Source organism: Heterocephalus glaber, unplaced genomic scaffold, assembly GCF_053883595.1.
Source record: "Heterocephalus glaber isolate CG9 unplaced genomic scaffold, H.glaber_assembly_v1.0 deba00001481, whole genome shotgun sequence".
Lineage (NCBI taxonomy): Eukaryota > Metazoa > Chordata > Mammalia > Rodentia > Bathyergidae > Heterocephalus > Heterocephalus glaber.
The window spans coordinates 58,669,072-58,741,160 of NW_028258317.1; the positions used below are offsets into that span (position 1 = coordinate 58,669,072).

The 72,089-nt window shown below is 38.1% G+C and overlaps 1 pseudogene; it reads left to right on the forward strand.

Annotated features, from left to right (window-relative positions):
* Positions 1-6,650: 6,650 nt before the first annotated feature.
* LOC110345417 (transcription elongation factor A protein-like 9) lies at positions 6,651-54,180 on the forward strand (annotated as a pseudogene).
* The last annotated feature ends 17,909 nt before the right edge of the window (positions 54,181-72,089 follow it).

Consider the following 72,089-nt stretch of genomic DNA (forward strand, 5'->3'; position numbering starts at 1 on the left):
GGCCCATGTTTGTTTTGTTTTCTAATGAATACTTGGTGTCTGGCATAATGCCCAGTATATAGTAGGTGCTCAAGAAATTTTGATAAGTGAATGAATATTCATATTGCTACAATTGTGCTCTAGATGCTAAAGAGACTGAGGAATTTTCCATTGAGCTGACAGTCTAGTGTATAAAGAGAGAACTGTAAAAATTGCAGTTGGACCTTGGAGTTGATAAATATCAGGTTTTAGGCAAGTTATTAAACTTCTCTCATACTATTTTTATCACTGGTAAATTAAGGAAAATAAAGAATGATACTTGTTTTCTACCCCCCTGAAGAATTCTGAGGGTCAGTAAGAAAATAATTTTAGTGCTTTCAGATCTTAAAGTATTTGAACAATATTATGTGTCGTCATTATTAAATTAATGAACCAGAATAGGAAAAAAAGAAAAGACAAACAGAGTAAAGAGAAATAGCAAATGAATGGTAGCCAAGCAGTTGTTTGCAATTGAATGCAGTGGTCTGAAACTTATTGTCTGTCCTTTTAAATTCCAATATTTGAGAAAAGCTAAACCAATCAAAACAATCATAAAGTATTTACAATCTGCACATTTTTAAACTGCTTGCATCTTTGGGAAATTTTCTAGCAAATGAGTCCTAGTTAACTGACAGCAGATGTTATCTATATTTTTAAATTTCTTAGATCTTCATGATTTTGAATATTGCATAAACATTCAGTACTTACTTTTGTCGTACCTTATTTCATATCTTCCTCAATTTTACTTTCCTTTTGTAAATGATATGCTAATTTCTAAAGCTCTACATATTCTTTTGTGATGTTAATGATTCTTTTTCTTCTACTCATTTAATTTCAAAATTCTGAATTCATCATGTATTTAAGCAAAACTTACAAAACATCCATTAGAACCTGTCTCATTACATTTATGGTGGATGATTTTACCTCAGGGGTATTAGTGAGGCATTAACTATAAGGTTTTTTTAAAAAAAATTATTTTATTGGTACATTTTAGGTGTACAATACATTTACATTTATCATTGGGTGCTTGTACCTGTATATGATGTATCTTGGTTCTTATTTTTTTCCTCATTACCTGTGCACCCTTCATCCCCTCCACCCTTCCCTATGTATATAGATTTTGTTTCCATTTTTTTCTTTTCTCACAATTTTTCCTTTCCTTTCTTTCCTTTCCCCTTCCCCTCCCACCACCCCTACACCCCCCTGCTGGGTATCGTTCCCAAAGTATTAAAAGAATCATACCACAGCAATATATGTGCACCAACATTTATGATAGTTTGTAAGAGCTAAAGCTTGGAAACAGCCCAAGTGCCCATCAACTGGAAACTGGATAAAGAAGATGTGTTGTTTTTATAAAATGGAGTGCTACTCAGCCATAAAGAATGAGAAACTTGAGACATTTATAGCTAAATGGATGCATATTGAGGCAATACTCTTAAGTGAAATAAATAGGACACATGTGTAAATGCCAAATTGTTTTTCTAGTGTGAGAAACTGATAGTGTAAATAAGGATTAAAATGATTAAAATGAATAATTGATAATATATTAGTGACATCATTTGACTTCTGATTCTATAGTAGATTTTCTATAATGACCATCTTGTTTCTGATCTGAAATATTATATAGCTTGAGGATGGTGGAAAAACCTCTTTGATTTTCAAGTGAGAAAAAAGTCACTCTGAATCCAGCACTCTAATTAGCTATCATTTAAAAAATAATGGATTTGGAAAGTGTCTTGTTTTATTCAATCTGAAATTAAAATATTTAAAGAAAATGCATATGTGGCACATATTCTGTACTCCCTGTAGGCTCACGAATTCATCTGTTTATTCAATAAACTACTATTCTAGGTGCTACACATTTTTAAAAAAAGACCCATAACTATGATTTTACCTTCCCATTTGTTTGCATCTTGACTTAGATTTCAGTTATATAAAACTCAGACTTTGTATAAAGACTGGTAGTTTAGAGGTTATGCTTGATGGCTGATTCTCAATGCTGGCTTTGCAAAACCTGGGTTGTTATTATATTACACTTGCATGTGCACATACACATGTATATATATTCTTCATCACTCATTTAACCTCATTTTAACTTTCTGAAAATAAGCATACAACACAGAACCTTGTTCATATACTATGCTAGTTAGGATATTGGTTTGGCTTCTTTAACAGAAACCATGAGAACAGTAGCTTAAACCAGATGAGAGTTTCTTACATATGAAAAAGTCCAGGTTGACAAGAAGTCTGGCTAAAGTGCAATCCTGGTCCACAAGGTTATCTAGGGACCTGGGGTTCTTCCTATTTTGAGTGTCTACCATCTCCTAGGGCAAAGAGTCAAGGGCATTTTCCTTTTGAGAACATTACCTGGAGGATGCACAGGCTGTATCTTCTGACTTTCATGGCACAGAACCATGCCATTTGACCACACTCAGCCACAAGGGAGGTTGGGAAAGTTAATCTCTAGCTGGGTAACCAAGTGTCCAGAAAAACTCGGGTAAAAGAATAGAATGGATATTGAGAAGAATTCAGTAATTCTCAGGTGTTCTGACTCCCTTTTTAGCCCATTTATATTCCATGTTTTCTAAGCGGATATATATATCTCTAAGGCCTTCACACTGAGCTGCATCTCCAGCACTTTTTGTTTTTGTTTTTTGTACTTGGAACTGAACCCAGCACCTTCAGAATGAGCTGCAACCTCAGTCCTTTTTTAGTTTTTTATTTTGAGTCAGGATTTCCCTAAGTTACCCAGGTGGGACTAAAATTTGCAATCCTTCTAGAGTGCTGGGATTAAAAGAATTCACCATCAGGCCTAGCTCTAAAAATAACTTTAAATATGAATAGATACATAGAATTTCACAACACTCATAAATGTAACATCCACGATCTACAAACATTTCATCCTATTTCTTGCCTGAATCCCAAGACGCGACAGTTCAACCCCCTTTTTCTCTTCTGTCTTAGCAATTAGTGGTATGGGAATTCTTTTGTCTCACTTGTCAGAGATGCCTCTTCAAATGAAATGGCTAAGCATAAGCAGTTTATTAGTGACACATTCCAAAATTTTACATACTTGTCATAAGGTTACCCTGGAGTCAACACTGGCTTCTGGGGACTCTTTAAAGTCTTGGCTTATTCATTCACTTAGTCAATATTTATGGAATAGCTGCTGATGCAAGGTGCTATGCTAGCTGGTAGAGGATTGGGGATAAAAGAGTGAGAAAGAATACCATCTTTGTCTTTAAGGTATTTGTGATAAGAAAAGGAAGGTGCAGGATCTATATGCTTAGCTGATTAATCTATAATGTGTGAGAATGTTGAAGCTGTTGAGTGGATGGGAGTTCAGAAATGGATTCAGTCTTACCTCATGAGGGCATCTTTCAGAAGGACAGGGCTGTTTAGGATGTGAGGGATTTTTAAGTAGTAGGAATGGAGGCCTTAGGCCAGGGATTTAGTTCAGTGGCACTGCACCTCCCTCATAAGCACAAGGTCCTGAGTTCAATTCCTGGTACAAAAAAAAAAGAATGGAGTCCTTTCTAGGCAGTTAGAACAGTGTAAGGAAAACTGTAGAGAGCGGAAAATTCGGGTGATATTACCCAGCTTATTTGTTCTATCCTGGACAGAAGGTGAAGACAGGAATATCCTGGTAGACACAGTGCTGAGCAGCTAAGCAGCTCCATTAGCTGGTGCTGTGCCAGACATCTTTAGAATATTATCTACTCCAAGCTTATGCCACCTGCCTCCTCCAGGGGGTTCCATGGCAGCAGTGCCCACCATAGGGCCATGCAAGGACAACATCCATGTCCTCACAGGCCCTTTTATTGTCCTTATACTTGTCCTCCCTTTCAGGATAATTGGGACCTTTAATTCCTTACATAAATGAAAAAAATTCTACTAGTTGGCTTCCAAGTTAACTTCCTAATGTCAACACAGTCCAGTAAGAGTCTTCTTAAACAGAAGATTCAGTGTGTGGCACTGGTGTTCTTTTTTTGATGGTTGTTGTTTAACTTGCAAGTGATAAGTCTTCCTGCACTATAGATGATGGAAAGCCTGTCCCTCTGCCACTATTTTGGTGAATATAAGATTTAGGAGTGTAGATTACCCCAAAATTCACTTAGACATTTATCAAAAGAGACAATTGCTACAAGTTTTCCAAGGTCCCAAAAGTGAGGCTCTCATGGGTTAATTTTTCAGATAACAGGAAAAACACCAAATCTTTAGAGAATCTGACAGTTTTAAAAGTTAAATAAAAACATTTACTTTTTGGTGCTGAGCATTGAAGATTTTGCACAAGGCTCTTGCCTGAAACAGTGCTGGAATTGAAACAGAACCAAGACAAAATTTTAAAATGATATTAAAATGTTAATTTCTCTCCAGTGTTTCCACTTATAATGATCTCTGAACTCACTGAGTTGAAAAGAATGGTTTCAACTTTGCCACAATAGGAGAACGTCTGACTGAACTGTGAGCAGTACAAATCTGGAAGTGTTTTGATTTTGATTTACATTTAAATAAGACTCCTTGCAGACGGAAGACTTGAGAGACTCTGTACCTCCTGTTCTTGCCAGGAGATACAACACAGATTCTGGCTGAGGAATCCTAAACCCAGAGATGGGATTGGAGGGCCTACCAAGTAGCTGATCACCTTTGTCCTCTCTTTTCATTCCAACAGGGATAAATGCTAGTTTAAGTGAGAAGTTCTGGCCTCCCAGGAAGCATGGGAGGACAACAGCCCAAGGTGGCGTGCACATCTGTGTTACCGTTTGTAATATTTAAAGCTGGAGAGGAAGCAAGGGGAAATTTTGATGCAGGTCTCTTTTCAAGTGAGAAATGCATATTCAACCAGGAAGTAGAAACAGCTAAGTGCTTTTTTTCAACTCCATGGCTTAAAGTCCTATTTACTTATCATTTGTTGGTTTTCCTCTAAGTATCTAAGATTAAATATGTAGCTTTTTATAGGGTAATTTGGCAAGTAATAGGCTCATGAATACAGTGTCAACATTAATGTTTCTTACCCTTTCTACTCCTTATTTTCTTAATTTTTTTTTCTGTCTTCAAGAGTATTACTGTGGATTAGAGAAAGGTTTTTTTTCATACATACATACATACATTTACATATATACATACGCACATTTATTTATTTATTGGCCAAATTTTGTAGACTATCAAAATAGACTCACTTTTTTAGTTAGGTTAGCATTCTTTAACCCGACTGAGTATCTAGGAATAGAAGGAAAGAATGTAGCTTTCAAGTTGCAACTTACCTTGCTCTAAGTTGACTCCAGGTATTCATAGGCTGAGTAAAAAGAAAATATCTTGCTCTGATAGAATCAGTTTTAGAGGAAAGATGCATGGCTTCTTCTGCTTGTTGCCAGGCTCATTGTGAAATGCTTATAAGCTGCTTTTAACAATAGGAATGAAGCATCAATATGTAAAAGACATAATGTGAACTGCAATGAGCCAGGAGGTGCTGCATTTGGATGTAGCTGCTCATCCTTTTAATTGATTTCTAATGATCAATACCAGTATCTTTGGGAAACCCAAAATATAGTTATTGATGATATTTCTCTTCTATTCTAACTAGTTTCAATCTGTACAACCTTCTCTAACTTCTGAGATTGACATATTTAGATTTATTGACAGTAGAATAGGTCATTCTTACTTGAATCCACTGGGAAATGTTTTTCAATAAGACAGCAGAAACAGCTTCTGGGAAATTTTTGGGTTCACTTTTCATTATTGGCCTTATGCTATCACTTTGGCTGACAGTTGTGCTAGAAAAACTACTATGGGATAAGAGACCCAATAGTAAGTGGCTGGAAAACATTTCCCTTTATAACCATAGCCTAAGGAAATCTCATTCAAACTCTATTAGATAACCTGGGAACCAAGGAGGACATAAACTTGGTAACATCGAACATAGCTAGAAATGAAACTCTCCCTTGCTGGGCAAATCACACACCCATTCTTTTGGCAGAAAATTACTGTTTAAGTGGTTATTCCAGCATTTATCCATTGTCTAAAGGACAATGTGAACTTACTGTACTTTACATATGGGACAGGAAGCATTACTTGGCTAATACTGCAGAAGACTTAGGGTCACAGCCTGGTATCTTGTGGACTGTGTGGAGAGTATGTAAACATCCATATTATCTTTGTAGCTTCTTAAACCTGCAGCTCCTCAACACCTCTGGAGACTCGTCACCTCCAGGATTATGAAATCAAATTCAGAGACCGGCCAACCTCTTTTCTCTGTCAGTCAATGAAAATCTCTTTCTCTCTTTTTTCCTCTATTTCTTTCCTCTCAAAAGTACATTCACATGGCCATCATTACTTTCACTCTAGAGCATTATCTCTGGAGAAAGTTTAAGCTTTAGTAGATGACATGAATCTTTGAGTGGAAGAGGAAGCATATCCTTTCTACATTGAAAAAATATTCCCAGAGCAATGAGTTTCAAAGGGTTTGCAATCTGCTTAAATAGAGGGTCATGGGAAATGTAAAGAAAACAAACAAATGAAATATCTCAAAAATTATTCTATCATATCAGCAAGTCATTATTTGAACTCAATTCAACAAAAATTTATTTTCTTCCATATACCAGCCAGCCAAACAGACCATGAGTAGAGGTACAATGAGCTGGAGTGACCAGTTTGTGTTTAAAAATGAAGAGACTGTCCTAGCTGGTCAGGTGGTATGGGCTGAGGATGAGTTTGTAAAAGAAAAGGTAAACAGGAAGTACCCAGAATTTGGTTAGGATTTTGAAAGCAATAAATCCCAAGAGATATTTTTAATCAGAGAATTGCTAAGATTGTGTTTACATTTTAAAAGTATGATGGGTTTACAGTGTGGAAGGTGCACTGAGCAGAAGAAGGAAGTCATGAATCTGGTTAGCAGGCTTTATTCTTGTGCAGTAGTAGAGGCAGTCTCCCTACCATGTTCATTTCATTTACAGGACCTGGGTTGTCCCAAGAGCAAATGGGGACTATTCCCCTACTCCCAGTTTTCACCATTTGAAGCCTCATTTTCTTCCTATCTGCATCTCATGATACACGCATAACTGCATTCACATGGCCAAGTTCCAACCATCTGTTTCCAACCCTTTTTTCCCCGCCCTGGGACCTGCATATGGGCGGTACTGCCTGCTGCCTTAAGCATGCTATGCAGGACCAGAGATATATTCCAGGCCCCTTAGGTTAGTAATTCCAGGGTCGTGGACGTACAGAGCATGGTCTAAAATTATGAGCATGGCCTTCATAAGAGCATGGATTTCAGGTGGCCCTATGTATTCTTTTCTCTAGCTCTTCTTAGACCTTCTTAGCGAGGCCTTCTAAACCACAAAGACCCATGGCAGATGTCCCAGTTGTCTGGACATAAGGGAAATACTACAGAAAGAACCAAATATTTTGCTTAGGATATAGCTCCCTTTCACCAATGTATAGAGAAGCCACAAAGAAAAATTACACCATGCCTGAGTATGCAGTAGGCACAAAAAAATGATGACTCTGAGCAAGATCCAGATAGCCTCATACTGTTGTCTTATTATAAAAAGATAGCACCAGAGAGATGAAAACAAAGACTCCATGTTGTTTAGATTAGTTTCAAAAGAAAGGGTTCCAGTTACTTTTTCTTCAATTTTAATTGAGATAGTGTTCTCAGAGCAAATTTCCCCTTTATTTTTCTTGTGGCCTAAAATCAAATCAAAAATTCTTTCCAAATGCAAACAGACCTCAGTGAAACTATGTACCACCTCTCAGCACAAAACATTCCCTACTTCCATCCACAGGCCTTGTTTCTCTTTATGGAACTATTATCTGAAGTATGCAAAGCATGTGTATGATGCGTGTGTGTGTGTGTGTGTGTGTGTGTGTGTGTGTGTGGTGTGATACAAAGAAGGATGGAGAGCAAGTGAGAAGGAACCAAAGAAAACTTATTTTGACGAAGGGAGTTTCTTCTGTTCTCCTCTCCTCATTGGACCAACAGGATCACAGGCCTGCAGATCAAGAAAGTTGAGTTCTGGTGTTGAAACCTACTAACTGACCAGTAACCTGAATTAGTTACCAGCCTTTCTCTAGTTCAGCTTCCTCTTTTGCAAGATGGGGGTAGCATATTAAATCAAATGCAATGTAAAATGGCCTTTGAGTACCAAAGAAAGCCAGAGCTCTGAGCAGTGCCTTTAGGTCTTCCTACTAACGTCCTCTGTAGTTTTCCATAACCCAAGCACCTGAGTTGGGGTGCTAGAGTAGGAAAGGCAGAGAAGGGGAAGGTACAATCCTGGATAATGGGATATCATTTATTTTCAGAACAGATGCTCCCTCTGCTGCCAAAACAGCCTTCTGCTTCTAGCCTCACAAAATCATGTTGAGAAGATAAATTTTTAGTGTATATTTGCAGTACATGATGATTACAGTCCTTGTGGGGAGTTGGTACATGTACACAGCACATCTTAATTTTCTTTTCATCCCCTCCCTCTCCTCTTCATCTTTTGTTCCCCTTTCCTTTTGCAAAATATCTGTCTCCATATTTCTTATTATCTGTCTTTTATTTAGCTCTTTATTTGTATTTTGTGGTTCTCACAGAAATAAAAAAAGCCATTCTTTTATTTTTTTATTTATCAGTTAAGTGACTGATTTCACTTAACATTATGGTCTCAAGGTGTATCCAGTTTTGTACAAATGGCTCAAGTTTATCCTTCTTCATGGCAGAGCATTACCCCATTGTGTATAAATACCACACTTTCTTTATCCATTCATTTATTGATGGACATATAAGTCACTTCCAAGATTTAATGATTGTGAATTATGCTGCTATAAACATGGATATGAATGTAACATTGTGATATTACAAAAGTAGATAGCCAGTTTTCAGCACCATTTGTTACAGAGGCTTCCTTTCCTTCAGCAGATGTTTTTGGCCCCTTTGTCAAAGATCAGACAGCTAAATGAGCCTAGGGTTGTTTCTGCATTCTCTATTATGTTCCATTGATTCACATGTCTGTCTTGTGCCAGTACCATTCTGTTTTTATCATGTGGCTTTGTAATATAACTTGAAGTCTAGGATTGTAATGCCTCCTGCTTTGATCTTGTTGCCCAGGATTGATTTTGCTATTCTAGGTCTCTTTTGGTTCCATATGAATTTTCATTTTCTCTAGGGTCATTTTCTTTTAGGGTCATTTCTCTCTATGAGGTATGCTATTGGTATTTTGATTTCAATTGTTAAATCTGTATATAAATTTTGGAAGTATGGACATTTTGACAGTATTGGTTCTGTCTATCCAGGAACATTTTCTGATGTCTTCTTTGGTCTCCTTTTTCAGAGTACTGTAATTTTTGTTGTAGAAGCCTTTCATTTCCTTGTTTACATTAATTGTTATTTAATTTTTCTTGATGCTATCATTAATAGTATTATTTTCCAAAGTAATTTCTCAATGAGTTCATTGATGGTGTACAGGAATGCTATTTTATTTTTGTGTGTTGATTTTGTATCCTGCTACTATATTTAATTTGGTTTTTAATTCTAGGAGTCTTTTGGTGGAAGTTTTGGGTTGTCTATATAGAGGATCATGTCATCTGCAAGTAATGATAATTTGACTTCTTCCTTTCATATATTTATATATCCTTTCATATATATCCTCTCATATATATATATCATTATATATTATAAACATTCTTCAGATATATATATGATCAAGAACTAGAGCATCTCCACACATATACATAAGTAATGACTTACTTATGTGTCCCTAAAATAGTCACTCTTCCAACATGCATTATTATTACTTGCTCCACAAATTTGGTGGAAACAAGAAATTAGTAGAATTGAAAATTAACATAGCTGTTGAAATGTGCTAGGTATTCCATAGATTACTACTTGGATTTTCATATATATATATATATATATATGATTTTCATATATATATACGATTTTCATATATATATGATTTTCATATAGATATGTAAAATTTTCATATAGATATATAAAATTTTCATATATACAATTTTCATATATGTATTTATATACATATAATTTTCATATATATTTATATATAATTTTTATATATATTCACATATATATTATATAAATATGGCTACTTGGATTTTCATGTATATATTTTATACATGTATAATTTATTTGAAACTTCACAACAACCTTATAAGATATATATTATAAAATTTATTTTACAGATAAGAGAACCAAGGTTCACGGATGTTAAAAATCTCAGTATCAAATAATGAAGCCAGAATTTAAATTCTTATCTTCTGTTTCCACTCTATATTTTGATTATTGTAAAGAAGACACGAAGGGGCTTAGTTTTCTAGTTTTTAAATTGTGAGACCCAGACTGATTTGGAAGAGAAAAAAAGTATTGTTTTACTTATTGTTTTTTTAAAGACTGATTTTGAATAAAATTTCATTTTTGAATACTGACTTGACCCTTCTCAAATCCCTGGAGAAATCGTAGACCCTCCCTGTATGACTTGAGTACCATACTGAGAGTTTGAGGCTGACTAGAAGGTAGTTTGTGTAGTACAAGGGATATAATGTTAGCAAATTCAACTTTGGGTGTTTATCACAGAAGCAAGTAGTGTACAGCATAACCAGGAGGTAAAATATACCTAGGCAAAAAGCTGATTTGTTGAGGGGAAGATAATGAATTCAAAGCCCTTATAAGAATTTACTCTGGAACATGGTAGCAGGAAGGGAGTGAGCTGCCTTGTACCCACAGATTTATACATCCTGTTAAGGAAGAGTGATTTCTTATTTGGTATACCTGGTACTGTGCAGAAACAAGATCCTTTAAAAGTTTTAACAAATCCTTGAGAGAATTTCTGCTGAAGGCTAGGAGAGCTGTATGAAATGGTTATAGAAAATGTGTGCAGGATTTAAGTTGGCCTGGAGACTCTGAGACCCTGAATCACATCAGAGCTGTGTTTGCCCTCAGTCAACTCTGCCTATGGGTTCCGTGCCCTAGCGATGACCACCGGCCAACTCCAGCTTCACTCTGTGTTTTTTCCTACCCAGCATGGGGCAACAAAGGGGCCAATTGTCCAACAAACCTGGTTGTGGATGAAGCCAGTGCCTGGGGAGAGAAGGTAAGCCCAGAGGGTCAGGAACTCCAGGGGGAAACAATGGACCAGGTCAACAGTCCTGCCTGTCCCACTGCCCACAGCACAAAGATCAGTAACCTTACTGCTTTTCCCACCTACAAAAGTGAGCAAAGATGCACCCTGGCCTGAACAATTGCCACAGCCTGGGGAGTGCAGGCAGAGGGGCGTTTGGAGTGAAGTAGGGGTGCTTCACAAATCCATAGGTCATAAAGCAAGGTGGAGAAAAATGTGACTTTCTAGGTTTCAAGACTGCAAAAATGGAAAGAAACCATTCATTCTAAAATACAGAAGAAATTTGTTTTGGGACTCGTTTTTCTTCCTTCATTAGTTTTGGGGTTTGGAGACTTTTTCTTCTTTTTCTTTTAATTTCTTTTCTTAATTTTTCTTTTGTTTCTTTTTCTTTTTCTTATTTTTTCTGTTGCTTTTATCTAATTTTAGTATTTTCCTTTTACTCCTTAATAGGACTCTATCTCATTTTCTCTCCTTCTAATCTTCTATTGCTTAATTTTTCAAATTTTACTTTATTCATTTTTTATTCCTCACTCTATATAGGTAACTCCATGTTATTACAGTTGAGTTCTTTTCTATTGTTAGTGGAGATACAGTGATTGCATTTAATAGGTACTTACTGTATGTCAATGTTTAGTTTGTCTTAGCATTTATACTATACTTATAGATCTCTTTTCTATAGTTAAAGGAGGTATATTATTGGTTCTTATGTCAACATCCAGTTGGTCTTTCACTCTGTTATTGTTGGTCTTGCCAGGGTGGTGTAGTTGTTACTATTAATTGCTTTTCTTTGATTACCAATATCTGAAAGGCCTTTGTGTCCTTAACAATACTGCAGTCCATTCCAGAAGAACTGAATGCTGGGTCAATTATACTGCATCCTTCCCTCCTATAGTAACAGAAGTGCTGCAGTCTTGGAACACTGGCAAAGGACTATAGTTAGCCATGCCCACAGTCCACCACTAAAAAGCAGATACTAACTAAAGAGATCTTCATACTAGCAACAAAGGCTTTCCACTATATTCAACTTCCAAACCTCAGCACAAAAATAAATAAATAAAGAAAGAAAGAAAGAAAGAAAGAAGAAGAAAAGGCAACAAAATGTGCCTCCCTCTAAAACCAGGAAAAAGACAAGGATGTCCACTATCACCACTCCTGTTCAATATAGAACTCAAAACATTAGCCACAGCAATCAAGCAAGAGAAAAAATATATGTATATATTTATTATTATACTCTAGTAAAAGAACTCACAAAGGTTCCTCTTGCTCATTCTGAGATGAAGACACATTTCATGTGCTTGTGTTGGCTTTTCTCTGGTAGAGAAAGTTTCCTTCACACTTTCTACACCAAATTATTAGGGTATACACCTCTGGTGGTGGCTGACAAAGCTTAGAACAAGATATTTTGTGTTTTGAATTCAATAAGTCTTCTAGAGGCAATCCAGATAGCCCACTTAGGTGGTAGATAGTAGACCTCTTCCCTGGCAAGTGAATATGGAGGCTCTTTTCAGATCAGAGATTGTTATGGCTTGAATGTCCCACCAAAGCCTCATGTGGTCATAGATGGGGGCTTTTGGAGGTGGCTGGATCTAGGGTGTATAATGATGATGCTGGGATCAAGGATGTAGTGCTGGGATTGATTCATAGTGTGATACTAGGATTAAGTCTGCCCTGTCTGGGTGTGAGTGCTACCCACCTGGATAGTATATAAGAGACAGAAACAGGGTCACTGCTTGTTGCTTGTTCCTTGCTGCTGTTGCTTCTTTGCTACTTCACTGCCTTCTGCTGGGTGTTTTTTTGGTCAGATATTGTTGTCTTTCACCAATGGATTCTGACCTATGCTCTCAGAGTTTGCTGGTCTTGTAGACCACGTGAGCAGCCAGGTCTCACTCCTCTCCCTTGTGTGTCTTAGGGCCCACACATTCCAAGGAGATTCTTTTGCTCTGCATACCTATACCATATTATATTTCTAATATACCATTTTTTACTAGATCGCAAATTGTATTGTCTATTGGGCATATTTGTGGTGCTGTCATTAAATATATTGAGTTACCTAGGAAAGAAATATCTGAAACAGAAATAAGTGGGGTTATTTTGTGAATAAATTATTAGGCTATAAATAATGTTGGCTAGCAACCGAAGAAAGAGTGTCTCCCACAAATAAAGTATCAATTGCAAGTGTAGCCAGGCAGGGATGGTTTTTGCTGCTTTAGGGCATAATGAATGATTTTGTTTTGCAATTGTTTCTAAAATATAAGCATTTTCAAATCAGTGTTGCAGTGTTTGGTCTCAGGAGAATAGAGGATTTCTAAAGATAGTTTCACTTTCCAAGTACAGATTGTTTGAAGAAGAACATAATGTACTACTTGCTGGGTTGGACCAGTTGTGCCTTTGGAGAAGAGCAGAGACTTGATGTTGATTTCCTAAAGTTAGAGATGCTGCCCTAATTTATTACTCGAGCTTGGTAAAATCACAGAAACTTTTTGTTCCTTTCTGTTTTTGTTTCTGTATTTCTTTGCACACACATCTGTTCACTTTGAACTTTGGGTAGACCAGGTCTTTTTCAGATCTCTACAAAATGCATTGCATTGGTGGAGACAGAAATCATTCTTTTAGGATGTTTTCACTTATCACTTAGGCCTCTGAGTCATAAAGTTTAGATGCTCTTTTTTCTTCACCTTTCAAAATGCTTGAGGCAAGTGGTAAGGAGCTGCAGTATCATTGCCCCGGTTCTAAGCTTGCTAGTTCCTCTTGGCAGAGGGAGAGTGTTTGCTCCTTTTCACTCTAGGAGCTGAGATGATTTGAGTAGCTCTATAGGGAGGGGACATGTCCAGGTGTGTATCCTGCAGCCGGGGGCAGGGCAGGAACATGGAGACATACAATCATATGTCAAGGACTTGAGAGGGATGTTTTGCCTTCTCTACTTGGATCCCCCAAAGAGGTCATAGGACAGTGATCCTTGACAAAAATAAGATATTAAAATTTCAATAGTTTCATGTTTAAAGTAGAAAAATACAAAATAACTTTATCTTTTTCTTTTTGTAATCTCCTACATGTAATGTCTTCTTCCTATGCCTCATGCTGGGGTGGAGGAATGGGGATAGAGGAGGGAGGTCGTTGGTATTTACTACTCTTCTGAGCACTATAGCAGACATTTAACAACAAGGTTTTATTTAATTTTTGCAATATCTTTTTAAAGTAGCCCCAATTATAATCCCTGTTGCATAGTGAGTAAACTGAGGCTTTAAGAATTGGTGTAATTTGCTCACTATCACAACTAGTAAGAAGCAGTAGCAGATTAAAACCATATCTGTGTCAATCCTGGATCTTGCTGTTTAATCCAGCATGTTTCTAAGTTTTCCTCCATTTTTTTTTTTTGGTAACCTGTTTCTCCAGTGACTTTTGCTCCCCTTACTCTGAGCACATCTTGGCTTCTTAAGAGATCAATATTCCTGCCTCTTCCATTGCCATAGGATTCCTGGCTTAGCTGCAGTTTCCCTGGCTTAGCTGATTGGCTAGCCAATCTACTAAACTCATTTTCATCAAAGCTCTTAATGATAGCTATGCATGTGATATTTTACTCTTCCAACATAAAGATGGCATTATATAATAATTCTCAGGTTCCATCAGACTCTAGATGTTGGGCTGATCCTGACAAACTATAATAACTGTATAGCTTAGGAAGCTCACAAAAAAGAGCAGGTATTTTCAGTGATGACTGCAGAGAGGTCTCCTGATCAAGAATAATGTGTCTTTCTGCACAGGGGACCATGAAATGATGTAAGGTGAGCTCTCTGATGTGAGCACACATACAAAAATCCTTTCTAAGCATGTACAGGGATATTTCCCCTAGTAAAGCTTCCTAATTAATTTCACTTGACACAGATAACATGTCATCCAACTGTATTTGGGTAGAACATTCCTTATGCTGGTCTATATGAGGCACAGGTTTTGTTTTATTATTTTACATTTTACTTTATTGGTACATTTTAGGTATACAATATAATGACATTCACCATTGGAAATTTGCACCTTTACATAATCTCTCTTGGTTCTTAATTTTTCCCCATTCCCCTGCCCTCCCTTCAACCCCTCCATCCCTCCCTATTTACAAAGACTTTGTTTCAATTTTTTTTAATTTTCTCATATTAATTCCATTCCCTTCTTTCCTTTCCCCACCCCTCCCACTTCCCATTCCCCACCCCTCCCACTTTCCCTTCCCCTTTGCCACTTTGCTTACTATTTCACATTATCTATTATACCTTTTAGTCCTTATTTACACTTTCAGTTTTTCACACTAGAGAAACTATTCAGTATTTACACATGTGTGTCCTATTTATTTCATTTAAGAGTATCACCTCTATGTGCACCCATTTAAGTATAAATGTCTCTAATTTCTCATTTTTGATGGCTGAGTAGTATTCCATTTTTTTAAGAAAACATATTTTCTATATCCAGTCTCCAGTTGATGGGCATTTGGGCTGTTTCCAAGATGTAGATACAAACTGTGCTGCTATGAACATGGGTGCATATATATCTCTGTGGTATGATTCTTTTAATTCTTTGGAGAAGGTGCCCAGCAGGGGAATAGTTGGGTCAAATGGGATTTCCAGTCCTAGTTCTTTGAGATATTGCCATACTGATTTCCACAGTGATTGCACAAGTCTACACTCCCACCAGCAGTGGAGCAGGGTTCTTCTTTCTCCATAGCCCCACCAGCATTTGTTGTTGGTTGATTTCATGATAGCAGCCATTCTTTGTTTGGTGAGGTGAAATCTCAGCATTGTTTGCATTTGCATCTCTCAAATGACCAGTGATGTTGAACATTTTTTCATATGTTTATTTGGTATTTCTACTTTGTCTGAGAAATGTCTGTTCATTTCAGATGCCCATTTTCATATTGGGTCTTTAAATTTGGGAGGTCTGATTTTTTAAAATTCTTTATAGATTCTAGATAGTAGACCTTGGTCTGAGAGACAGCTGGTGAAAATATTTTCCAACATTATGGGTTGTCTCTTCACACTGTTGGTGGTTTCTTTTGCTGTGCAGAAGCTTTTTAGTAAGAAGAGATCCCACTTGTTGATTGTTTGTGCTAGTTCACGGGGAACTGAGGTTTTGTTCATGAAATCATTTCCTACAGCATCTTCAAGCATTCTTTCTAAACTCTCTTCTAGCCAGTTTAGTGTTTCTGTTTTAATATTTAGATCTTTAATCCATTTCGATTTTACTTTCATGCATGGTGAGAAATATAGGTCTAGTTTTAGTCTTTGGCAAGTTGAAACCCAATTTTACCAGCATCACTTATTAAAGAGGCTATCTTTCCTCCAGTGAGGGTGTTTGACTCCTTTGTCAAAGATGAGGTGGCTGAATGTGTCTGGCATTGTTTCTGCATCTTATAATCTGTTCCACTGGTCCTCAGATCTGTTTGTCAGTACCGTGCTGTTTGTATCACAGTAGCTTTGTAGTATAGTTTCAAGTTGGAGGTTGTGATACTCCCTGCCATATCTCTGTTACCTAGAATTGCTTTTGCTATTCTGCATCTCTTCTTGTTACAAACGAATTTTTGGATGGTTTTCTCAAGGGTCATGAAGTATGCTGCTGGGATTTCAGTTGGTATTGCAGTGAATCTATATAGCAGTTTTGGAAGTATGGCCATTTTCACTACGTTGATCCTTCCTACCAAGGACCAAGGGATGTCTTTCCATTTTCTGATATCATCTTCAATCTCTCTTTATAGAGTGATGTAGTTTTCAGAGAAGAGGTCTTTGTTTGCTTCTGTTAAGTTGATTCCTAGGCATTTCAGTTTTTTGGATGCTATTGTGAAAGTTGTTTGACCTATTTCTGTCTTAGTGTGTCTGTTGTTAGTGTAGAGGAAAGCTATTGATTTTTGTGTGTTTACTTTGTATCTAGCTACCTTACTGAATTTGGTTATTAGGTCTAGAAGACTTGTGCTGGAGTTTTTGGGGTCTTCTATATAGAGTATCATGTCATCTGCAAACAATGATAATTTGAGTTCTTCATTTTCTGTCTTTATTCCTTTTATTTCTTTCTCTTGTCTAATTGCCATGGCTAATGTTTCCAAAACTATATTGAAAAGGAGTGGTGATAGTGCACATGCTTGTCTTGTTCCTGATTTTAGTGTGAAGGATTTCAGTTTTTGACCATTTAGTATGATATTGGCTGATGGTTTTTCATAGATGCCTTTTATCAGATTGAGGTAGAGACTGTCTATTCCAATTTTTTGTAGGGTTTTTATCGTAAATGCATGTTGGATTTTGTCAAATACTTTTTCTGCATCTATTGAGATGATCATATGGTTTTTGTCCTTGGCTCTATTGATATAGTGTATTACATTAATTGATTTGCATATATTGAACCATCCCTGCATCCCTGGGATGAATCCCACTTGATCAGGGTGTATGGTCTTCTTGATGACCTTCTTCATTCCATTTGCCAGCATCTTATTAAGGATTTTTGCATCTATGTTCATTAGTGAGATTGGCCTATAGTTTTCCTTTTTGGTTGGGTCTTTCTGTGCTTTGGAGATCAAGGTGATGCTTGCTTCCAGGAATGAATTTGGGAGTATTGCTTCCCTTCCAATTTCCTTGAAGAGTTTAAACAGTAGTGGCAGTAGTTCCTCTCTAAATGTCTTGTAGAATTCAGCAGTGAAGCCATCAGTGCCCGGGCTTTTCTTAGTTGATATGTTTTTAATTACGTTTTCAATTTCATTGATTGATATTGGGTTGTTCTGAATTTTTAGGTCTTCTTCGTTCAACTTTGGTAATTCATATGTATCTAGGAATCTGTCCATTTCTTCTGTGTTGTCCATCTTATTGTTGTATAGGTTCTGGAAGTAGGTATTGATGATCCTCTGGATTTCTGCTGGGTCTGTTGTAATTTCACCCTTTTCATTCCTAATTGCTTGGATTTGGGCCTTGTCTTTCCTTTTTCTGACAAGGTTGGCTAAGGGTTTGCCAATTTTGTTGATTCTTTCAAAGAAACAACTTCTGGCTTCATTGATTTTTTGTATCATTGTCTTAGTCTCCATTGCATTGATTTCTCCTCTGATCTTTATAATTTCCTCCTTTGTATGAGCTCTGGGCTTGTCCTATTCTTCTTTTTCTAGAAGCTTGAGGTGCAGCATCAGGTTGTTTAATTGGGCTCGTTCTGTTTTCCTAATAGGCACATTCAGTGCTATGAATTTCCCTTGTAAGACTGCTTTCATTGTGTCCCATAGATTCTGATATGTTGTATTGTCATTGTCATTTAATTGAGTGAACTGTCTGATTTCTTCTTTAATTTCCTCTGTGACCCATTGGTTATTCAGAAGTGTGTTGTTCAATTTCCATGTGTGTATGAAATTTTTTGAGTTTCTTTTGCTATGGATCTCCAATTTCATCACACTATGGTCTGATAATATACAGGGGATAACTTCAATTCCTTTGCACTTACTTAAATGTGTTCTATGAGTGAGTATGTGGTCTATTTTGGAGAATGACCTTGTGCAGTTGAAAAGAATGTGTATTATGATTTTGTGGGGTGGAACACTCTGTAAACATCTGTTAAGTTCATTTGTTCAAGAGTTTGAGTTCTAGTATTTCATTACTTGTTTTTTGTCTAGTTGATCTATGTATTTGTGATAGTGGGGTGTTGATGTCCCCACTACTATTGTATTAGTGTTTATATGCTTTTTTATGTCCTTTAGGATTTGTTTTATATAGTTGGGTGCACTGGTGTTTGGTGCATAGATATTTATGATTGTCATCTCTTCCTCTTGGATTGTTCCATTTATAAGTATGTAGTGTTCTTCTTTGTCTCTCTTAATCAGTGTTGGTTTGCAATCCACTTAATCTGCAAAGAGGATAGCTACTCCTGTTTCTTTTTGGTTCCTGTCTCATGGAGTGTTGTTTTCCACCCTTTAACTTTCAGTCTATGAGTTTCATTTTGAATTAAGTATGTTTGTATGTAGCATATTGTTGGATCTTGCTTCTTGACCCATTCTGCCAGTCTATTTCTTTTGCTTGGTGAATTGAGACCATTAACATTGATAGTTATAACTGATATGTATTGATTTATCATTGTCATGACTTTTTCTTTTTGTTGGATTCTCCCCCTTCATTGGATTTATTCTCCTGGGCTTTGTGGGGTTGTGATCTTTGTTGTCTTTTCCTAGGATTTTGTCTAAAATTTTTTGGAGTTCTAGTTTGGTGTTTATGAAGTCCCTAAGGTGCTCTTTGTCATGAAATTATCTTATTTTTCCATCAAATTTGAAAGATAGTTTTGCAGGGTACATCAATCTGGGTTTAAGGCTGTTTTCCTTCAGGGCTTGGAATATGTCACTCCAAGCTCTTCTTGCCTTGAGGGTTTGTGTTGAGAAGTCTGCTATGATTCTGTTGGGCTTTTCTTTGTATGTGATTTGTTTCTTTTCTCTAACTGCTTGTAGAACTTTGTTCTTCTGTTGGATTTCCAGAATCTTAACAATTATATGTCTATGTTTATATGATTTTTGATCAAGACTAGTTTGAGTCCTATATGCCTCACTTATCTGTATGTCAAGCTCTTTTCCCCTGCTTGAGAAGTTTTCTGCCATCACTTCTGTGAACAGTTTTTTAATGTCATCTACACTCTCTCCTGTTTCTTCATTGACTTTGATCAATATTGTGTTATTCTTCTTTGCATTGTCTAGCAGCTGCTGGATTGATTTCTCATGGTCCCTTACCATTTTAAAGCAATTTTTCTTTTCCTGGTTGGTAATTACAATCTTATCTTCTATATCTGAAATTCTGTCCTCACATTGGCTCATTTTGCTTTGTAAACTTTCAATGGAGTTTTTAATCTCCTGGAAATCTTTTTGCATCTGTTTTATGGATTCCATTTGTTTCCTATGTTGAGATTCCATCATGTTTCTCAGGTCCTCTATTTTTTTAATCTCTGTTCTCTGTAGATTTATTAATCATGTGTTGTACTGTGGGTAGAATCTCTGCTATTATGTGAGCGATTATTTCTGATTTCATTTTTTGAGATCTTCTTTTGTTGCTAGTTCAGCGAGTCCAGGTATTTGAGTATCAGTGTTTTCTATCTCATTTCCCTTTGGGGTTGGTGTAGGTGATCTGGAAGTCTGGTTCTGAGGCTTGTTTATTTGTCTTTTCATTTTGATGGTGGGGTGGTGGTGGTGCCACTGGTGCCCCGGAGGCTCACTTCCTCTGGGCTGGAAGCCTCCTACTCTGCACTGGAAGCAGTGGCATGTCGACCCAGAAGCCTCCTATGTGATGGGAGTGGTGGTAAGTTGGCCCCGAAGCCTCCTCCTCTGTGTGGGGAGCTATTTTTATGTATGTATGTATGTATGTATGTATGTATGTATGTATGTATGTATGTATTTTTGGTACTAGAGATTGATTTTTTAATTTTAATTTGTTTTAGTTTTTGCAGTACTGTGGATTTGATCTAGGACCTTCCCACTGAGCCATATATAGCCCTTTTTCTTTTCTTTTTTTTTGGTCAATTTTGAGATAGGCTTTTGCTAAGCCACTAATTTGCTCAGGCTGGTCTCTCTGAGGCCCAGGCTTTAAAAGAACCTGTCTCCCTTATTCACAAGAAGATTATTCTACTTTGTGTGATATGGAGTAAATATGAAAAGTATTCAGTGTTCAATTTCCTTTTTCTCAACTGTATTATCTGAGTGCAATATTTTGAATTTCATACTTTCTCTACTGTTATGGTTTGTGTCTAGATGTTCCCCCAAAGCCTCATGTGGTCATAGGTGAGGCTTTCCAGAGGTGACTGGATCTAAAGTGTGTGATGCTGGGATTAAGGGTGTGTGACTTTTAAATTAGTCCATTGATTGGTTTGACATAGTTCTGGGTGTGGATAATGGGAAGGCCCACCCTGGTTGTGAGTGCTACCTGCCCTAAGGGTTTATAGCCTGGATAGAATATAAGAGACAGAAAGAGAGCTGCTGCCATCTCTTGCTGCCTGCTGCTTCACTACTTTTGTTGCTTGCTGCCTTGCTGCCTGACATGAACTTTATCTGTCATGCTCCCCTGTATTGGAGCCAGCCAATTATGAGCTGAAACCTCTACAAACTGTGAGCTACAATAAGCCTTTCCTCCTTTAACTTGTGGGTGTCAGGTATTTTGTCTCAGCAACTAGAAAAGTAACTAAGACATCTACCAAAAAAAGAAAAATGTCTCTAGCCTCTTTGTCTAAAAGATAGGTTTTGGTGAAAAGAAAGAGAATGTCTCTCCCATTTATTCTACTTTCCTTCCATACTGCATATAAGAAATTCTAAATTTAAGAGAGCATTTCCTAAACTAGGGCCAGTTACCTAGCCCTACAGCAGAGGAACAAGGTCAGAAAGAACCTCAATATGAAGAAAAGCCTCTTACCTAGCGTCCTATGATCAACTTTCATCTTCCCTTAATCCAGTAGCTCTCAAACATGGATGTAAAGAAGAATCTCCAGGAGGGTCTGTTAATATATATATATATATATTTTGGATCACATCCTATTGTGCTATTTCTCTCCTGGGAAAAAAGAATATTAGTGTTTATGTTCATATCTGTCACCACATGGGAATCAGGCCAGAGCTGGGGGACCTCACTGTAGATGAAGAGAACATAAGAAAACACAAAGCAGGCATGGGACCCATTGATTTTGCTTTGACTTTCAGCAAGTATTGGTTTATCTGCTTGAGTCATTACTTTATAGTACTTTTAAATGAAGATTTCTTTTTTTTTTAGTGATGTTGGGTCCCCCTCCCCTCCCAAGAAAAATGCAGTGAAATAAAAAAAAGTGATGTTGCCACCCATGGAGCTTTAGAGATCAACAGGCCTTCTGTTTGTACTCCTTTCCTTTAACAGGCACTCTTTGGTTCAACAATGGTTTGAAGCCTAGGCAGATAAAGTGACCCTAAAACAGTTGAGTTAATATATGACTATTATACCAGAGAAGTTGCTGGAAAGCAGTCCTATTTTCCAGCACTTGGCTCAGTTTGGGAAAGATGAGCCTCATATAGGCCTCATCCAGGGAAAATGCAGATCTGAATGTGGGCCAGAGGCTGTGGACTGGAAATAGTGCAACACAAAAAGGAGTACGTGGCTTTACCCCAGCCTTAACACAAGCTTGCTTCTGGAAGGGGATCACTATTTTAGTCCTTTCGGAAACAAATTCTGGTTCTAGTTGTGAGCTGTAATTGTATCTATGAAGGCAATAGACACTCACACAAAACTCCAGGGAGCACTGCTCAAATTAAAATTGACCCAAATGGCACCCCCAGAAAGAATGTGATGATCAGGAGATGATGTGTCCAGGTTTGTGACCTGAGCATGGTTATTGGTAGTGCCCCTTTTCACTCTCTCTTTTGCTCAGATATTCATGTACTTTTTATCTATCTATCTATCTATCTATCTATTTATTTTGGTGCTGGGAATTGAATCCAGGGCTTTGTCCATGCTAAGCATGAATTGAGCCTCTGAGCTATATCCTCTCATCCCTACCATAATCATCAATAACTTCCCTTTTCTCTCAGAAGCACTCTGGACAGTAAGGTATATTGTCATATTATTGACAATGCATGCTTGGCTCTCTCCCAGGAGCTTTTCTCTGGACCTCCCTTTTGAAGTGTCTGCTGCAGCACCACCCAATAGAATGCTCTGGAGTGATAGACATGCTCTGTATCTGTGCTGTCTTACATGGTTGTTACTAGCTCCACATGACTATTAAGCACTTTGAAATATCGTTTGTGTCTGCTCTTTAAAAAAATGTCTGAAAAATGTGACTAGTGCTGCTATTTAAAAAAAGGCTTAGAAATGTGACTGTGGAACAAATGTTAGATTTTATTTAACTTTAAATTAATTTCATATTAAATGTTTGCAGCCACATAGTGCCAATGGCCATCAATGGACAAGTGTACTCCACAGTTTCCCCGTTTAAGAAGACTTCTCTCTTGTCAAACTTGGCAGCTCAGTGGATCATCTTCCCAGTAATCCACAGAAACAAGCATGCAGACCCTGCCACATTAAGAATTGTAGTTTTGCCAATCAGTGTAAACCAGAGGGCATAGCAGAAATGCCAACTTTGGGACAGGAGAAGACAGGAAGGAACAGAGATGGAACAGCCATTGCAATGCTCTGGTATTAGGAGTATGGAAAAACATTGTCTTGTTTCATGCAATCTGATAGGGACGATGCAATGTATTTTTGAAGACTTTTGCAATACATTTACTTGGAAAAAAATTTTTTTTCAGGGAAAATTACTATTGTCTCCCTTTCCGCCACCTCAAAAAAAAAAAGTTAAGAGCAAGAATGTAAAGACAGTAGAGAAGAGTATTCCACTGGTGGGTGGGAACAGAGAATAAACAGACTTACTATTTCTATTATGTTACAAATTGGTCATTGACAGACCCCGTAGATGATGGCAGGCCCGCAAGATTCTAAGGGAGCTGAAAACTTCCTATTACCTAAGGATATTGCAGCTGTCTTAGTGTGTGTGAGTACACCATGGTGTTCATACAATGACTAACTCATGACTCTTCTTCAGACTGTCTCTGTGTCTCTGTGTTGTATTTTGGCTTGTCTGGATTCAGTTGGAAGTCATTGCCAGCTGAAGTTGGAGGAAAATGCTTCACTAGTGTGATAATTCTACATGTGAGAAGGTGGGAGCAGAGAGCTCAAATGAACTCTATTTTCTCCATGGCTCTGATTCTTCTGAGCAAACCAAAATTGCTCAATTGAGGGGCAGAGAGGGGAGAAGGGACAATTTTGTTACCTGAAAGTTTTATTTTATTTTTTTAATTGACTAACATACTAAAATTGATGGATGGATGGGTATACAAAATGTGGTACAAATTATTCAGTCTTAAAAGGAAAAAAATTCCAATACCTGCAACAGTATGGATAAAACTTGAGGATCTCATAGTAAGTTAAATAATTCAGTCACAAAAGGACAAATTCTTTATGATTACATTCGTGAGGAACCTGAAGTAGTCAAATTCATAAAAAGAGAATGTAGAGTGGGTGTTATCAGACACTGGGGGAAAGGGGAAAATAAGTTCTTACTGAGTATAGAGTTTCAGTTTAAAAAGATGAAAAATTCTGGAGGTTGATTGCACAAAAATGTAAATATATTTAATACTAAACTTAAAAATAGTTAAGATGGATAAATACCTTGTGTATGTTTTTAGCACAATAAAATATTAAGAGATGTGATAGTTTTGAAATGTTTTTGCTTCTCAAATTTAGTTGGTTTATTAGAGAATTTGAGATTTTTTTCCTGTTTTTGGTTTGGTTTTAATTGCTGTGTTTTGTATGGCATGTCAGACAAGTACTATCCCACTTAGCTATATCCTCAGCCGTGGATAGTTTTTTTTTAACTTTCCAGTGAGCTGATACCATTAACTCTTTTTCTTTTGCCAAAGATTTTGCTATGAAAAAAAGAGGTTTGTAGGGGGGAGGTTGGGAGTGTGAAAGGAGTTGTCATTCTTGTTTTTCTTAGTCATAAACCCATCCAACTTTAGGGTAAGGAAAAAAAAAACATTTGTTGAGCACCTACTTTCTGTCTGGCACTGTGACTCGCTCTTTTACAAATGTTACCTCATTTAATATTTATTATAGCGTTTAACTCAGTTTATAAATAAGTACAACTGAGGGTCAAGAGAGGTTCGACTATTTGCCCAAATCACATAAGTGTTGCTGCTAGTAAGAATGAAAACAATTAGAGAATTTGACATTTATTGAGTGTCTACTTGCACCAGGAATGACTGCAAGGGCCTTTCATTTTGCTTATTTAGGCCACATTAGAGGATTGCCTGATCTTCAGATTGCATTGTCACATTTGTAGATAATGTGTGGCTTGAAACTTGGAGAGGTTCACTGACATGCATTATCAGAGGCTATCTCAGGGCTATTTCTAATTTATGTGCTTTGCTATTACAACTTGGGGAAAAGAAGTATAAGCTCCATGTAGCTGGGAAACATATTTTTAAAAAATTAAATGTAGCTCTTTCAATGGAAACATTTAGTGAACTTTGAACTTATTTTATACATTGACAATTCTCTTTGACATGCTTTCTATCAGACTCGTTTCCACTAAGAATAAAGGGGGAAATTATCACCATTCAGGATATAATTTCAACTTCCAAATGGTACATTCCATTTAACTTCACAAGTAGGCTGAATTTTTTGGGTTAAGGTGGTAGAACGGTGTGAGGAATCAGAAATTATTCTGACTTATATTAGAAGCCATTTTTTAAAATGATTATAATGGACTTGTCTGACTTGGGGGAAGCCACATGACACAGGCCTGCCTGGAGTTTTTGTTTAGTATGGAGAATTTTCTAGGATTCACATCCTGTCTGGTGATTAATGCTTTTCAGTTTTTAGTAAATTCCATCAACTTTCAGACTATGACCATGATTTCACATGAGCTAGTTTGCTCATTTTCTTTGCTTTTTTAAAATAATCTTTTCTGCTTCTCTTAGGTTCAGGATGGTAACAATGTGCTTGAATTTTATGATGCTTTCCTGGTATCAGAGCCAAACATACAATGTAGAGAGATTTCAATTTTTTTCTTTCCAGTCTCTGAAGAAAATTTCAGATTTGGAATCTGTGCATGACACGTCACTAAAGAATTAAACAGAAGAGTTGGAAACTTGAAGAAAAAAATGTCTGTTTCCTCCCTCGGGTTTAATTTTGTCTGTAGTGTTAATAAAAGGGGGGGAATTAAGAGGAGACAACTCACCCCATTTCTATCAAGTAAGAATGTCAACTGGTTTTACAACATAGGTTGTAACGTGAATTACACCAATGTTATTTATTTGCTTTCTAGCATGGAAAAACGTATCTGTCTGCTACTAAGGTGATTATATACAGTATTTTGGTGGTGATGTCGCTCTGAAATATTGTATTTTCTGTACTTTGAAACATATCATTCCCCTTCTTTCATAGAAATAGAAAAGCTTGTGCGCATGCTCACAGACACACTTACAATTTGTTTTGTTAGTTAGCCCCTCCCCTCTCCTTCAACACACCAAAAGGATATATAGACATTAAAATACTATCCATACAATTCAACAACTTTTGCTATGGGTTCTATCAATATTTATTACCAAAGGGCCCCTGGAGCTTCTTGTAAGACTGCTCGGGACTCTTGTCAAAAACCTTTGTAGCTGAAGGGAGGGCAGGGGAATGGGGAGAAAATAAGAACTAAGATACATCATGTAAAGGTACAAGATCTCAATGATGAATGTAACTGTATTGTATACCTAAAATGTACCAATAAACTAAATGGAAAAAAAAACCCTTTGTGTTCTGACTCAAATTTCAACACTATTCAATTTCCTGACCATGGAAAAGGATTTCCGCTAAATTTCTCCTCCATCAACCCAAGACTATAGTGAATACACATTTCTTCCTTACTACCTCTAACCCCAAGGACCTCCTGGTATCTGTGAGGATTCAGGGATGTTTGTAAGATAGCTTGAACATAGGATTATCTCTTGTAAGAGTGAAGTTCAGATCTTTTGGTTTTTCTGCTCTACTTAAGTATCCTTGGATCAAAGTGTGGATTTGACCTCTCAGAGACACGTTTCTATCCTGAAATATGGCTCTTGAATCAGAAACACTACTTCTGTATTTGTCAGAAGTCAAATGTTGCTGTACTTTTTTCAGTTTTAATACTACTCATTCTATCTTGCATCTATATTTCTGTTACCTTGATGTATTAGTCAGTTTTTTTATCACTACAGCAAAGACTTGAAAGAATTAACTTATAAAGGAAAAAGGTTTATTTTGGCTCACAATTTTGGAGGTTCAGTCCATGATTGGTTGGTCCTGATACTCTCAGTCCTGTGAAGAGAAAGCATATCATGGAGGGAATTTATGGTAGGACAAAACTCACCCCATGGCCAGGAAGTAAAGAAGAGGAAGAAGAAGGGATGGCAACCATAATCTTTTCAAGGTCATGGCCCCTAAGGACCTAAAGACCTAAAGAAATCCCGCATGGCATCACCTTCCAGTAGCATCTTCCACCATCACCTTCTGCCAGCACCAGGCTGGAGAGCAAGCAGTTACATGGACCTTTAGGGGACACTTGAAATCCAAGATAGAGCACTTGACATTCAGGGTAATATCTGAAATAAGACAAGAGATTCGCTCTTCTAATTCTTTATTCAGTACTGGCTCCTGGCCCTGTATCAGTGGTGGGGGAAGAGACTGATCCTTAAAGTCCTTCTTGTGAAAGAAAAGAAATGATTAAAAATAAAGATAATTCCTCCAAAACAGAGCATCTGATTGCTTTGATCTCTCTTCTGGGTTGTTTTTTTTCTTTTGAATAAGGACAAGCTATGGTGAGCTCCATAAGCATAAAAGAATAGAAGGAGAAGAAACACAGCCAGAGTGAGAAGTAACAGTTTAAGGCAGAGGCCCTAGATCATAGCTTCCATGTGGGGTAAACTAAACTTCATGGACACCTAGAGGGTCAGAGTCAACCTTTCCATAGTTTATGACAATAGTCTCTTATTTACTGGTGTCCTTAATTCCAATCTTGCCTTTGTCCTTTGAATAATATGTATGGCATTACAGCCATTCTGCTGTTAATTCCCGCAGTGAACTGTTCTTGCCTGGTTCTGCAGACTATTTTGTTTTTTTCCTTACTCACTGCTCTCTAGTCACATTAACTGGCTTCAATTTTCTTGCATTTGCCAAGTTCTGTCTTGCCAGCAGATTGTTGATCACGTTGTTTTTCTTGCTTGGAAAGCTTTGTCCATTTGACTCCCACTAATTCTTCAGGTCTTAGCTTAATGTCACTGTCTTGGAAAAGCCTTTGCTTTTATCTATTTCACAATATTTTGTTCTTTTCATGGTAGTTATCATAACTAGTAATTATATGCTCACTGGGGCATATGGCTAATATCTGTCTTCATCACTAGATAGTAAGATTTGTAAAGGGAGAAAGATGTTTGTTTTGCTTTCCACTGAACTTTCAGTGACTGGCATGTAGTTGGCACCCCATACTTTGTGAGTGTGTAGCTTGGGATCAAGATCAAGATGAACAGCTCAGGCTTAGATCACATATAGCACAGAATCAAATAAGAAGATAAAACCACGCAAGTTGTTGAACACCAAGGAGATCCAATTTTTTAGAAGCACGTTTATATATCAAAGACCTGGCAGATAGGGCAAGAGTAGGAAGTCTACATACTCTAAACACAGAGGAAGAATCCAGATAAAAATACTTGGGAAAGTTCATAGTGCCAGACAGGGTTTGAACCTTAGCAAAATAGTAGGTAGTAAACACATAGCACCAGCAGCAAGACCACAAGACAAAAGCAATGTCCTGCCTCTGCAAGCATTTGGATCTCATTGCAATGATTCAACTTACAAGGCCTCACTACAGGTTTCCTATAACAGTTGTCAGCTCTGATGTTGCCTTTGCCTCACTGAGTACTTGAACATCTACATTTGATTAGCCATCCTAGCTGCAGATGCTCACTCTGTGCATTCTCTCATCTCAGCCAGAACATGCTGTGCAAAAGCTGTATGGCAGGTTTTGGTATTCACTATAGAGTTTGTAATTATGACAGCTCCCTTCTGTTCTCAAAGGCATTTAGATCAGGTGATAGAACGTTCTCATCCATTTTATACGAGGTGTGCTGGATTAAAAGATCCCGGGGCTGAAAATCCCATAGAAGTAACAAAGAGGGAAAAAAATCATTCAAGGTTGCTTTCACAAAATGGCTTTTGCTTTGTAAGGGCTACTCATCCTTATCAGGGAAAAGAGAGGCACAAAGGGATGGGCTGGCCTCTTACTGAGATTATGCAACAAAGGGTATGTGAATAGGACATTGTAGACCGTTTTCAAATAATTTTCCTCTTTAAGTAAACTTATCAACTTTGAATGAATGGATTATCATTATTATTGTTGATCAAGCTTTTCTCCTCAAGGATTTTTCTCATGTTGGAAAAGACACAAAAACTAAGACGAAGTCAGCCCAGTTTTCCCTCTCAATCCATTCTTCTTAATTTAGCATGTATTTCAAGTTTACTGAAGAGTTAGAAAGCTTTTCTTTTCCTGACATCCATGAGCCTAGGTAAAGTGTATCCCACATCCCATGGTTCTACTTTCCTTCACTGGGACACATTCTGGGGAAGCAATGTTCACTGTAAAAAAGAAAAAAAATCCACAGGTCATGAAATAGGATTGACTTTCCCAATGCAATGGTCAGATTCCCATTACTGTGGCAAAATATAGGAGATAAATCAACTAAAAGCAGAAAAGGTTTATTTTGGCTTATGTTTCAGAGGTTTAAGTCCATGGTCACTTGAGTCTTGTTTTAGGGCCTGTGGAGTGGTAGAACATCATGGTACAGAGCATGTGGTGGGTCAAAGTCACTGGGAAGCAGTAAAAGAGAAATAGGGAAGGACTGAGGTCCCAGATCCCCTCTAAGGGCATGCTTCTAGTGATCTAACTTCTCCTGGCAGGTTTTACCTCCTAAAGATTCTACAATCTCCTAGTAGTGTTACAGGCTGACAACCAAGCTTTTAGCACACAGGTCTTTTGGGGACATTTAAGATCCAAACCAATACACCCAGGAATGATTTTTTATGAGTGCTCTTCTATGACAAAACCAGAGGTAAAAAGAGCAGCTGTTAAATTTTGGCCCTTAGTGAGCTGAAAGTTATAAGGGTTGGATGGAAGTCGGGAAACAGCCAGGGTGACCCAGCTGAGTTGCATATATCCCATCCACAGTATAAGAAGCACTTGTGGAACTGTGAGTGCTGATTCTAAGTGCTTCTTACTACAGTTTGGCTTGGCATGGCCATGTATCTTGGCAGGGGAGCACCCAAAGCTTAATGCAAGTGGCATCCCACAAAAGCAGGTCTGACTGAAGTGGGTGATGGGAGGGCATATATTTGAAAAAAAGGTAAAGGTGATACAATGCTGTGAGTAATGCTGCCTGTCAGAATTATAGTTGGTAAGGCATAGGGAAGAGGATGAAAGAAACTATTTCATTACATGCTAAACCCAAAAAGAAGGAAGACACCCTGCCATCACTTCTGAAAACAATGCATGCTATTTGCTTACTGCGGGTTCACTAGTGTATCAGTCAGTTTTCCCATCACTAATACCCAACACCCACAGTTTAAAGGAGGAGAAGTTTAATTTGCTAAGTTTCACTCCAAGATCAGCTGACTCCAAGGCAGAGGGTGTGGTGGAGCAAAGCTGCTCAGTTCATGGCAGCCAGGAAGCAGAGCAGAGAAAGAGAGCCAGAGAGGAAGAGGCCTGGGACCAGCCATAGACCCTCACGGCCACACTGTGACCCACCCAGACACACCTAGAAGTGAACTTCAACAATTCCCTGGCTGAACCCCAGATCCAATCAAGTTGAAACTCTAACCACCCCATCAGGCTATTACATTGTGTGGTTATAGAATGCTTCTTAATGAAAAGCTTCCTGAGGAAATGGATACCTTCTTATTTTATAATTTAACACATGGCTTTTCAGCTACTTCTGCAAACAGCCCAGCATTAGGGATGAAGCAGTCATTGTCAGCAATTCAGCTTATCAGAAGAAAATGACATAGCGGGGGAGTAACCAAGGAAATAAGCAGAAGCCCATTTGAAGCTCTTTGTTGAAAGGCAGAAATATCTTTCTTTTCCCTCTTACAAAAAGAACTCCCTCATACACTTTTTCTCTGCCTGAAAGGGATCCCTTCCCTAAAATTTGCCAGGAATTTTCAGCATTCTTTCACCCAAACATTATTTATTTATTTAAAAAAACCCCTGCCTATAAAATGGCAACTGAACACACAGAGCAAGGAACTAGTTGGAAATGATAGTTCTTGCCAATTCTGAGCACCCAGTCTAGACTACTTGAGTTGAGGCTGAGTGTTCATAAACCACTTCTTTGTTAGACTCTAAGTGGGAGAGGAGATTTCTTAACCAAGACCTCCTCATGGAAAACACTGTTTCTGTAACAGCTTGAAGTCAAATTGGAAATAGTCAGCAAGAATTCCACTGGTCGTATTCAGTTGTCTGGAGATTATGAAGAAAGAAAAGAATCCCTCACCCTCACCACCTCCAAAATGCAGGGAAGGGGCCAGATTCTGAAGTGCATTCTCCACTTCAGTCCATTTGGAAGTGTTCATAGGAGCAGATGGTATGAATTGTAGCTGAGGTTGCCTTTGTGGTTAAAAGCCTGAGGAAGCACTGTTTGTTTTGTTTTGTTTTTTCCAATTATCAGAGCTACTGATCAAATAGCCAAAGACAGAGATTGGAGGCTGAGAGGAGCTGCAGGTCTCCACAGATCTTGCTCATGTGCTTATAAAATGATAGACCTTCATGTGTTTTATTTTGTAATGGCAATTATTTGTGATGAAATAGTCCCACTAGGACTTTCTTAGAACCATTTGAAGTAAAATCCTTAGGAGGCCATAGTTATAGGCATTATTCAATCACAAGGGAGTTCTTGAAGCCAACTGTCTTCAAGGTGGTTGTGGGAAACATCAGCTGGAAATGAAGGTAAATTCTCGACAAGAGCTGTCTAACTCCATATGAAAACTCTTTACCCGCATTCCTTGTGGAGATCCAACATCTATCCCTATCTAGGGGAATGAGTTAGTGAAGGAGTACTAAGTCACCACATTTAGAGATGTCTGGGGATTTTGTGCATGCTACTTGCGGAGCTGGTTTTATTATCCTCATCAATAGCAAATTGATAATAGATGGCCAAGACCCTCCAAGTGGCAGAGGACAAGGCTAAGCTTATGCTGGGGCACCCGGCACCCTTATTGGTGCAAGGTTGGTGCTCAAATAATATTAGGTGAATCAAAATACAAGGAGAGAAGGGGACAGGGAAAGAACCCAAGTATGTACTCCGAAACTCATTGGACTTTCTTGATTTTATGAGTTATAACTTTAAGGAGTCAAAGAAGTGGGCAGGAACTTTAAAATATTTTTAAAAACCTTATTCAGCCTCCATTAATATTTTGAATTTATCCAGAAAAAATTTTTTATATTTAATTTGTGAAATACCTAGGGTTTTAATATCTACTATCTTTCTTCATTTATTCTTTTGTGTCTAGCCAGCCACCATCACCCCAGTGGCTCTCAACTTTGGGAGATAAAGACAGTCGATTCTTAGAATGAAGAGATCAGAGTAAAAGATTTGAGAAGTCCCTTTGGGTACCACTACGTGCTCTCATCTTTCATATCCTCTCATCCGTCAGTCCTTACTTGTGATGAAACCGGAGTGTAACCTATTGTACCAATGGAGCACCATGTCCGGGGCAGTTATAGAAATCCTCTGGACTTCTCAAGGACAATCAAGAACTGTATCAAGCTGGGGACATGAGTGAAATACGAGGGATAGGGTCAGGGACATGACTGAGCATGGAGGGAGAGTTTAATCTTTTATACCATATTGATTTTATGTGACTATTACTGTCCACTATTACTTTTCAAATACTTTGTAGTACTTGGATTATAAAGTTCAAGATATGACATTTTTTAGTATGGACTTTTAATGACTTTGTGTCTGTGAAACACTCTCTATTCTTAGAGATGAGATATATCTATTCTGTAAGAGATTATCAGGTCTCCTTTTTTGAAAGGGGAGAGCTAGGGAACTCAGTGCATAAATACTAAACTGTGCATTGACACCTTTTCTGGCCCTCGCTGTTAGAAGTGGGCTGGAGAGGAATGCCTGCCCAGAATGAGGCTGGTAGGTTAGCATTTCACGAAAAGCTTGCTATAGACATTATTCTGGGAGACAAGAATATTACATTCTACCACTTCCTTTCATCATCACAGCAGGATGAAAAACGAGACACCCCAGAATTCATCTGAGGTAAAGAGAGAAAAAAATTAAGCCACTCTTTAAAAAGCAATATTGTGAAGAAATAGGACACTAATCTTGGTTTCCTCCCTTTGATTTGCTAACAGTCTAGATCAAGTTCGTAACTTTGAAGAGTCTCTGATTCTGATCATTTGAAGAGGATCTCAAGCCTGAGCAATGAGCCATATGCCATAAAAGGCTGCCGTGATCGCTCTGGTTTTATCTTTTGCTGTCTGAGTGCTCAGGCACACTGACATTTTCTAGGACCCGTAGGTGTCCCTTTCTCCCCATTGTCCTTGCTATGTCAAATGCTCATGCCTCACTTGCTTCCTGGTTAATTCTACCTCATTCTGTGGTCTCTGGAAAGCCTTTCCTAACCCCCAACTCTAGGCTCAAAGTACTGTCATCACCCAGTGCCCAGCCCACTGGCTTGGCGAGGCTTGCTACTTGTCCATGTCCCATAACTGACTATGGGAAAATTATATTTGTCTGTGCCTCAATGTCCTTCTCTGTAAAATGGGACCATTGGGTGTACTGACCACAGGGTGTGTGAAGATTAACTGAGTTAATGTATATCCAGCATTAGGAGAATCTCTGGCAAATACAAGTGCTTAACTATTGTCAGCTATTGTTTTTATACTTGAAGGCAGGGCCCATATTTGTCATTCTTATAACTTACACCCTGTCTCAGAGAAGATGCAGAATAAACTGACCAAATGGATTTATTAAATACTTAAGAGATGCTCAAGAACTCTGAGGGTTGAGCCATGGCCTCAGTCTTTAGCAGCATGGATGCCTCTGGTAAGATTCTTGTGGCTTTGCCAATGTCCAGTCTGCTCAAGCCACCTCTACCATACACAGAGACAACAAGGCCTTTGAACCCAGTATGGGCCAAGTGGGTGGATCCTTGGAAGTGACTGAGATTTTCTTCTCTCAGTACTCAGGATTCTATTGAACTTTACATGATGATCTAAATGGCCAAAGAGGCTGAAGCTTAAAAAAAACACTGCGAGTTGCCTACAGCCATCTATTTGCTCAGAAAATTTTAAGACACAGAGTCAAATGCAAGAACAACCACAGTTCCATCATGGAAGAAAGCCATAACAGAAATAAGGCATATTTGTCTTTGCTTTCCAGTTCGGCAAAATAACCAGGTGTGGTCTAGTTATTAACTTCTCTCAGCCTCAGTGTCTTCAGGCTTCGAAGTTAGTAAGACTTGACTTAGAACTAGCCTTGATATTTTCTATATGTGTGATGTTGAAGCTATTACATACCCTCTCTAAGTCTTCATTTTACTCATTAATAAAATGGCTCAGCAAGATGACTTATATAAACAAGTTCAATAGTGTAAGGGCTTGAGGATGGAAGCCCTGTCTGTAGTGCTAACATAAATTATTTCTTGAAATACAGCAACTGTATATGATGAAAAGAATTCTGATTTGTTGTGCAGAAGCTCACTGACATGTCTTCCAAACCTCAAACAACATACATTCCTTGCAGGAGACAATTTCATTCCAAAGAATGGCAACTCAGCTAGAGGTATGGACAACTAATTTGTTTTAACTCTCTAGGGCATTTAGAATCATCTGTAATATTCCACTTGTCCTAGCATTTAGCAAGAAGCATTTTATTACCTAGAGAAAAATAAGTGACCGTCTCCTTAACCAACCACATCTTTAAACATAATATTGTTCAATATGATTACAATCCATTATGGAATATTCCTCTTTCTAAGAAAAAACAATGGAGCAAGTAATTCTAATATTATTGGGACTTTACCTGGCTTGACTGAATCCCAGGAATACTTCCCTTTAGAAAGTGCCCAAGAATGGCTGGCAAATCTGGTTGCCAGTTCAGCTCAACATTCTTTAGAGTACATTTTTACATGTTTCAGGCATTGGAATCAAATACCTTTAAATTGTTCCATTTTTAACTGCGGGATTGCATTTCATCTTGAGATCACACTGAGGGAAGACAAAAAAATTCCAACTTTAGCAAAATTTTTGGTTTAGCTGCTTCACATTTCTCTACAATGAAAGTATCTCATTTATGCCTCTTGACATCCTGGGGTAGAATATTGTGTATTTAATGGAGCCCTGAGCTAGCAACAGTGTAGAGCTATTGGATAATTTATTGGCAGTTTCTCTACAGTGGACCCATCAATATGATCCTGTGCCCTAATTTCTAATTCCACTGTTTCAATTAGAAATGTCTTCAGGACACAATTTCTAAGACCGAAGAAAAAGAACAAGTAAAAACACTTTTTCTCTAGAGCCCTGAGGACAAGGAAGGACTGAATATAAAATGGCTCCAATTGCCTTTGATATCCCTACCCTCTCATAATAGTCTTGCATTTACCTTCTGGCACTCTGGACCCAGCCTGTACAAAGTTTCTAAAAAGTGTCTTCTCTCCAAGCCAAAAATGGCCTGCCTGCAGGCAAAGCAGTCCAGGATAAATCCACTGTTGGAGAACACTTTCATTCACCTAAATATTCCCTGCACAAACACAATGTGCAGGACCAGTGCTGAGCCCTGAATATTCAAAGGTAAAAAATATGGGACTTCTAGGCTTCAGGGACCTTACTGGAGGACACATATCCATGCAGCGAGAGCATGGGTTGAGCTGTGTCAGAGGAACTAATGAAACTCTCAGAGATGCATAGGATAAACAGCAATTCTGTCTGGAAAACTGGGGAAGCTACCCTTAAGGATGTAAGATTTTTAGTTAGCTATCAAAAGACATCCTGTGCTTCCAGGAGTATTCAAATGTGCCCTAAGTCTCTTTAGTTAGAATCATAGTGTTTGGGAGGTAGACACCAAAGGCGGCATCATTTTTAGTTTATAGAAGAAGAAACTACATTCAGAGAGACAAGAGTGATTAACTCAAGTTCCCATGGACAGCCAAGAGTAGGGCTAGGACAAGAAAGTAGGTGAGAATTCAAACCTGGGGCTCCTTGTTGTCTGCTCTGTTGATGGGTTTCCATACTCAGTGCCCATGAGAGGACAAGGTCCAAGTGTGTTACCAGCTCTGATGGCCAAAGAGCCCTTTTCCTGCCATGCCGTGTTCCAGGTAAAAGTTCAAGCAAGCTTGTGGATTCCACATGGCCAGTCCAGGCCAGAGTCCTATGTATCTGGGGGCTGCTGAACAAAGGAGAATGTCTGGAATGTTACCAGTGCCCTGTACTTTCCTGTGCCTGCCTTGTGGTGAGTGCATCTTCAGGGATTCCTGTGAGTAGCGCCCCCATGCTGTGTCATTCTGTGAGCTATTTTATGATCCTTGTAACAGCTCTGTGACGCAGGTTTGACAGACGGGATTTTTTTCACTAAGACAAGGATACCAGAATGCAGAGGGGTTAGTTGACTTCCCCACATGACAAATGTTATATAACTAGGGCTGGGATTCAGGCATACTTTGAGTTTCACTGTCTTTCAGGCTGAGGGATGTGATGTCACTTCAACCTTATGAAATTCATTTGATAGGAAGCAATATCTTTTACTCTATAACTGAGCCATAATTTCAAATGAAATATTTGTTGATCTTCAATCCTTGCCAAACCATAAGTTGCCTGTATTAGATCTTTCCTGGAGAACAACTGAGGTGAGGGGGAGAGAAGAAGGAAAAAAAAAAAAAAAAAAGAAGGGAAATCAAGATCCTGAGGGGATGGGAAGAGATATGTTGTTTGGTATGCATCAAAATACAAAGAAATGGCCCCTTTGTGATCTGGAGGGACCTTAGTTTTGTTTAAGAGGCCACTGTCAGCCTTTCCCTCCTTCTCAGCATGGACTTTGAACCAAGTTTCATAAGGTGGAAACTTGGATCATAACAAATATAGGGCTGATTGTCTCCTGGGTCACCAACTGAGTAGGTTATTTGATTATAAGTACAAGTTCCCCAGTGTGTCCCTGTACATTCATAATAGGTATGGTATGGCAGCATTCTTGTTATGATGCTCATCAACCATGTGGTATAGATGCAGTGGGAACATCCCTCTGGGGATTTTTCTCTTAGCAGGGGCAAAAGGAGAACTATAACAAAAAGAAAAAGAGACTTGTGTTGTCATTGTAACTCCATCTTGATTCTCAAGGTCAGGCTGTATTTGGACTGGCTGGCTTCCAGAGTGACCAGAGCAGAGTTGCCATTTCTTCAGGCTTCAGCCAAGCATAAACTAGTCAGCTTTTGGGGTGACCAGAGCTGGTGGTGGCTCGGTTTCACCATAGGATCAGCTAGTTTAGATGATCTGAATCCTGTTGGCTGATCCACTTGTCTCGGGCTGGCAGTTTTAGTTGACTGTGGTGGATCCAAAGCACAGGTCCCACAATTTTAACAGCAGTGGGGTGGACAAGATTATAGTATGCAGCCCATCCCATATGGGTCTCAGGGTGTTTGGATTCCATTTCTTTACCCCAAAAAAGTCCTCGAGCTTGAAGTAGCGTATCAGGTCTGTCAGACTTACGAGTATTCTTTCTTGTACCCAGCCATGGATATCTTGCATGGCTGTCTCCAAAGCCTGCATCTGTCTTCTTAGGGTCAATTCCCCTAGTTTGCAGAGATCACCCTTGATTTGACCTATGATTGGGGGTGGCCAGTAGAATAAGATTTCATAAGGAGAATACCCAGATTTGTTTGGTGGGGGTGCACTTGGAGGAGGACAATTGGCAGGACCTGATCCCATCTCAAGTGGGTTTCTTGACAATATTTTTTCAACAACTGAGTATCCAGTTCATGCACTCCACATTCCCTGAGCTCTCTGGCTAGTAGACTGTGTGTAGTTTCTATTTTATTTTTAACATCTGTGTGAGTCTCTGAACTATCTCGGCTATAAATGATGGTCTATTGTCTGACCTCAAGGTCAGGCGCAGTCCAAATCTTGGGATGATGTCCCTTAGCAGTACCTTTGTCACTTCTTATGTCTTTTCTATTAGAGCGGGGAAAGCCTCAATCCATCCTGAAAAGGTGCAGACAATCACCAACATATACTTACAGCCTCTCACTTGAGCCAGGTCAATGAAGTCCATAAGCAAATTCTCACAAGGGGTAGGACCCATTTCTTGAATTCCTGGGGGCCTGATGGGCCCTTGTTTTGAGTTATTTTGATCACAGATTAAGCATTGCTCACAAAAAGTTCGGGTGAGGGCAGTGAGCCACAGCACATAGAAACAATGGCCTAATAACATCTCTAGTGTCATTTTTCCCATATGAGACCCTTGATGGAATTGTTTTACAAACCTGGAGCCATCATTTCAGGGATGGCAAGTCTCCCATCAGAGAACTTCTGTCATTCTCCCTTGATATAATTTCCAGATTCTTGGGCAAACCAGGCTTTTTCATTTGAAGAGTAATTTGGGGTCTCTGAGAGAGGAGGCTCTGGGATGAGAGGCATGGCCAGGGGCCCTCTTTCAGGTTATAGGTCTTGTCAGAGCAGTCTGTTTTGCTTCCCTGTCTGCCTTTTGTTTTCCTCTGGATTCCAATGTTCCAGTCTGTTGATGTCCTCTGTAGTGTATAACCAATTTTGGAGGGCAGATATAGAATCTAGGAGCTGTAAAATTTCTTCTTTGTTATTTCTTTTCCCCCAGCAGTTAGGAGCCCTTTCTCCTTACATATAGTTCCATGAACATGTAACATAGCAAAGGTATATCTGGAATCAGTATAGATATTAGCCTTTTCGTCTTTTGCTAGTGAAAGAGCCCTTGTCAAGGCTATTGGCTCTGCCTTCTGGGTTGAGGTTCTGGTGGGCAGATGCTGAACCTCCATCACTGAGTCCAGTGTCAACAGTGCATATCCTGCCTGTTGGACTCCATCTAGTAAAAAACTATTTCCACAAGTTCAATCCCTGGTACCAAACAAACAAACAAACAAACAAAAACAAAAAAACCAAAAAACTATTTCCATCTGTGAAGTAGTCAACATCTGAGTATCCAAGGGAGTGATCTGTGAGATCTCCCTAGCTTAAGAATACTTCATCCATGGTTTCCACACAGACATGAAGGAGGGCTCCCAGTTCAACTGGGAGCAAAGTAGCTGGGTTAAGAGTGTTCACTGTCTCTAGAGTTATGTGAGGATTTTCACACAGGAGCTCCTGTTACCAAATCACCCTCAGATTTAATGACTAATGGTGCCCATTGTGGTCCATTAAAGTTATAACTCAGTATGGTACTTGGTCCCAAAGTCAGCTTTCAGCCTCCTGTGTCTGCAGAGCAGTGGCAGCATGTGATCTAAAGCACAGAGGCCATCCTAGGGGCACAGAGTCTAATTGTTTCTACAAGTATGCAGCTGGGCAATGCCAAGATCTCATGACCTGAGTTAGGAGTTCTATAGCCATTCCCTTCCATTTGTGGCCATATAAGAAAAAAAACTTGCTTATATCTGGCAGTCCTAAGACTGGGCCCTGAGTCAGGAACTCCGATTTGTTTAAATGTCCTTTCCTGGTCAGCTTCCTAGAGGAGAAGCACTCTCCCTCTTTGGTGGCTTCATATAGGGGCTTAGCCATAAGTGAGCAATTTGGGGTCCAGATATGACAAAATCCTGCTGCTCCCCGAAACTCTCTTATTTGGCATCAGGTGGTTTGGATTGGGAGGGCACAGAGAGCTTGTTTCTATTCAATGCCCAGTTGATGCTTGTGTCACTATGAAGCCTATATATCTGACCTCTTGTTGGCAAATTTGTGCCTTTTTCTTGGACACCTTATATCCAGCCTTCCAAAGTAGATGAAGGAGGTCTTTAGTTCCTTGATAGCAGTCCTCGTGAGTTGGAGCTGCCAAAAAGAGCTACTACATACTGTTACAAGGTGCAATTGTCCTCTGGTGTGATGAAGGCTTTGAGGTCGGTAGCAAGCACCTATCCAAAGATTGTAGGACAGTTCTTAAAGCCTTGAGGAAAAATAGTATAGATGAGCTGTTCCTTTATGCCCATGACAGGATCCTCCCATTGAAATGCAAAGATGGGGTGATTGACTGGTGCAAGGTGAGGACAGAAAAAGGCATTTGTCAAGTCCAAGCAAGTAAACCAAGCAGCACATGCTGGATTGAGTCCCATCAATGTGTATGGATTTGGTACTGTTGGGTGAATTATTTCAGTGGCCTGATTCAGGTCACATAAGTCCTGTACTGGTTTAAATTCATTAGTTCCAAGTTGGCATACTGATAAAAGCAGGGTATTCCAAGATGACCGGCATCTAGCCAAGATTCCATATTCTAGGAGCCATTTTAAATGTCCTTGAATGCCTTGTATGGCTTCCTGGTGGAGGGGGTATGGGTGGACTCAAACCAGAATTGCCCTCAGTTTTGGCCCCACTCTCACTGGTGTTTGATTTACAGCCAGCCCAAGTGGGTTATCTTTGGCCCATACCCCAGGAACCCTATATGTCAGCTCATATAGCTCATCTAATCTCTGCTTTGGTGACCTTTCTGAATACAGACTCCACTCTTCAGCTTGTGGAACAGTAAACCACGGTGCCTGGATGAGTCAGACTTAAAATCATATTTCCTTGTGGTCCAAAGACAATTTGGGCCTTAGATTTTGGAGCAAGTCTCTTCCTAGCAGGGAAACTAGGAAATCTGGAAGATATGTTGGACCTCTTGTCCCCCTATGGCACACCTTTTTAGGGCAGCAAAATGGCCTCTTCTCTGGGGCTCCGGTGGCTCGACAATAGGTTGTGTTACTACTGGGTGTTCAGCCCTGCCATCTACCATAAAGTCCATCAATTGGCTCCCTACTTTCATTGTGACCATGGGCTCCTGGGGGCCTAAGACAATGGAGCCTGGTCTTGCCTTATCTTCGTAACCTTCAGTTCCTGATAGTCTGATGAGGTTGGTGGCTGGCCCTTTCTGGGGGTAGTAACCTTTAGCAGGCTGCTTCCTGTTTTCTTAATTTTCATTATCTCCATCATCATTTTATGGGCATTCATTTTTCCAGTGTCCCTTCTTTTTGTATCATGTTCATTGATCCTAATCTACCCTTGTCCAATTCTCATGTCCTTGCCTGGTTTGACTCCTTCCCTGTCCACATCTGTGGCTGAACTCTTTCATGACCTCAGTTTTGTTTTTTTTTCCCATGAGTGATCTGCCCTTTTTTTTAATCCTTCCATTGGTTTCCTGCTTGGCCTCCTGGTCATGGTTAATGTATACCATGGCAGCCGCCTCTAAAAGTTATCACATTCATGCTGGCAAAACCTTCTAGCTTCTGTAGTTTTCATCAGATGTCTACTTGAGCCTGTCCCACAAAGGCTATGTTTGCCATGCACTGATTCTCAGTGGCCTCAGGATTAAATGGAGTGTAAAGCTGGAGTGCCTCACAGAGCCTCTCATAAAACTGCCTGGTACTTTCATCAGTTCCCTAGAGTATATCTGAGATCTTTCCCATATTGATTGCTCTCTTCCTGCCTTCCTTGTAAGAGAGCCTCTCAGAGGGCCGGTGATTGGTGATTTAGCTCAGTGGTGCAGCTGCCTGCCTCACAAGTACAAGGTCCTGAGTTTTATCCCCAGTACCAGAGAGAGAGAGAGAGAGAGAGAGAGAGAGAGAGAGAGAGAGAGAGAGAGACAGTCTCTTAGTACATCTGTAAGTGTTGTTACTGAGCTGCATCATTTGGATCCCAATGAATTGGTCCTGAGCATATGTTTTAACATTCATTACACCTGCTGGGGTATTGTTTTCTAACCAGCAGAGGACTGCTAGGGTCACTCTCTGGCAGTCTTCAGTGGTAACCAGCATCAAGAGAAGTTGTTTGCAATCTGGCCGGATTGGATTATATGCCTGGAAGATGGATTGCATCAAATCCTTCTATACAGGGCCTCTCAATATAGGAGGGATTATAGTGTTTCCAGTTAAGGAGGTCAGTGGTTGAGAAGGGCTGGTAGATAAAGCTCTATTGTCCTCCTTGGATTTGGCCATCCATATCATAATAAATGGGCCCCCTAGTTTCCTGAAGGGGCATCTGCAAAACCCTTGTGTGGCCCAATCAGAGGTGGCTCATTTGATGATTTGGGCCCTCCTCATTTCCCTCCTGGGGCAATAGTTCTGATTTTTCCCTCTGGGGTGATTCTTACCTGGGATTCATTGTCATCTGATCCTTCCCTTCAGGTTGGCCTTGACTAGGGAGGATAGACTGGGGTCTAAGGGGGGATCTCTGCCTCCTCTGGTTGCTCTTGTAGAACCAGTTTTTCTTGCTCTTTTGGCTGCCTTTCCTTTGTTCCTGAGGCTTCCTGCAGATTTCATTCCTCTTTCCCCTTTGTTTTAGACTCAGCTGGGGCCATGAGTGTTTTGGAATAGACCACCAGACAGGGCTGTAGCCACATGGAAGAGGTCTGGACTATATTCAGCCATGAGTCAATGTAAGGAAATTGGTCTAGATGTCCTAGCTGTCTTTTGTCCTTGGTCACCACCTGAAATACATGCCTGATTGTTCCCCTATCTATTGTTCCTCTATTCAGCCATCCAATATCAAAGAAAGGCCAATCAGTTTTGCAAAGAGTTCTCAACCTCTAGGGTTCAGCTTTACTCCATAGTCCCCCATGTAGCTTTTCTTAAAGTTCTTTAACATACCCTCTAATCAGGGGGATTTTGGCACTTTTCCACCTATATCCTCTGTGAAGGCATGAATCACTCTCAATCACTTTTGCTTTAGGCTGATTAGAGAGTTTTCAGGCACTGCTTAGCAATTGGAGGGCTCATATTGGGAGTGAAAACCACCCTCCCCCCATTATAAAAGGCACTTGGTAGTCATGACTACATCTATGCTGTAAGTTCACCAGAGTATAATGGTCTTAGAAAGTCCTGCCAGAACTTCCTGCTTCCCCTAACTGCTGGTCTGCTTGTGTAACTCTTACTATTTTCCTGAGCCACCTTAGCTGCTGTTTCCCCTCCCATGAGAGCAAGCCCCATAGAAACATAGAGGTGCAAAAATAAATGTAAATTGTTCAATGTTCTCAAGGCAATATGAATCCCTTGCTGAGCTGCCTGCAAATTAAAGCCAATTTGCTCCTACTTCATGTCCGAGTGCTCGGTCTGGGTATCCCACCTTTCTCCTGCTTCAGTATAAGCCTGAACTCAGACTCCACAACTTCTCTACTGCTTGTGGGGCACCTCCATAAGTTTTATGTGGATTGGTACTTGTCCCAGTCCATCCCACTCTTTCCTGGGCCATACAGTCTATGCTAACTGACCTGCAGCCCCACACACTTCACTCCACTCATCCACACACAATCATATAACTCCCTGTTTTTGGTTCCTTTTCCCAACTTGGATGTAGGTTTTGTCTGAACTTTCCTGGGTCAGATTATTCAGTACGACTCTTGCAAGCTATTCTTGCTGTGGGTCACACTCTTGTGGTTGTAGGTTTTCCTCTGACTCGATTAGAGACAGACTTCTCAGTACACCTTGGGAAGTGATCAAACTCCCCTTCCATCCTTATGGGACAGATCTTGCCTCAGGCTCCAAAACATTACCACAGTCCTGTAGCATACTGTTCCAGAATTGTCCTGTAGCCACTCAGCTTCCTTTGCACTGACAGGGGAGGGTGCCAGGCTGCGAGAAAACAGATTCTCTCACTGAGTTTAAATCTCTCAATGTGGCATTTAGGGATTTTGAGGTCTCTCCCAGGATGGAGTCCCCAAGCCTGCAGGCAAAGCAGACAGCAAGATTGTCATCTCTAGTCCTTTCATGGTTGCCAGGGAATGTTTCAGAATTTAAAAGAGCAGAAAGACCAATGGGTGAAACAGGAGGATTTAAGTGCCCACCATCCTAGCAGATTTGTATCCAAAGGATGAGTCCAGAACAAAAAAAAAGGCTCTAGTTTTACATGTGTGGTCAAATGGGTCAGTCTACCTAGTGGTGAGAAACTGGTGAGTGGGCAAGCAGGTTTCCAGAAGCAGGGCAAAGGCAGTTAATCAAGTAGTGACAGTTTTGCAACTTAGCATATCTTGGTGGAAAAACCAGGATCTTACAGAAGCAAAGTGTCATAAGACCTTACTTACAGGAGCAAAGTTAGTAACAGCCATAGGGAGTGGGGAGCCTAATGGGGAACTGCTTAAGGTTGGAGAGACTTGTTTTTCCTCTTCTTTTTAAAATTTTGCTTCACCTCCAATGTACTTCTACAATTCTATCTTGAATCTGGCTCATGCTTTTCCTTTAAGCCTCTCTACTTACAAACATGTCATCATCTTCCTATATTTTAAATCATTTTCAGTGCTCCTGCCTAGATTCATTTTGGTTTTGCTTTGTGTTTGATACTAAAAGTCTGTCACTTTGGAGTCTTCTTGGCTATTGTGCCTTGAACTAGAGTTGAGTAGTTTTTCTTGCACAATTCTCCACTGGAGTATATAGAAAATAAGACTTACATCTCAGTCTTTTTAGTATATAGTATTACAAACACAAGAGATCATAGGTAAAGGGGCAGTATTTTTAATAGAATTCATGATGCTACTAAGGGTCAGCCCTGCTCCCTGGGAGGTCAGTTATGAGCACATGAAAGCACCTAGATCTTAGCAGAGGAACTCAGTGTTTTGAGACAACTGCCTGGGACATGGAGAAAAGAGGATGAAGGAGAAAACCTGTGGTCTAAATAGTTGATCATCAATAGCCTCTCCTCAAGTCTGTAGCACATTCCATTGTAGACAGCTCCTGCTCAGGACCAATTACCTGTAGTGATCTGCCCAGAACAATGTAGTCAAGAGGAGAAAGAGGTCATTATATCCCTAATTTTGTACTCTTTACTTGTGGACACATCAGCTTCTTTCCAGCCAATATTTAGAAATCTCTAAATCACATAAACAACTTTTCTTTTCAAATGACCTCAGTGTAGTAGATGAGAGAAGGCAACTCAAGGTGTAGGTGTTTCTGAGTGCACACCAGGATATCCTAGGATATCACAGCAGCACATTTAATATGCAAAGTGCTTGACAGCATACAAGACAGTTTCACACATCTTTCCTCATTTGGCCCTCAGTTACCTCTAGCAATAGGTAGGGCAGGAATTATTATTTCTTTTTTTACAGATGGGGGTCAGAGCCAAAGACCTTGCATATAAGCATGGGGGAATGAAGGACAGCATATGTTCTTGAACTTCATTGACTAAACTGAGGGCTATTTCCATCCTCAAAGTGCCATAGGTAGCACACTACTACCACCACCACCAAAATGGACAGAATAAGAATGGCCAGGAGTGATGTAAACATGTAGAAAGGAGACAACCAAAAGCAAAAGAGCTAAGAATACGTAAGCCAGTCCAGGGGGGAATATACTGATTTTATGTGGGCAGATTATTTGTTGTTGTTGTTTAGAGAAAGAAAGAGAACAAGAAATATACAGAAACAATACATGGTTGTCTTCCTCATACTTTTTCCTAAACCACCACTTATTTCCCACTACAGGGGCTGGAAATGGCCAACGCTGTTTTCTAGCCTCCCTTAAAGAAAGAGCATGTATATATGACTTAAAGTGGCCTATAGAGCCACACAGTGTTTCTTCTGAGAGCTGTTTAGTGACCATTTTCCTCCCTGATAAAAAGAAATGCAAAGGAATAGACTGCCCTTCTTGCCTTGGGGTGGGGCTGTATGGAGATTCCATGTCTGCAATTATAGCAGCTACTCTGGGGTGAGAGAAGTGCCAAGATGAAAGGGAATGCGAGGAGGCCTATAGAGCAGAGAAATGTCTGCTTGCAGGATTTGGGTTTTTTTCTCACCTGACGTATTCATGTAATCATCATTCTCAGAATCTTGTCCATCCTTAGGCAGCTTTATGATAGATCTTAAACTTTTATGACACAATAATCCAAGCATCTGAAAACCTCTTAGAAACCACCATATTAGGCTTCTTTGCCACATAACTCAAAGAGGGAGTAAAAGTTATTCGTGTTTTTTCTCCAGTAGTAAAAGGTTACCAAAAAGGTGAAACCCATGGGAACCTGAGAAAACGAGCTTTTAGATCTCTCAGTCTTATGACTAAATATGCCCTGCCTGATCAACAACAAACACCACATTTGTGGAACAACAACAAAACAAAAATAAGGAAAATGAGATTTACCATTAATGTGATAAACTGTAGCTTGCATGTGTTAGTGTGTGCAAGGAATGGTTTCTGGAAGGTCTGCTCTATAAATAAATAAATAAATAAATAAATAAATAAATGCCACACAAAAACAAAAAACAAAACAAAACAAGCCAATAATTTTACCTCCCTAACGCTAGTTTGCCTGAAGGATTCACTGATAACACAAAATACACTTGTTTAGCTTGCCTGAGATGAATAAATGTACCTGCACTCCTGAAGGGCTTTCGGTCTGTGTTGCCTTTTCACACAATATGTAGTTTGACAGAAGAGCCTTTTGGACATTGAGCCTTTTGTAATGCATACGTGTGTAGAGTGGGAGGGAGGCACTGTGTCTCACAGGAAGCCAATTGACAACACAGGGGCTTTGGAGTGAGGGAGACAGGGTGCTAATGAACAAGCATCCTGGTACATAGTTTTGCCTCTTCTTCTATTTGGCCTATAAAGATGGCTTTCTTGAAACTTGAGGCCCTGCTCCTGCTTCTATCTTCATCCATGAATAATGCTGTTGCAAATGTCAAGGCTTCAACAGTCTTGTTTTTGTTGTAGCAAATGGAATACTGAGAAGAAAGAGTCAAGAGTCACTAATAGTGTTGGCAACAAAACAGGACAAGGTGCATATCACTGGAGACATTCACACGCATCACAGGGGCATTCAGTAGAGTCTGACACTTTCATGACACGAGAATCCACTTGCCCTTTCCATTTTCTCTATTATGTGCAGTAGTGAAAATATTGAAAAAGTTATAGTAACTATAAAATTGCAGCAGAGTTCCTTTTTAAAAGGTAAAATTTGGCTCATCCTCTGACTTGGAAAATCGTTCATCATGCTTCAGTTCAAAGGGAGAATGAAATTAGGCTTAGTGGGCTGGGACCCATTCACCGTGTCTGGGTTCCCAATACAGGATGAATGTACATTCATATTACATTGGAGGAGGGAGCAAGTCCAGAAAGCTCCTAAGGGCCAGGAAATGGCAACTGTCAATTGCTGCTACTTCTACTAGATTTTAGAAAGGATTTCCCAATTTGGATAAGGAATATTCACTAAGTATCAACGTAGTCACCAAAAAATTACCCACACAAGTAGGTCTCTCATGTTGTTCCTCAAGTGACTACATTACTTGTAGTCTCTTTAGTACTGCTACTCTGTCACCTGTCTTCAAGGGACACCTCCCTTCAGGTGCCAATTATTCTCTGGGGAAGGCTCTGATTGACCCCATTTGAGCTCTCTCTGTATTTAAATGGTGCCTTTTCTACGTATGTCTGTAAGAGAATTTGTCACATCTGTCCAGAGACAGCAGGATGGGCATGGATTTGTTATTCGAGGAGGTAAGACGGGAGATAGAGAGTACCATAGATAAACTCAGCAAACAAGTAGTTAGGTGGTGATAAAAGGAGCAAATCTGGCTAAGGAAAGTCAGAAGGGATCATCAGAGACCAGGGATGTCTTCAGCAGGAGGTGGGGTTATCACTGTCTTTGGATGGGCCAAGATTGCAAGCTGGTTGTTTCAGACTATTCAGGCAGCCCAGTGCTGAGAGGCTTCTTGCAGGATGATAGGTAATTGCTCCTCATTCCTTCTAGAACCCTCTTTCTCTGGGATCTCCTAAAAAGCAAATGGTATTGTTCTTGTGGGACAGCTAGGTTCTAAACAAGACATCCATGGGGCAGAAACAACAATTTTCCCCTAAGTGATCCTAGGTAAAGTAATTGTTGCTAGTGATGGAAAGTTCGAGCAGGATAGTGATGTATGTATGTATGTGTTAGAATGTATGATGCACATATGTATGATATATATGTTAGATATATGTGTGTATAAATATGTATATATGTGTGATGTATGTGTTATATATATATGATGTATGTGTTATATGTATGATGTATGTGTTAGAATGGAAGCTAGGTGGTCTGGGACACAGGCAGGGCACAAACAGACATCTCTAATATGATGCTGACAAAATGTTATGGTGCTCAAGAGGAAGGTAGTTTCTGGACATTAACTTTCCTCCTGCCTACTTTCTTTATCTGGTCTGGGCCTTAGACCCCTATTATAGGCTGGTGATTGTTTGAATTTATGACTATAACATTTCAGTAGAGTTCTTTAAAAATAGTCTGATTCATCTTTTGACTTGGAAAATGGTCTGTCACACTTTGTTTCATTTATAATGCTGTTTGCATTCTAGAGGAATAAATTCTCTGATGGATTTCACTAAATACAATCAGGAGGTCTTGGAAAGAATTACAATAAATACTTTTCAATCTATGGCTGAGTTTACCACAAAACGTGGAAGTCTCCAGGGGGTGGTAAATAAGAACAGTGAGTGAGGCCTCTGTGTGTAGTTGTACAGATCACATTTGCCATATAAAGTCCTGGTGTTGAGGATAATGAAGAGGAAGCTAAGCATTAAATGAGCACAATATTAGTGTCACCCTGAGGGCGATGCCATGTCAACACAGGGAGATCAAGTCCAGACAAGAAAAGGGGGCTCCTTCTGAGCCTGTTATACTGAGCTATTATACTTCAAAGAACACTGAGTAGTAGCATATTGGTAGTCTCTCCTGGTTTTCAGTAAAAGCATACACATTATTTTTTCCTGGAATAAACTATCTCTCTCTCTCTTGCTTTTTTTTTTTAAGCTTTTAGAAATCTTAGTTTAAGTTTCATAAACTCATAATAAAAATTTAGTGAAATAAAGATAGTAGAGAGTTATTTTTAGCAGAAACAACAGAATTAGACCTCCTTGCATACACAGATATTAGAATTATCAGATGCTGTGTATGAAGATAATTTAAAGAATTTAAAGAAATATGAGACTAAACAAATGAGCAAACAAACAATAAACCTGAGCAAGAAATAGTAACAAAATATCCAGAAACATATGAAATTCAAACAAATAAAATATATGTCTAAATAAATATGGTGATATATACATATATATGGCAAATTATATATATATATATATATATATATATGGCAAAATTAAAAGCTGAAGTGAGAATTAGTGAACTAAAATTTAGAACCAAAGAAATTATTTAAATTGTATAACAGAGATAAAGGAAGATTTAAAAATGTGGAAGAAAAATTTAGAGACATGGAAGATAGAATGAGAAGATTTAACATACGTCAAGCATAAAAGTTAAATCAATCAAAATAAATCTGTCAAAAGAAGCCAAGAAAAAACCAAAAGAAGAACAGAGAAAAGAAAGTTAAATAGCACATTAATCAAAGAATAAATCTTGATAGAAAACATTTAAAGTTAAATAAACTTGAGTCATAATGAAATGCTACAAATGAAATATATGGAATGCATTAAATGTTAAAGTTCTATTCCCTTGTATGATTATATTATGACTGAATTGTCAAAATTTAATGAATTAGACATTGAACTTAAAAACTGTAAAACAGCAATATTTAAAAAGTTTGCAGAAGAAAGAAAATGAAGGTAAGATGTAAAATTTGATAAAATAGAAAGAATAGGGTTACAAATATCAACAAATTAAAAATTGCTGTAAAGATTATTAATATAGATATACTTATTTTTAGATTGATTTAAAAAATGAGAAGACATAAGGAGTAAAAAAGATGGTCTAAGTAGAAATACAGTTAGAAACAAGCTAACTATTGACTTCTATGATAAAACTTTTACCAATTCACATGAACAGAGACAAAATATTAAAAAAAAATCTTTAAAAACAACATACTGGGGCTGGGGATTTAGCTCAGTGGTGCCACTGCCTACCTTGGAAGTGCAAGGTCCCAAGTTCAACCCCTGGTACCATAAAAAACCCCAAAACAAAACAAAAACAACCCCCCCAACATACTAACTGTAATTAGAAGGAAAAAAGAAAACTGAAGTAGTTAAGATTCTTTCTAACAAATAGAATATCAGTCTCAGATAGCTTCTCAAATGAGTTCTATCAATTTCATTAGTATATAAATATATACTAATTCTATTAGTATATAAATTTTTCTTACACAAGAAAGAGGGAACCAACACAGTTCATGTTTTGAAATAATCTTGATATCAAAATCTGATAAAAACATTGCAGAACAGGGCTGGGGATTTAGCTCAGTGGTTCTGGTGCCTGCCTCGCAAACACAAGGTCCCAAGTTCGATCCCCGGTACCAAAAAAAAACCCCCCAAAACAAAAAACATTGCAGGACAGACTAATTTTACTTAAAAAAAGAGACATTGTAGACATAGTATTAACAAATGGAATACAGCAATGCATAAGATATTATTATAGCGTGACCAGGTTGAGTTTCTACTAGCAATGCAAAAATGGGTTAATGTTAGAACATAGATTTAAAAAACTTTACTATAACAAATTAAAAGACAAAAATGTCATAATTTTAATAGATGCCTATAAGTGACAAAAAATGTCAAGGATAATTAGCAATACATAGAAAAATATATTTTGATAAATGCTACAATATCTACCCAAAATATAACATCAAACATGATTATTAGCAGTGAGGTGTTAATTGTACTCATTTTAAAATAAAAATAAGACAAGGATATCAACACCATTACTTCCATTCACTGCCAGAGGTATTTGCCAGTGTAATAATGATATGAAAATAAAATAAAAGGATAAGGGTTGGATTTCTAACATCAGCAGCAGACAAAAAATATAATACAATGCCAAGAGAAGCAGAGTTCAAGAATATACTTAGGAAATTATGCTCAAGATCTGTATGGAGAAAATCGTTCTTCACATATCAACAAAACCTTATTGAAAGTCACCAAGAACTAAATGAATCCAGAAATATATTATTTTGAGTGTAGAATGCTTCAATATTTTAAATTTGTAACTTTTTCCTAAATTGAATTACAGTTTCACAGTTGAAAAACCAACATTTTCAGTGATTTTTGAGGAACTGACAGGCTAATTTTAGTGTTTGTCTGAAAGAACAAAATCTTAAGAAGAACAAAGACACTGCTGAAGAAGACATCAGAAGGACTTACATTACCAGGTAACCAAACATAAAACAATTATAATAAATATAATGTAATATTTTTATAGGGAGTTACAAATTCAACTACATAAGAATACACTCTCCAGAAACAAATTCACATACGGAATTTTATGTGATAAGATACCACTGCAAATGACTAGGAAAGGAGGTGGTACTGAAGAGATGTTGCTGAGTGATAACCATATAGAGAAAATGAAATTTGTGTTCTATTCACTCTGTAAAGAAAATTCAGTTCTAGTTGAATTAAAGTATGTATATGAAAGGCAAAACTTTTCTAAGAATATAAATGATTGTCTGCACCCCTCAGTAAGTAAGCATATTCAAAAAAGATACAGAAAGCACTAACCTAATTTTTTAAAAAAGATGCCATAAAGTAAATGAAAACGCAAGGAAATGACATTTGCCTGACATATAACAAATAGGATATACTTCTAGAATATATGAAAATTTTTACACATCAATTGAAGAGTTATATAAACAAATTATAAAGAAACAACCCAGCAAAAGAAAACCAACAAAAGAAAGGGTAAAGAACATATTACTGAAGAGGCAACATGAATGTGAAATATATATATATTATATCTCAAGCAAAGTAAGAAATATATTGTTTATTTATAAATATATATGCTAATAAGACAAATCAATGATGACCATCAAGTGTGGCACAGTATTCATCTCTAGATGGAAAAGTTTAAGGGAAGAAGCAAACCTACAAGTGAATTTAACACTAAGAGTAAAAATTTGTTTATTAATCAGTTCATAATATTCATTTCATTATTACATTTAATAATTCATACATTTACCGCATACATCAGTATGTATCATATATTACATAATCTTCCAAACTCAATGAAATAAGGAAAGAAGCAGAAGAAAAGATTGTGGACATAGCCTTCTCTCTGCTTCTTTGCATCTCCAGTTCTATCTTTAAACTTGACCCTTTGAAAGCAGAAGTGAAAAACATCTTCTTGTGCCATATCGTTTTTTGGGTGTTAGATAAGAAAGAGCACATTCCTCTGGCCTCTGGTGAGGTCTCTTTGTGCAGGATCCTGGCTCTTTGGCTCTGCTTTGTAGGTGGAAGAAGTTGACTGGTTGCTTATTGAACAAAGCAAAGAAAGGTAAGTCATAGAATTATAATTCTAGCATAAAAAGTCCCTTGTGCTACATTGTACTCACCATTACCTGTAGGTGAGTGTTTAATAAATGCTTTTTGATGATAACAATGATGGGGAAAAGTACTCCCTTGAGGGAAGGTACAGTTTATACTGGCAGGGTCATGAACTGTGTAAGTACTAAACTTTTTTGGCATTTGGATAGTCATATGGATTTAGAAAACCTGGCTATGCACTTCTTTGATTTGTCACACTTGAAATTGCTCCTGGAGGCCCAGCACGCAGTTTAGTTCTAAACGCCATAATCCCCAAAGGATCATGGGACTATGGAGCACATCTATGTGGTGCCAAGTAGCTCTTTCTGTCACTAACAGTTCTCAAAGTCCAAATGTGAAATAGAAAAAGATATGAAAGTAAAGCAGTCAGCCCTGTTATTCCTTCCTCTGGCTGTAGAAAATTCTCAGAAGAGCATCAAAGAGAGAGAAGGAGAGTTTTACCCTATATTTCAAAGGAAACTTGAGTATTCTTAGGATAGTTTATGGAAGAGAAATGACTCTCTTGAATTGTGTATCCAGGGCTAAAAGCATCAAGATGATATGTCTGATGATGCTGTGATTCCTTCATCTGGGGAATGGCAAGACCATTTGCCAATCTATCTTTAGAATCAGTCTCTGCCCAAAGGACAGGCTGTCAAAGGAAGAAAAAGAAACCCCCCAAAAAAGAACATAGGTAGGATGTGAATTCAACAAATCTACAGTAGGGACCCCGAACCTCCTAATGTGAAAAGAAAATGAAATTTAAATAAAGACTTTGAAGATAATGCTTGAATTAACTACAAGTTTGAATTGTTTTTATTTGCTGATTTTAAATTTCTCTTCTTCACTGCGCATTCCCTGTCTTTCCTATGTTTTATTAAATATACGGGAAGTCTGTCACTGCTTCGGTCCTGCCCTTCTCAGCCTTTTAGTAGCTGTGTTGAATCCCACCTGCTTGCGTTCTTGAATTCATCAAAGTGAAAGTGAAAGCTTCCTGCCTTTTGTGACTTTATGACAATATTTTTTCTGAATCTGAATGATGTATCTGGTGACATACTTTGTTCTGCCTTTGGATTTTGATTGTTGCTGAGACTTGTTATCTTAAGGCAGGGCATGATACAGTAGTTTTTGAGTCAATTTAATATTGCTTATTTATGTAGACTCTTTTTCCAGAAAGAAATTAAAAAGCATAAAAACACAGTTGCAATGAAATTAACCACATAGAAAAATATGCCAATCATAAGGGCAAATAGAGCTGAAAACTTGGTGCTGAACTCATCAGCAGTGTGAATGGAGAAATGTCCTGAGCTAGAATGAACTCATTACCTCAGGAGAGAAAATGCCAGCTCCTAAGGAGCTAGGCCCTACCCCTGCCACTGAAGTATGAAGGAGCATTTTAACAGTTAAATCTGGGTTCAAATCCCAGCTCTATAATTTACTAGCCATGTATTCCTAACCTGTTTTTAAAACATCCCCAAGAATTTCCGTGTGGATACCAGCATCCTTCAGCCATATGGCAGCTGTGCCTGAGGCCAATGAAAGGAGAAAGTTTATCAGAATTTTACAGATCTGTTCTTAGCACCCCCCAGTGGTAGAAACCTAGGAGGTAGAAACTGATCTGATCAGTGGGAGAAGTAATTGCATTCAGAGGGAAATGCGTAGGAAAAAAGAAAAGGGAGGGAAGGAAGGAAGGAAGGACAAGAGGGAGGGAGGGAGGGAGGAAGAGAAGCTGACAAAAGGTGAAACCCTGTCAAAAAATTGAAGAAAAACCAGAAAATGAGAATGAGCCAAAGTTTGAGGAAGAACCAAAGCCTGAGGAAAAGCGAGAAGAGGACAAAGAACACAAGGAAGAAAAAGCAGAAGAAACTTTTAGAGAAAAGTTGATTCAATTTTTCCAGAAATTTAAAGAAGATATACACAACAGGTATTTAAGCAATGAAGATAAGTTTAAAGACACAGATGAAATAGATGAGATAAGGAGAGTAAGAAACAAACTTATAGTGATGCATTGGAAGGTTAATTAAAATGATCATTATCCCTATTTAATGTAGTTTAGTTTGATTTCTGTGTTATTTGATATTAATATTGCCATATACCTTTTTATTAGCATTTTTTCCTCTTTTTAAAAATTATAATGGTACATTTAAGGTATACAATATATTGACATTCATCATTGGAAATTTGAACCTTTACATAATCCACCTTGGTTCTTATTTTTTCCCCATTCCCCTGCCCTCCCTTCAACCCCTCCATCCCTCCCTACCTACAAAGACTGTTTCCTTTTTTCTTTTTCTCATATTAATTCCATTCCCTCCTTTCTTTTCCCCTACCTCTCCCATTTCCTCTTCCCCTTTGCTCCTTTTCTTCCTATTTCACATTATCTATTATACCTTTTAGTCCTTATATACACTTTCAGTTTCTCTCACTAGAGAAACTATTTGGTATTTACACATGTGTGTCCTATTTTACTTAAGAGTATCACCTCAATGTGGATCCATTTAGCTATAAGTATCTCTAGTTTCAGACATTTCTCAGACGAAGAAGTAGAAATAGCAAATAAACATATGAAAAAATATTCAACATCACTGGTCATTTGAGAGATGCAAATGAAAACAACACTGAGATTCCAACTCACCCTAGAAAGAATGGCTGCTATCATGAAATCAACCAATAACAAATGCTGGCGGGGTTGTGGGGAAAGAGGAACCTTACTCCACTGCAGGTGGGAATGTAGACTGGTGCAACAACTGTGGAAATCAGTATGGAGATACAGCAAAGAAGTACGACTGGAAGTCCCATTTGACCTAGCTATTCCTCTGCTGGGGATCTTTCCCAAAGAATTAAAAGAATCAAACCACAGTGATATATGTGCACCCATGTTCATAGCAGCACAATTTGTGATAGCTAAAACTTGGAAACAACCCAATTGCCCATCTACTGGAGACTGGATAAAGAAAATGTTTTTTTTTTTTTTTTTTATAAAATTAGTTTTTTATTAATATATCTTTGTCTATCTTTCTATCTTTCTACTTTTAACCTGTTATTTTTAGTGGTTTTAGATGTATCTCTTGTTATCTGCATCTCACTGTTTATTGTATTTTGAACCAATCTACAAGTCTTTTATCTTTTTAAAATTTTTTATTAGTACATGTTTGGAGTACCTAATGATTGCATTCATTGTGGGTAGCTGGTACATGAACATAACACATATTAATTCTCTTTACATCCCCTTATCCTCCCTTCTTCCTGCTTTTTGTTTTTTAATATAAAACTTTATTCTTTTGTAAAAGAAAAATGTTCCTGATATGATAAAAAATGAAAAAAATTACTTTGTCATATGTGACTATCATATTTTTGAAAGGTAAAAATACATTTGTATACAACATGTATACATATAAAAATTTGAGAAGGATGAAACAAAAACTGTAGTCTCATTGATGGGAAAACAAAATGTACAGTCTCAGTGGTGAAACTATGAATGATTTTTCATCTACTTGTTTGTATTTTCCACATTCTAAAAATGAACACATATTATTGTTACAATAATAAATGTTTTAGAAGCATGCCACAGCTCCCAGCACAGAGGAGGATTCCAGGTCAGTGTGCCACAGCTCCCAGCACAGAGGAGGCTTCTGGGTAAGTGTGCCACAGCTCCCAATGCAGAGGAGGCTTCCAGGTAGGTGTGCCACAGCTCCCAGAGCAGAGGAGGCTTGTGGGTCAGCATGCCACAGCTCCAAGTGCAGAGGAGGTGAGCCAAGCAGGCAACAGCACCAAACCCTCCCCCTCCCATCAACATGATAAGACATGTAAACAAGCCTCAGAACCAGACTTCCAGATCACCTAGAGCAACCCTAAAGGGAAATGAGAAGGAACACTCTGATACTCAACCAACTGGACTCCCTGGATTAGCAACGAAAGAGGATCTGGAAAAAATGAAATCAGAAATAATTTCTTGCATAACAGCAGACATTGTGCCCATAGTGCAAGACATGATTAATAAATCTAGAGAGCACAGAGATTAAAGAAATATAGAGGACCTGAGGAACATGATGAAATCCCAACATAGGAAACAAATAGAATCCATAAAACAGATGAAAACAGATTTTCAGGATATTAAAAAATCCACTGAAATTCTATGCAGCAGAATGAGCCAATGTGAAGACAGAATTTCAGATATAGAAGTAAAGATTGTAATCAGTGACTAGGAAAAGAAAAATTTCTTTAAAATTCTAAGGGACCATGACAAATCAATCCAGCAGCTGCTAGACAATGCAAAGAAGAATAACATAAGACTGACTGGAGTCAATGAAGAAACAGGAGAGAGTGCAGATGACATAAAAAACTGTCAGAAGTGATGACAGAAAACTTTCCAAGCAGGGGAAAAGAACTTGACATACTGAAAAGTGAGGCATATAGGACTCCAACTAGCCTTGATCAAAAAATAAATCTACACATAGGCATATAATTTTTAAGATTCTGGAAACCCAACAGAAGAACAAAGTTATACAAACAGAGAAAAGAAACAAATCACATACAAAGGAAAGCTCACGAGAATCACAGCAGACTTCTCAACACAAACCTGCAAGGCAAGAAGAGCTTGGAGTGACATATTGCAAGCCCTAAAGGAAAACAACCTCCAAACCAGATTGATGTACCCTACAAAACTATCTTCAAAATTGATGATGAAATAAGATACTTTCATGACAAAGAGAACCTTAGGAAATTCATGAATACCAAACCAGAACTCCAAAACATTTCAAACAATATCCTAGGAAAAGACAATGAGGATCACAATCCCAGGAAGCCCAGCAGAATGAATCCACCAGGCACAGAAAGAAATTAAAAGCAAAGGAGGAGAATTGAACAAAAAGAAAAAGTCAAGACAATGATGAGTCAATACGTATCAGTTATAACCATCAATCTTAATGGTCTCAACTCACCAATCAAAAGAAATAGACTGGCACAATGGGTCAAGAAGCAAGATTCAACAATATGCTGCATACAAGAAACACACTTAATTCAAAATGAAACTCATAGACTGAAAGTTAAAGGGTGGAAAATAATACTCCATGTGACAGGAACATGAAAAGAAGCAGAAGTAGCTATACTTTTTGCAGAGCAAGTGGATTTCAAACCCACACTGATTAAGAGAGACAAAGAAGGTCACTACATCCTTGTAAAGGGAATAATCCAAGAGGAAGAGATGTCAATCATAAATATCTATGCACCAAACACTAATGCACCCAACTATATAAAGCAAATACTATTGAACATGAAAAATCATATAAGCACTAATACGATAGTAGTGGGGGACCTCAATACCCCATTGTCACAAATAGATATATCAACTAGACAAAAAATAAGCAAAGAAATACTAGAACTCAATCAACTCTTGAACAAATGAACTTAACAGATGTTTACAAAGTGTTCCATCTGACAAAATCAGAATACACATTCTTTTCAGCTACACATGGTTCATTTTCCAAAATAGACCACATTTTCACTCATAGAACATATTGAGGTAAGTGCAAAGGAATTGAAATTATCCCCTGTATATTATCAGACCACAGTGTGATGAAATTGGAGATCAATATCAAAAGAAACTCAAAAAATTTCATAAACACATAGAAGTTCAACATACACTTCTGAATGACCAGTGGGCCACAGAAGAAACTAAAGAAGAAATCAGACATTCCTACAATTAAATGACAATGACAATACAACATATCGGAATCTATGGGACAAAATGAAAGCAATCTTATGAGGGAAATTCATGCCAGTGAATACTCATGTGAGGAAAACAGAGTGAGCCCAATTAAAAAAATTGATGCTCAGCCTCAAGCTTCTAGAAAAAGAAGAGCAGGATAAATCCAAACCTCATACAAGGAATGAAATTGTAAAGATCAGAGCAGAAATCAATGCAATGGAGACTAAGAAAGTGATACAAAAAATCAATGAAGCCAAGAGTTGGTTCTTCAAAAGAATAAACAAAATTGATTAGCCCTTAGGCAACCTTATCAGAAAAAGGAAAGAAAAGGCCCAAATCCATGCAATTTGGAATGAAAAGGGTGAAATTACAACAAACCCAGCAGAAATCCAGAGGATCATCAATATTTACTTTGAGAACCTGTATGCCAATAAGATGGAAAACACAGAAGAAATGGACAGATTCCTAGACACCTATGAACTACCAAAGTTGAACAAAGAAGACCTACAAATTCTGAACAACCCAATATCAATCAATGAAATTGAAAATGTAATTAAAAATTTACCAACTAAGAAAAGCCCGGGTCCTGATGGCTTCACTGAGGAATTCTTCAAGACATTTAAAGAGGAACTACTGCCACTACTATTTAAACTCTTCAAGGAAATTGAAAGGGAAGCAATACTCCCAAATTCATTCCTGGAAGTAAGCATCACCTTGATCCCCAAAGCAGAGAAAGACCCAACCAAAACAAAGAACTATAGGCCACTCTCACTAATGAACATAGGTGCAAAATTCCTTACTAAGATACTAGCAAATAGAATGCAGAAGATCATCAGTAAGATCATAGAACCTGATCAAGTGCGATTCATCCCACGGATGCAGGGATGGTTCAACATATGCAAATCAATCAATGTAATACACTATATCAATAGAGCCAAGGATAAAGACCATATGATCATCTCAATAGGTGCAGAAAAAGCATTTGACAAAATCCAACATGCATTTATGATAAAAACTCTACAAAATATTGGAATAGATGGTCTCTACTTCAATCTGACAAAAGCCATATATGAAAAACCAACAGCCAATATCATACTAAATGGTCAAAAACTGAAATCCTTCACACTAAAATCAGGAACAAGACAAGGATGTCCACTATCACCACTCCTGTTTAATATAGTTTTGGAAACATTAGCCATGGCAATTAGACAAGAGAAAGAAATAAAAGGAAGAAAAATAGGAAACGAAGAAGTCAAATTGTCATTCTTTGCAGATGACATGATACTCTATATAGAAGACCCCAAGAACACCACCAAAAGTTTTCTAGACTTAATAACCAAATCCAGTAAAGAAGCTAGATACAAGGTCAACACACAAAAATCAATAGCTTTCCTCTACACCAACAACAGACTCACTGAGAGAGAAATAGGGCAAACAATTCCTTTCACAATAGCATCCAAAAAACTGAAATATCTAACAGTCAACCTAACAGAACCAATCAAAGACTTCTTCTCTGAAAACTATAGCACTTAGAAAACAGAGATTGAAGATGATATCAGAAAATGGACAGACATCCCTTGCTCCTGGATAGGAAGGATCAACATAGAGAAAATGGCCATACTTCCAAAACTGCTATATAGATTCAATGCAATACCAACTGAAATCCCAGCAGCATACTTCATGGACCTTGAAAAAACAATCCAAAAATTCATTTGAAATAAGAAATGATACAGAATAGCAAAAGCAATTCTAGGTAACAGAGACATGGCAGGGGGTATTACAACCCCCAACTTGAAACTATACTACAAAGCTACTGTGAGAAAAACAGCATGGTACTGGCAAAGAAACAAACCTGAGGACCTGTGGAACAGATTAGAAGATGCAAAAACAACCAACTCCAGACACACTCAGCCACCTCATCTTTGACAAAGGTACCAAACGCCCTCACTGGAGGAATGATAGCCTCTTTAATAAATGGTGCTGAAGAAATTTGGTTTCAAGTTGCCAAAGACTAAAACTAGACCTATATCTTTCACCATGCACTAAACTAAAATCAAAATGGATTAAAGATCTAAATATTAAAACAGAAACACTGAACCAGCTTGAACAGAGGTTAGCTAGACCTCTTGAAGACATTGGTGTAGGAAAAGATTTTATGAACAAAACCTCAGTTGCCTGTGAACTAGCACAAAAAAAATCACGAAGTGGGATCTCTTCTTACTAAAAAGCTTCTGCACAGCAAGAGAAACCACCAACAGTGTGAAGAGACAACACACAATGTCGGAAAAAATTTTCACCTGCTGTTCCTCAGACTAAGGTCTACTATCTTGAATCTATAAAGAACTTAAAAAAAATCAGACCTCCCAAATTGAAAGACCCAATCCAAAAATGGGCATCTGAAATGAACAGACATTTCCAGACAAAGAAGTAGAAATAGCAAATAAATACATGAAAAAATATTCAACATCACTGGTCATTTGAGAGATGCAAATAAAAACAACGCTGAGATTCCACCTCACCCCAGAAAAAATGGCTGGTATGGAGAAATCAACCAATAACAAACGCTGGTGGGGCTTTGTGGAAAGAGGAACACAGCTCCACTGCTGGTGGGAGTGTAGACTGGTGCAAGCACTGTGGAAATCAGTATGGAGATACCTCAAAGAACTAGGACTGGAAGTCCCATTTGACCCAGCTATTTCCATGCTGGGTATCTTCTCCAAAGAATTAAAAGAATCATACCACAGTGATATATGTGCACCCATTTTCATTGCAGCACCGTTTATATTAGCTTAAACTTGAAAACAGCCCAAATGCCCATCTACTGGAGACTGGATAAAGAAAATGTGAGTTTTTTTATGTAATGGAGTACTAGTCATCCATAAAAAATGAGAAATTAGAGACATTTATTGCTAAATGGATGCATATTGAGGTGATACTTTTAAGTAAGATAAATAGGACACAAATGTAAAATACCAAATAGTTTCTCTGGTGTGAGAAACTGAAAGTGTAAATAAGGACTAAAAGGTGTAATATATACCATGAAATTGGAAGAAAAAGGGCAAAGGGGAAGGGGAAAGGGAAGAGGGGAGGGGTAGGGGAAAGGAAAGAAGGGAATGGAATTAATATGAGAAAATGAAAAAAAGGAAACAAAGTTTTTGTAAATAGGGAGGAATGGAGGGGTTGAATAGAGGGCAGGGGAAGGGGGAAAAAAGAACCAAGAGAGATTATGTAAAGGTGCAAATTTCCAATGATGAATGTCATTATATTGTATACCTAAAATGTACCAATAAAATGATATACAGTTAAAATACATAAATAAATAAACATTTTATAACTTAAAAAATTTCCCAAGACTTTTTTGAAAAAACTATAAAATTGGCATAAATACATAATTGGGTTATTATAAAACTTAAAGAAAATATATGGGACATACTGAGAATATACAGCACATAATAGCTGATACTGTCTATATCATCTCTCTATCATTTCTAATCTGTCTGTTCATATATCTGACATCCCTTCTCCCACTTCATAATTCATTGATTTTCCTACATTTTTTTATAGTTTTGGTGCTTTTGTCCCATAAGGGTACAAGCTTTCAAAGGAAAGGACTATGTCTTCTTTTATTCCAATTCTTTCTTTTAAAGTATTGCTCATAAAGATGGTATTCAATGTGCCTTCACTGGTTTAGTTCTTCCCATGAATGTGTTTTGGGTTCTCACTGGCTTCCATTTTCTTGGGAACTCTTGTCTCTTGAGCTTCCCTTTCCTTTTAACTTCATTGATGAGAAAATGTCTTGTTTGCTTGGCCTGGACCTCTCATTAACTGCTCCCATGGCAGTGATTCTTCATAATTTTCTGGGTTGTTTGCATAGAATAGTTCAATACTGGGTATTCCTTTGCTCTCTATACTGCTGGCCTCTGTTGATGCCCATTCCAATAGAAAAGGGAAAAATGGTAAGTGGATTCTTCAAATCTAAATTGTGGGCAATTCAGAGCTGCTGCCTGAGAGTGACCTCTCAACAGATGTATGGGAACACACTTCCCTGAAAAAATTTGGAAGTCTTCTGAATCTGCAGGCATCACTGTTCATTTTGCGTAAGAGTCTTTTGTCAGGAATAAACGTGAGAGCCTCTGTCCCTTCTCCCTGTAGTACTGTGCATTCACAGAAGCTTTGGAGAATGATTACATCAGTCTAGATGTATTTGATATTTTGATCTTCCCAGAGAGCCAGCTGGACCTTATTGAGATTTTCTGGGCTCTGAAGTTCAATTCCCCTTTGAACACTTGGGCCATGGCCTCCCTAAGACTCTACACTTTGGTTCCCAGGAGAGTTGCTATGGGAGCTGCCAGCCAACCTGAGGGAAGTAGAGACCCTCCTGAATTGTCTTAAACTCTCTACTTTCAAAGAAGGCTCAATTCACTCATTTTTCTGGTGCTCTAACTCAAACTTACAGAGATGCTCAAAGGTTAGGTCTTCCATATCATACAGTTGCCATGGCAACTTCTCCAGGCCAGCATAATTACCTCAGTTTTATAGAAAACAAAACTGAAGTTAGTATATACTGATCTCAATAAATCATCTTTTTCACTCCAGATTCCTTGCTTTTTCTAGTGAACTGGGAAATGTTCATTCCAGAATATAAAAATTTCATATTTATTAAAAATCATTTTAACTCCTACAGTTAATTAGCACTCTACTTTGGGGGTGGATTTTTTTTTTTGGCTTGGACGCAATATGACAAGTAAACTCAAGGACGTTTTGGAAAGCCCAAAGTTGGAAGCTTATTTAAAGAAGCAATGTTGTATTTAGAAACGCAATGACTTGGCAGTGAAAATCCAAAGGAGCAGCAGAAAGACTGCACACAGATGCAGGTTGTTGGGACCTACTGACTCACACACACTGCATTCCAGATGGTCCTCTCTGACTCCTAGTAGATGAGAGTGTATTACACACTTTGTTCTTTTGTAAATAAACCTTAGGTCTGTGTGCAAGATGTATGTTATATTAATGAAAGAAAAAGAGAGCCTTAAAATATCAATTTTGTGTATTTTCTTTAACCTTATATTTAGTGAGTCAAGTGTAGGGATCATCATTTGAATTCAAGTAATGTCCAGCTTGGATTTCTTTTCTCTCCTTCTCCTCCACCCTTGTCCTTCCTCTCCCCTCTCCCTACCTTTCTTGTTTTTCTTCTCCATCTTCTTTTCCTTGCTTTATTTTTCTTCATCTTCCTCCCGCCTCCGCTGCATCCTTTTCTTCCCTTTCCCTCTCCCTTACCCTTTTCCCTTTTCTTCTCCTTCCCATTTTCTTCTCCTCTTCCTCCTCTTCCTCTTTCTTTCTCTTTTTTGTGGATTCACACTGAACCTCATTCTGAGACCATTTTCATTATTAATTTTGAAATAAGGTGTCACTAAGTCCCTACATTGCCCAGGTTGGGCTCAAACTTGAAATTCCCCTTCCTCAGCTTTCCAGAAGGCTGTGATCCAGTTTGGATTTCTGTCTTTTATTTTTATTGATAGTCATATTTCTTAATAAAGAGTTGTATTATCAGGTGATCTTATTCAAGCAAGGATATCATGATTCTTAAGTTCAAGTAAAGTTCAACAAATAATTTGAATTACTGGTTGGTGTATTCTACTTTGTAGATGAACACAGTTCTTTCCCATGTTGTTCAGTACAAACTACTATGATGATGAAAAGTAATTGAAAACAAACTCAGTAAACCAGGACAGAAGATGAAACACAGGAATGTGCTGATTGATATAAATGTATTAGTTTACAAAATTCTTATTAGAAAGAAAAAATGGTATGAATGCTATAACTGAGATTTGTTTTAGTGACATTGAAAAATTATTATTAGCAGTCATATATTGGAGCAGCAGAAAGTTATATAATCAGTCATTATTAAATTTTATTAAAAATGGCTCTACTAGATTTCAGGGTCTGGCTTTTTCTTTGGTTTGAATTGAGGCAAATCAATTATTTTCTTTGTCTCCCTCAGGGTAATGCCTATGGAGTGGGTCCAGTTCACTGGTTTGCTAAGATATGTCCTTGAATAATAGAGCAGCCTTTTTTAGGTCCTGCTTTTCCTAACATAGGCAAGTTTTGGAAAAATTATATCAACTGATTTTTATTTCCTAGCTCTACCTGGTCATGTAGATATAATTTTGGTCTTCAGTTAAATTTGGCCATCATATAGAGCTTGAGGCTTTATGTAGAGCATCCAAACTGGCAGCTCTCACCACATAGTTGGGACTAGTATTACACGGAATGAGCATACTCTGGATGAAATGAATCAGGAAGAATTGCTGGAATAGCTACAAGTTTTAGACATACTCTCAATTTCCCCCCAACTGAAAAACTACTTTATAGCTACTTGTTTATAATTGGTCTTTTAATCTGAACTTGTTTTCCTTATATTCTTATCTAGCTATTCTTAAAAAGAATTCCACACACACCCGCACCCCTACATGCACCCCCAAATCTCATTTGCAGCCATTTCTGAGATTAAACTCTCTGTCAAATCTACTATTCTTCTTGCTTTGCTTTCCACCTCCTTGTGAAAAGAAAGCACCAAAAATCACCCTTCAATTCCTTCTCCCCATGAAAGAAGTGATTTTGAAAAATGTACAGTAAACAGCAAGAAATGAGGAGGCTCATTGTGTTGAGTTTGGAATGAAAGTGTGATAGTGGATTTAGTGCTTGTTATTCAGCTCCGAAGTTGTACTGAAGTCAGCCATGTCAGTTAGACTGTGTAGCCAGCCCTAATCAGGAAACAGAGCCATTCAAAACCAAATTTGGCAAGCTGATAAATTCTGCTACTCTCTTTAGCTACTGTAACTTTTTATAAGGTCTTTGTAGGAATGTTGCTTTGTGGGAGTGCTTTTAACACATTCATCTCATCTTTTATATAAGGAGACAGTATGCATTCTAAATTATATATCTGATACACACACAAGTATATGTGCATATTTTTCATGTAGAGAGATGCTCAGATGTTTTCAGATGCAGCTAACTTCGGATCTAACTTTAGGTAATGAGATCAAACTGGGACCCAGATTTCCATTGCAGACTGATCAGTCAGTAATGGCGTTGGGGGATTGTTTTGATGCAGTAGAATCATGGATGGTAAAAGAAGCCTTATTTTTCAATTTGGGGTACAGTGAGCTGTTTGGGCACTGCCAAAGCTAGCATTTCAGTGCAGCCTACAGTATAACAGCATCAGGGATATTTGAGGGTTTTGATTGATCTAGTACTTGTATGCACACACATTTGGAGAAGAGTTCTGTTGGGCAGATGGTGGTGCTTGACATAGGGACAAGTGGGATATGTTACCTATTGAGCTGTCTGCTTGCAGGATATTTTTTGTTCTAGAATGAACAGAATAATTCATCACTACTTTGATCAACATTTAGTCTTCATTTTGTATCATGGCTACATGCAGTCAGAATTGACCTATTTAAGTGTTAAGTCAATTGTTATACAATGTCAGGTAAGCAATTCGGTTAACAAATAAAGACAGAATTAAGTGATGGTTGCATATAATTGACGAAGACCATTGATTGTTTTGTAGTCTTATGGACTTGGGCTGGAAACAACAGACCAGGGATCTCAAATTCAATTGCTTAAGAAATTAAGCATGTAAATAAATGAAGTATGTTGTTTGACACATTGGCACCCAAAGGACACACCACTGAATTCTGCAGTTGCTTCCATATACAGTATGACAGAGCTTCTGATTGTCAAAGGTAATACCTATGTCCTACTAACTCACCCATTTATGCAATATGACTCCTACTCATCCTTTAAATTTTTGTTTAAATATTATGTGTTCTGGGAAATAGTTCTTAACTACCATGGTAATTACCATTTTTGCCTTCTTTATTCACCAAACCCGGTACTGTGAGACTTCTGATTCTTCCCCAAAGTCAAAATGGCCATGGGAGGGAAAAGTTTTAAATGGATTCAGAGGGCCCAGACAGTCATAATAATACAATTAAAGAGGTATGAAAGAAGATGCCCGAGCTGCTTCATAAAGTATCAAGAATGACAGGATAAGTGTGTTTGAAGCAAGGAGGAGTGTAAAGAGAGGGAATAAAAGCAGTGTGTCTTTTGCCATAATACATTTTAAAAATTTAAGTCTTCACCCTTTATATTTTGATAACCCCTTGTAAGTTGCAAGTCTGACAGAGATTTATATCAACTTGCGTTGCTCTACTTCTCCCCTGCTTGAGAGATGGAATTAATGATACCTTTCACAAAGCCACTTGGGGGACATTGGAAGGCTTGGTGTGGAAGGAATATGAGAACGAGTTGATGATCATGATGCCTACTCAGGCTCTGACTTGATGATGTGGTTATGATATTTTGCCTCAGATCTGAGTTAATGAAACACAGAATGTGTTTCCCTCTGGGACAAAGCAACTTGCTTGTGTGTAGTAGACTATGCTCACTCCTTCACATGAATCATAAACAGATATTTCTCAAGTCACATCACCCTCATTATGAAAAACGTTATTGGATTTTTAGTTTGGGTGGGGAAAGAAAAAAATAGCCTGTAGCCACAGAGCAAAACAAAAATGTTGTCAATCTTTGGTGCTTGGGTGATGGGTTGATATTACTCACTGCTACTAAGAGTAGTAATTATCTTATAATATTGTCGCTTTTCGTACCCTAAAACAGAATTCTATGAGCAAAGGAAGGGTGACTTAATGGTCTACTAAGTTCAATCTGTCTGGATTTTTATAGTTTTTAAGTACCTGTTAGAAGAATTTAATTAAGGTATAGTAATAAAATACTGTAGCAGTAATTGTAAAAATGGAAACTGAGTTCAAATTTTCCCTGCTTTTCTGTACACACAAATATGTTTCTAAGAGACTGCTTGTTGGAAACAAATGGCAACATCAATAGATTATCACAAAACTCTTGTTTGGCCCACCTTTATTGTGCATAATATTGTGAAATTGAACTTGAACTTACATACCATAGGACAAACCATAGGACAAAACTGGAGAATTATTAATAATCCAAAGATGAGAGGAAATCAAGACATGCTTGTATAATTGAACAGAGCTCTGTGGTTGCATGTTACTATTAATTTTTTACATCATTTTTCTTATCTGCAATCTCCTTTATTTCTTCTTCCACCAGCCCCGTGTGAGCGGGGCTAGAGTTAAGGTCAGTGCCTTTCTTTTTATAGAGGAATTAAATAACAAAAACATCAAATGACTTGTTCCAGGTTGTCCACATTCTCACTGGAATAATGAGGAGCAGAAGACCTCTGGTAGGTATCTGTATACACAGCTGGTGTAGATGTTGTTGGAAGTTGAAAGCACAGAGGAATAGATCCTTTTGAATAGCACATTTCCATCTGTAGTGGTCCAGGGACATTGCTGCCTGAACAACAAAGAATAGCTGCATGACCTAGCCCAGTATGAAGTAATAGTCCTGTGATATTCCATGTGACGAGGACTGAAATGACATGTTAATAAAGGCTGGCAAGTAACCTTTAGTTGCCCATGAGGTCAGTCTCCAGAAGACTGAATATCAGCACAGTGAGACAAAGAATGAAACTTTTACCCCATCTCTGTTTTGGTGTGAATTCATCCAGGTCAACCCACCTATCATTTGATATTATAATCCACCTGGCTCCCTATGTGTGCCTCATAAGAATTATTGACTAGTGTTGAATAAATAAACCTCGATTGTCCTTATTGCTTTGTGTTTTAGAGAAGCAGCTTCTCTGTAGGAGAAAATTGACACCCTTTATAAAGAGCTCTGCTCTTTTAACTTTTAAGGCTCACATACATTTGAAACTGTTCTTTTTTTTTTATTCATGGCATCTCCTTTCTGATTGGCAGTTACATGACCTCAATTCTCCTGATTCTCTGGATAGACTACTCTGTCTTTAATAGGCCTCCCAAAGTGGATTTCATCAATACCGTGCAGCCTACAGTTCAAGTCAGAGCATCCTGATGTAAACTCTAAATTGGGTGAAAATCCTCTTTATGTGAGGTGGTAAGAAAGAGATGGAAGATCTAGTTTTATTTATGTAAATTACAAGATAAACATATCTAAAAACCAATAATGGCTTCCTTCTACAGGTTCCTGGGTAAGCTTTAGGTATTTTCCAGTTAGAGTCTATCGACTTATCCCAACTCTCTTTTTCAAACTTTTAAGTTTTTGAGTATTTTGTATGGCCACCCTAACAAAATTAGTTTTCCTCAAATTGGATTTGAGAAATTTTTGGGTATCTAAGGGCCAGTTTTGCAGGATCTGAATATTCTTTACAATAATTTTAAAATTTGTGTTCATGTTTGAATCATAATTTTTAAAATGCAAGCATGTAGTGGATATTTATTGTTGATTGTTTGATACATCTATTCCCATTCTTTCTTGATAACAACTAGAATTCACTTCTCTGTCTCAGGCACAAAGTGTGAATGACCTGAGTCTTGTCCATGGTTCTTGGAAGTAGCTTTGATCATGCGTGATCAGCAGATCCCATTCTTTCATCCTCAGGGATGAACTAGTGGCACCATTATAGCCAATGGAAAATGACTGCCAGGGGTTCTTTCAGAGATGACCCAGTTTAAGTTGGGTTTTCTTTTGTTTGCAATGAAAAGAAATCCTGACAAGTGCATAGATCATTTGAATGAATATAGTACTTGTGTTTATGCTTTGTTTTCAGTATCTTTCTTGAAAAATAGTGCTACTTTAATCATTTTGAGCTAATAAGAAAATAATAGAGGCCTATTTAATACATAAGTGATGTAAATATAAATGAAGTTTTTTCAGTAGTCCAATACAGAGCAGTGAATCATGGAATGATGGCCGTGTTTCAAGCCTGAAGAACCTGAAAGGACCCCTAGCACAAGTGTGGACACTGGACTCAGATTGCAAGCAGCCTATAGTGTGCTACAGCACAACATACTACCATTCATCACATCAAATTAAGTTTTCTAATTAAAAACTTATTGGCTCGTTTTTATTTAATTTAAGACATTTCTGTTCAAGAACTGTAAGCACTATAGGCACTGTAAGTTTGGGTCATACAGATTTGAGTGACATTAAAATAAAATTAACATCAGGGACTGAAGGGGAAATATTTTTTTTATTACAGAGAATCTGTTCACTTCTTGAGTTTTAAAAGTGTTTCCATAAATGGCAAAAGGTGGATTTATGTTAAAAAAGATTCAGACTATGAGATTGGATAAACATCCTCCTGTCTGGAACATTACTGAATTGTACCAAATGACATAAAAATCTACCTTGACAAGTCCAACCCTTACAAAGGAGCTTCTTTCTTCTAAGGGAGACCAACTGGTTTGGAAGCATCACTGCTCTCATTTTTAACTCGCCTGTGTGTAAGTTCATTCAGCAAATTCTTGGAACAGACGTGAAAAGGAGCCCAAGCTCAGCAAGTTCAAGAGAAAAGCCAAGCACCACCTAGGGTCAGTGAGGGGGAGGTGGGTTCGTGTAGTGCTATGGGGTATGACGGCGATTACCCCTTTCTCTGTAAGGGTTGGATTCCTACAGGGTAAGTCCTCAGATCTTGATGTCTACTTTGACTTGAAATTCACAAATTGTCCCATTGAAACAGGCTAAACTTTGATTCCCAGCACTTGTACAATGTCACAAGGGAGCAACCTTTTTCTAGAAGGAGCCTCTGGGTGTATACATCAGCGGTAATTGGCAGTCTGTGTTTATCTGTTGCAAGAATAAACTCAGGTCAATTCAGGTCAGCTCAAAATACTGTACTTTCCAAAATCCTATCGTATGGCCAATGTGATGCTGTGTACTGGGTCACATAACAGGTTGTGATCCTTTCCTTCAAGATTTTTGTGTTATGGGGAGAAGGAAAATTTTAATGCAATGAGATAATCTAAGGACAGGGGCAATCTGGACTACTACGGGAACTCAAAGGGCTATTATCTGATAATTAATTGGAATAAAGGGAAGTAAATGAGTTTTTGATTATTTTCAGTACCACATACATGCACATAGTTGCTTGACTAAATATTTTGGCTTTACAACTGGTGCCACCAGCATCTCCTTTGATAAATTCAGACAGACTTAGATAACAATACATGAAAGATACAGATTCAACTGTGCTACACGATACAAGAAGATTCTTGCTGCTTTTTAATTCTCATATTTTAAAGTTACCAGCAGTATTTTTGGCCAGTTTTATTTTGCTATTTAAGAAAACATATTTGATGAGACAGCTACAGTTTTCATTTCCATACCCATGTGCAATGGAAAGTGACTCTTTCTTGCCAACCAAGCTAAAGTGACATATTCCTTATGGTGCCCTGGCAGGTGGAAGCCAGACCTTGAGATGAGTATTCATTAGATTCCAGCATCCTCTACTCACTAGTTCTTGGTAAAATTAATTTGTTGTTCCTTCAAATATGGATGCCCTCAGACACAGCAGAAATAGCATGAGGAGAAGGTGGCTATGTTGGAACCATTTGGAGGAGAGAATAACTGGGTAGGAATATGGCTATCTGGTGGCTGATGAACAAGGAGACTGAAGCCTTGAGAGCATTGTACTTTTTTTCCTTCAAGCCTCATAAAGAGACTGCTGTAGTTTCAGAGCTGAATTCTCTGTTTTTCTTGGATTGGTAATTTGGGCCAATATGTCTGGGTTGTCAAAAACCACATCCTCTTTATTTAAAGTCTTTCCATTTTTACCTTTTACTTCCTTGGCAGCCAAAAGCCCTTCTTGTTGCTAATTCTATGGATTCCTTCCATTTTTTTTAATTTGGAGAAAAGCACCTTAAAAGTCTTTTCATACAATGTGGAAACCATGTATGTGAGACTTCCCTGTAAAATTGAGACTTGTGAATGCATTGATAAAGGATTATTTTTCTTTATGTTTCTTTTGGGGTCCTATCTAATGGTGCTTTAAAAGTTGATGGGTACCAAATTTATTGAGAAATCTAGGAAAAGTATAATTTAATCTAATGAAAATTTAATTATACTGAGAAATAATGAGGTCTAGAGATCCCACTGGAGTGCTCACTGGGTAAATATGCTCCTGTGACAAATTTCTTCACATTGAGGTAAAAAATCATGGAGACATTCTCTGTGTGTTTATTCATCTTTGGAAGAAAATAAGAATATTTGTGGTGTGTGTGTGTGTTTGCATAAGCGTTACTTAAAGCAAGTGTTTGTAAACAATAGATATACATTTGTATAGTCTTTGGAAAGGAGCCTCTTTGAATACTCTAGGATTAAAGAGAATAGTCATAGAAAAGCAGCTAATTCTGCCTTGGTAAATTGATAATTTATTCTCCCAATATGTACTGAATACATTGAAGGGGTATTCAGAGCAGTGCAGTCTAAAGTAGTGGCTGTCTGCTTTTTTCAATGTTCTTAGTTCAAGGTTTTGAAAATATAATTGTTAATATATATTACATAAAAATACAAGGGAGAGGGTAGTATAGAGAATCTGTGGTCAGGTATTAAAAAAAACACTGTTTACTTTATAGAGGCTCTGAGGTATTTCTCCCACTAAAGGGAGTATTCTTTTTACTTAGTCTAGAGATTCTAGTATTTATTGGACCATGGATCTCCTCTTTCCACCCAGTGAATATTTACACATCTCATGGAACATAACATTAGAAAAAATAGCCACATGGATGGCTTTCATTATCTCCAGTGGTCAACTGCTATGTTGTGGTGTCATGGTGGCACAGTCACCAAAAAATAATGTTTCTAAGAATGTGATATATTTGTGATAAAATGATTAGACTTCCAAGTCCAGGTTTCTTACTTCTGTGTTAAAGTCTTGGCCAGGAGGAGCCCAGCATCCTGCTCAGGATGGAATGGCAGCCTGTGCCCATGTCTGTTAGGTTAAAGCACTCACTGCCTTCCCTCATTCCTCACCTTTCAGGTTTAAGGAGAGTCCTATATCACACAAACCACAGGAGCAGTCCTCGTTCTTGTTCATATCTTCTGTCTCTGCAAGGCAAGTGATGAAGATATGGAAGCGCCTCATCCATCAGTTCCGAAGTGGGTTCGCTGTGGGATTTGGACAATCATCTTTATTTCCAGCCTTTTTCTCATTCTCAGACTACTATTAGAATACTGACACAAGATCCAGAACAGGCAACAAAAACTATGGAGACAAATATATACGTACATGTATTTTCATATGAACTGTCTGAACTACTGAATATAAAGCTTTGTAGAAAATAATCCCTTTTATCTGCATACGGTTTAAGACATATTTTCATATCCATTATT